This window comes from Platalea leucorodia (assembly GCF_965183815.1).
Source record: "Platalea leucorodia genome assembly, chromosome: 7".
NCBI lineage: Eukaryota > Metazoa > Chordata > Aves > Pelecaniformes > Threskiornithidae > Platalea > Platalea leucorodia.
The window spans coordinates 16,214,850-16,282,011 of record NC_138829.1 but is presented as its reverse complement, the minus strand read 5'-3'; the positions used below and the strand labels follow the sequence as shown (position 1 = coordinate 16,282,011).

General features: G+C 38.0%; 1 protein-coding gene across 1 annotated transcript; it reads left to right on the top strand.

Annotated features, from left to right (window-relative positions):
• The first annotated feature begins 18,876 nt into the window (after window positions 1–18,876).
• VRK1 (VRK serine/threonine kinase 1) lies at window positions 18,877–56,363 on the top strand. The gene is made up of 13 exons (XM_082318618.1): window positions 18,877–18,949; window positions 25,256–25,417; window positions 26,979–27,034; window positions 31,425–31,494; window positions 31,883–31,970; window positions 33,415–33,523; window positions 33,664–33,756; window positions 34,714–34,846; window positions 36,173–36,293; window positions 37,353–37,411; window positions 38,617–38,795; window positions 43,417–43,510; window positions 55,256–56,363. The coding sequence occupies exons 2-13, from the start codon at window positions 25,261–25,263 to the stop codon at window positions 55,336–55,338; spliced, it is 1,242 nt and encodes a 413-aa protein (XP_082174744.1). The 5' UTR covers window positions 18,877–18,949; window positions 25,256–25,260; the 3' UTR covers window positions 55,339–56,363.
• The last annotated feature ends 10,799 nt before the right edge of the window (window positions 56,364–67,162 follow it).

Sequence of the window (67,162 nt, the reverse complement as noted above, 5' to 3'; positions counted from 1 at the left end):
TGTGCACGCATCTACCTGTTCATCAGAAATATTACATTTGAATTTCATGCGATTTCTGTTGTCTTCTGAAATTTTTATATTTCTATGCTAGAAAAATACGAACAGAATGGCGTACTGCTCTCTCTTAAAAATATTTAAATATGCCAGTGGACCTCTCCTGGGTCTTTACTTTGCAGCTTCTCTAACTGTTAAATTAACAGGGATTTTTTCAGGATGCACTTGTAGGATTTTAACACATTTCTCCACTGGAAAAGTTATTTCATGGAAATAAAATCTGAAGATAGCTGCACCTTTTTATCCGGTGCTGTGTTTTAAAGAACTTAATAGCCTCTCAGTATTTTTAATGCCTGTGATATTACACAGCTAACAAACAATTTCAGAATTCAGTTACCACAATTAGGAATTTGAAGCAGGTGGCACAATAATGGGGCTTTTTCATTTCATTTATTAGAAGGGGGAGGAAAAAGCCCAGCAACGCGGAGCTTCATTTATTTTCATCAGCTCCACAGTAAGAGCATGGCAATTTGCAACACCAGAATCATTTCAAGTACAGCTTTGCATACATCATTCATTTCTTTAGTTTTAAAAGCTTCTTATCGTTCAACCAAAATTTGAAAAGATAATTTCCTGTCTAAAGTCCAATCTGGTCTGAGCATCCCGCGTGCTTTTTAACACTATGTTGGCTTTCTCGGTAAGCAGATGGAGTGTCGATGTTACTGCCGCGTGACCCCCAGGTGAGTGTGACTTTGCCTATGTGTGCCCGTGCGTAAAACATCCGCAAGCAAGGGCTTTGCCTGATAGCCAATTTCCAGTGTGAAGTTTGCCTCGCGTTCCCGTTCGCTAGGAAGAGAGCTTTAATTTAATTTCGCTTCAGTCCCAAGCCTCACAGCAGAAGCAGTACGCTCCTGGCAGGAGGATGAAGTGTTCGCAGCAACGCAGCCGCGGATTTCAGCCCTCCCGGCTCCCACAGGCCCCGCACGGGCAGTGTGCTGGCTCGGTGCCGGCTCTCCGGCTGCCCCCGCAGCCCTGCCGCACGGGGGACAGCGGCTCGGCAAGGCTGCAGCCAGAGCTGAGGTGTGCACCATCCCTCTTCCTACCACTTTTTAAGTGCATTTTCTGTTGTGCGTGTGGATGAGAGTGGTTCGCGCCTCGCGGTGAGCCACACTGCCTTCTCCGGGGACTGGGGCTCCTGCCGCCAGTGCCAGCAGCTCCGGATGCACTGTGGGCCCAGGAGTCACTTGGTTGGCATCTCTGCTAACATGGTGCTTTTGTGCTGCTTTGACAACAAAGCTTTGTTGTTCTTGTGCCAAAATAGAGGTGTTTTGTACTGTGTGAACTTGCCTCGACTTCTGCATATATAGTGAGGGGTCTGGGCAATGACGAAGGAAAACACCAAGGAAATGTAGTAAGTCTGGGGCCAGGAGACAAGTTTTACTGTGCGTTAGCAGGGTGCACAGGTTTAAGTAAACCAGAGGCCTTGAAACTGGTCCCTGGTACTGCTAGCAGTAGGTTTTGCACCCACGGGGTGCCTCACCATTCAGAAATCAGTTCAACACTTCAACAGCAATTGCTGTTACAGAGCATGAGCGCACTATCGCTGCCCACTATCCATTTGGAAATGTGCAGCCCCTTCTACCCACTGGAAACTCTTGTTAGAAACTTTCCTCTGGTTCACAATACAGCCGAAAACTTCATTTGGAAGCAACTTTCTTATCTCAGCCCTTAGATGCCCTCTCCTGCAGAAGCACAGGAGGACGCCTCCTCTGCAGTCATAGCCTTCAGGGTTATTTGCAGCAGCAGCCCCAACGCAGCTCCAGCAGCCCTTGCAGAATGAGGGTGCTTCAGCCCCGATCTCCGATGCTGCAGCCCCAGGGAGCAGTTGCCCACCCATGAACCTCCTCCACGCAGCCACCCCTCCCACTGCCGGCACTAGTAACTGCTCTTTGACATGAGCAAATACTCAATAACCTTTTGCAAAATTTTCCTTTCCTGTGCTGGAGGGGACATGAAACCCCACAATGTTTCACTTTAGATTGACACAGTCCACAGTTAACATCACCCCAGCATACTGCATGCTATTTCAGTGTAGTTCACTGCAATACTATGGGTAATGGTTGGATTACACTAAAATGTGAAGTGCAGTTATGAAACTCAGAGACTGGCTTGGTCCATTTACATTAAGGTATTTCTGAACACCTTATAGACTGAATAGCCTGAATAAACTGAATTACCATGAAGACAGCAAACCACCCCACTCTCTCTCTTTGTAAACCATCTCACTCTGTGTACACCCCACACAGAGGGGTAGGTAGGAAGCCTCAGGTAGGGAGAAATACTGCAGAGGATGAAGGTAAATTGTCCAGTGAGTGGGGCACTATCACAAAAGGAATGGACACTACAGACTTGAGCCCCAACCTGAAGGAGGACCCCAGGCCTCATTTCATTCCCCATGTATAAAATGGAGATGATTTTATCAGTCATCTAATGATATGATTTCTGAGTATTATTGAAATAGGGGGATATGTGTCTAAGACAGATGAATGACAGATGGTTTACAGTCTCATCCTGCCCACCTGCAGCAGAACACAGCTAAGCCTACTACAACTGTGTTGAATTATTTGCAAAGTATAGAAACTGCTGGTCCTATAAACCCCTGGTGAAAAATGCACTGATACCAGTAATGAAGGTAGCTCACACATTTGCACAACAGTTCATATTTCCATGTAGCTAACAATTACTTCAAAAAGCTGTAGCTATGTTTATTTTTTGGTAGATAAAAACTTGAACCCCTGACGTGCTCTATGCCACTGATCTCCTCCAAACCCTGGTTGCCTTAGTAAGAAAAAAACAGACATCAGGACTTTACATTGTGACACGGAGTACACCTGCTCCATCATCTGGTCGTTGAATTGACTTGCTGCAATTACTTTAGAAAGGGAAACATTGATTAGAGCTTAGTTTGTCTCCAGAACAGAACTATCAGCTTTTCTTATGCACTTTTCATTCTTTATGACACCCTAAATTCGCCATTTATACCCAGATTCTGCAATGATCTGTCTGACAACACTGCATCAGTAGGGCGTCTCATAAAGTCTACAATGGTTCTTACTGACTTATATGTTTGGGGTTTATAGTGTTGTATATAGTGCTTATAGTGGTTTCCTAGACAAGCTACAAAATTTGGTCAGATGAAGTTGACCCTAATGTTATGCAAAATTAGCTTTTTAAGGTAAAAGTTTTCCCTAAAATTACTGATCACTGTGTTTTACCAAAGAATGGCTCCTTTTCACTATTCTAAAATTAAGTTTATGTTTAAATTATTGAAAAAAAGAAGTCTTGGGAAGACATGGTTCTACCTCCTTTGAATAATATCTCTTCAGAACGAATAAGCCTACATGTGTTTTGGGTTAAGCCAAAGCTTTGATACTCCCTTATATGAATGGGTAGACAAGAAACACTTGCCGTTAAGGGCGGACAAGCTATTCTGTAACCACAGCTTTATCTTCTTTTAGAGAGATTTTACTAGAATGATAGAAGACTTTCATTGCTTTTGTGATCAATGAAGCATTTCCTTATTAACCAGGGATACCAGAGACTTTCAGCCCTGTCCTTTGCTAGGTTAGTGCAAAATATTATTACTTCATACATACTTTTTATAAAGCCTTGCTATTGCTTCCAGTGCACCAGTGATGAGTTAAATATTGGTATTAACATTGTTTACTTTTGTTAGATGGTTTGTTGGGTTGCTGGAACCAAGAATGTAATTTCTGGCTATTCTTCTGTTGTTATTCTTTCCCCTCAAAATTTAGGAAAAGGAATGTTGCTACAGTCTCAAATTTATCAGTGAAAGCTGATGCATGTTGATGCTATGCAAAAGGGCTGATTTTATTTAGGCATTCAGAAATCTGTATCTAACTAAATTTTGAAATTAAATGTTAAAACCAGTGGGTGATAGACTGTCTGTAGGCGTGTCCCCTGAGGTGCTCCCTATTTTATTTGTTAATGATCTTTCTTCTTTGCCCATGCTAAGTCAAACTTTACCCACTACTGCTATAGCACCATTATTCAGCATTTAATTTGCTCGCAATCTTTTAAAACAAAAAAACCCACTCACACTATACTTAAATATTGGCTCATTTAAGCCCTCAACAGTTGGATCTCTGCTTCTGTGTACAGATACTTATCTCTTCCTATTTCAAACCCTAAAGTATTGTTTTGCAGTCACAAGACTCTAGCATTGACAAAAGTGAGGTGATCTGGGATAAATTAAGTTAACTCAAACTATTATTACAAGAATTTGCAGGGGGTCAAAGACTGAGATCTGATGTTAATCACTGCCTGTAGAAAAGCATGTATGTGCAAAGAGGTGAGTTAAGGGCAGATGTGCAGCCTAAACACTGAATTTGAAACTCTGACTTTTTGGAGTTTTCCATTGTTTTGTTTCCTTTTTCCCCACCCCTCTTCTCTATAAAATCAATGTCAAGAGACCACTTCTGTCTGACCTTAAATGATTAGAAATGTTCATTACCTTCAGTTCTGTTTGCAATAATCACTAAACAGATGCTCTATCGCCTTTTTTTTTTTTTTAGTCACTAATATATATCTCATATAAGGAAAGGGACTGGAGAAATGCATTCACAAGTACGTGTAGTGGTTTGTTTCAGGCTGTGCCACTGGATGGCTCAATGTATCATAAATCTCTGCTAGCAGTATAAGTTAATTTCAGTTTGTGAGGAAACTGTTCCTTGAGGAGGATCTGAACATATTCTGTTATAGTTATGAAGATCAGAGTGGCCATGATGGTCATGCTACCGAGAACTGTGAAGTTTTCGCTGGCTACAATTCTCTAACACCACTTTCAAAGACTCCTGTAAAAGACAGAAATAAATTCTTCTCTGTGGAGAGCAGAAATGGCTTTGGGCAGCAGAGTTTGCTTCTTGATACTGGGAAATTAAGCCCAACAGGGAAACACTAACTTGGTCATTGCCAACTCAAAATTTGCCTGCTCATTGACTTGTTAAGAAAGAGTTACATGTTGTTGTGGCTACTCCTTACTATTAAACAGACCAGGACCGAGGTAGGTGTACGCTGGAGCATGTGTCTCTGTGTGAAATTAAACCTGAAAGTAGGTAGATGCTTCAGAATAGTTCCCTGCTTAGATAAGCTCTAACCCTTTGCTGCTATTCAGTCTGCAATGATGATGCGAAAACTGATAGGGCTGTCGTCTGTACTCTTTTTTCAGTAGGAATTGTATTGAGCCAACCAAACTATTTGCAGTCGCTTACGTAAGCTGGCAATCATTGGTTTCTTACCAGTATTGATATAGGTCAATAGCTCAAATTCAACCTATGATTAGAAAGGAAAGCTGTCCACGCTCCAGGTCCCCAAGCTGTCCAGTCCTATGTGTTCTGGATAGTAATGATGACAGTAAAAAGCAATCAAGCTTCACCCTCTCTTGTCCTCCCCGGTGGACCTTGAAAAACATGATGCAGCTTGTTAATAACGCAGCCCTTTATTTAAGATGTAGTTATGTATACCAGCCTGAAATTCCTACCTGCTCATTGAATGGTGATATATCAAATCATCTGCATTATAAATAGGCTTTTGAAGTTGCTCTGTTTTGTGTTGATTACCGTGTTGGATTCTGAGTCATAAAGGTTATAAAACACCCACAATAGACTGTATTCTGCCACAGAAGTGGCATAGTTCAGCATGACTGAGTCACTGCTCTGAAGAGAGGTGGCACTGAAATTTTACACAGGGTATTGCAAGTCAAGCCTGAAGTGCATTGGCAGAGCTGCACGGTAGCAGGCAAAAAGCTGCTCTCTAGTACATACCTAATTTTACTTGTACAATTCACTTCTTTCCAGATACACAACTTCATCATATAACCTTCTAAACTACATATTGAGTGCAAGTGTCCCAGGATCATTTCATGCAGTGAAAAGGGAACAATTAAAATTCTGAACCATTGCAAATGGTCAACTTGGCAGCTGCCAAGTGTAGCATGTGTGGCCATGCTAAACAAACTCGGCTGGGCACTTGAATTTGGCAAGTATCTTCTACCTGCTGCCTTGTCTGCTTCAGTTTCCCTCCTTACTCAGCTGGAAAATGCTTCCTTAGTAGAGCAGTGGAAGACCTTTGGGACAGATATGTCTTCCTTTTCCTCCTCCTACCCCTGCTTGTCCTTTTCTTTTCTAATCAGTGCTGATTTGAAAAGGCTTTCCAGTTGGCCAGGTCTTCTCTCCGGTAACTCTAGCTCGGTTCTCCTTGCCTTGTTCTGTCTGGACTCTCTGCCCTCTGTCTGCTTTACCTGCTTCCCAACAACTTTTGTGCCCAGAAACACCAGGTGCAATTCTTTTCTCCCTGCCACCAGACCAAACCCCTCAGCTGCCTACTCCTACCTGCTGTCATCTCTGTCACTCATCTGTTAAATCCCCAGGCTTCCTTTATTCCTAGGCAAATGTCCCTTCTGGTTCTTTCTTGGAACGTCTTCTATGGGTTTTGTGAGTGCTTCTGTCTGTACATTTTTCATGATGGTTTTGATTTTTTTTGTGTTATTTCCTCTGTTGGTATACAGTAGGAAGCAAGACTATTTTAATGTTCTGACTATTGTATTTATTAGTATAATGAAGGTTTTTGCAGCTTATTATTGATGTGAGATAGAAATTCACAACGAATCAAAGTTGAATAAAACGCTATTAGATCACACCTTTAATGATTTATATTCACTCCAGGCTCACATTGCCTTGGTAAAAATGACCACATTAGAGAAGACAGGTTACGCTATGTTAATTTGAAAAAAACTTCATCTGAAAATGGTGTTTTGCAAGGAACTTTTCAGATGCTTTATAATAACCTGCATCCCTTATCTTATGCTTGGCTTTCCACTGGGGAAAAATAAACCAACAACCTTGAGGCTATGAGTTAAATATGTCATTTTACTAAGAAAATTCTCCATACATCCTTGCTGTCTTTTATGCTTTCCATCTTTTGAGGTTTTGGTAACCAAAGATTATTATATCTAATAAATTAGGATCTCGATAACTAATAAAAATTCAAATATTTCTACCCAAGTATAGCCTACTTGTAGGGGAATTAATTGTTCACAACTTCTGGCTTGTTTGAAAGTCCAGGTACAAATGTTGTTCAGGACATTCCTGGGAAGGTACACACCTATACGTACATACTTCTTCCTTCCGTGCACTTTTATCATTCTAGGATGATATAATAGATTTAATATTTCCAACAGAAGCTCTCGCAATCTAGAGATGTGACAAACAACATTTGCAGGAAAAGGTTATGTATCTTATTTGACCAATTGCATACAGAAATGACAAACTTCCATGCATCTGAATTCCTCTTTCAATTCTTTTTATAAGAGACAATTTTCTTGCACCTTGTTCTGAGCATTCCCAAACATAGACTTTCCCTTTTTCACATGACACAAGTGATCACTAAACAACTGCATTTTGAGCTTAACCCACACTACGGCACAAAGATATCAGTACTGAAGTGAAGGAAAGTGCATCTTTAGCTGGTTGTATAGGATATATTTTCATATTAGGTTTTTTTTGTTGTTTTCTGGAACAGGTGTGTTTGGTTTTTGGGGCTTGGGGTGTATGTGCTGGTCCTCTCTGCTGAGTACCATGCCATGGTGCCTTGATTAAGCACTAGAAGCAATGTAGCATCTATGTTGAATAGGCACGGAGTGATCGCTGACTACAAGGAAGGAGTTTTTCATCCCTGCTTGAATAACACTCTACACAAGCAGGAGAGAGAGATGGCATGTGCACTTTGAGCTAGTTCAGCGCTCTCTGCATGCAGGGTCGAGCAAATGGGACCGATGATTTCATGTCTGAGCCAGGCAGACCCGTCCCTCTGCTCAGAAGACTGTCTCATGCACAAACAATGTAAATCCAAGTAAACAGCAAACACTTAGGAAACATTTTCTACTTTAAAGAAATAACTTAATAAAAAGTGTAAAACACCTGATCAGGCAATCTAATCCTTTTAAAAGTAGTTGTACCCTCCCGAGTTTTCTGAACTAGAAATGCAGGCAAAGCAGGCTCTATTTTGGGGCTCTGCAGATAAATTATGTATTAAAAATATGCTATTACTTTAATGATCATTCTCAAAAGACTCTTTGAAAATGAAGGAAAAGGAAAGTTTTCATTGGTCAAGGAGACAGGACACAATTCTAAGAAATATTCAAGAATGAGTTATACAAAATTCATGAAACTGGAAGATTTACTCTTTTGCCCATCAATTTTGGCCCAGCTCAGTTACTTTCATCAGGAGAGATGGAATGCTTTGTACTTATAGCCTTTCTAGCAGTCAATATAGTATTGACTGTATTGCAGCCAATGCAGCCAGTGTGGTGATGAGATACTGTAGTTTTCACAAGCTTTCATTAGGTTTGCTGTGAAATGCCATATTCTCATATTAGTCATCCTCCCTGCTTTATATCTTAGAAGATGCATTTCAAACTGTTTTTAAAGTACATTATTATTCAGCTGTTCACCAAAATAGACCAATATACATTATAATATGTTTACGAGGTGGCAGTCTTACAATTCAACAATTTAAAACTTACATTCCATCTGAGATAGCTACAAAATTGTTTCAAATGGCTGTGCTTACTTTTTGGAGCAAGTAGTTCTAAATGAAAAGGGTGATGGCTGCAATTTGATTATTAGCAAGTAAAAGAACACAGATGATAGAAATATTGCAGTCAGTATGTTGATATTCCATGGAGAATGAAAAATGTTTAGTGGACAGTTTAGAATATTGTCAGTATATGGTGTCATAAAAACTGCTGAACTCGCTTCTTTATTTATATCATTGAGGTAGTTTTAATACCATTTAAATATCTTCAAAGCCATGTCTTTACTGAAAAAATTAGCTGTTTCAACAATAGATGGTAAACACTTTCCTCCCAGCACGTTTCAATTGAATATGAGCTATAGGCAACTGGGGAGGGACAAAGCTTGGCATCTCCTGTCAAAAAGCAGCCAGTCTGCAGGGAATGCAGAACTCCTCGCCCCCACCATCAGACATGCAAGGTCGTCTTTCGTATGTGTGGATGGAGGCGGGTTCAAGTCTGTGAAGGGAAAGTAGGAGGTGGTGGCATGAAAGGAAAAGGAAGAAATTTAACCTATTCCCCAAGGACAAATCATAAAACAGAGAGCCCATCAGATTCTATACATCTTCTCTCAGTGCCCTGGTAAGTTCACTGTGGCAGAGGACAAAGCTGATTAATCTTGTTTTCTTAGTTGCTACTACTACATTAATTAATTCAACGCTTTCAACAGATGTCTGCATGAAAATACAGCAACTCAACGAGAAAAAACAGATCTTATAAACAGAGGTCTCAGGAGCTGAGATAATACTCAAGTAAAACAGTAGTTCTCTGAATAACAGGGCCAGTACCAGCGATATGGAAAATAAGCAAATGAGACCCTGAGGACAGAATGAAGATGGAGAGAAGGAGCACAGTTACAGTGCGTCTCCTCAGGTCGAGGGTGGAAAAGGCTGGGATTGTGTGTGAAGCTACATGTGTGTTTCTGTATCTTCTTAAAAGCCTTGCATGTCTCTCCAGTGAATAATGTGTTTGCAGTTTTCCTCACCCACCATTGAAAAGGAAGAAATTAATTATTAATTTGCTATCGGACAAGAGATTGTCTTAAGTTATCCAAACGCATTTAGATCAAGTTATTCTAGTGGAATACCTGTCTAGAAATATCCAAACAAGTGGCTTTTAAAACAAACAGCACTGGTCATATAAAAGATACCTGAACTAATGATATTGCACACTGAAAATGCAGCACCGTTGGTGGTATTGCAAACATCCCCCGTCTTCACCTGCCTCCTTGTAGTGAGGACACTCTCCTGCCTCCTGTCCATTCATCCCGAGCTTGTGCTGCTGCCAGCACGTGTGACAACTATTGCCAATTGTGACAGTTGTTTTCGTGAAGGGGGACATCTGTCTACATAAAATCAGGCTGGGGTCTGCAAACTCATTCACAGAGGCCATGAAATAGTCATCAGATGGTAAAAATTACCTTCTTGGTTAAAAGACAAACTAGGGTCTCAAAAATGAGAGAGACTGTATCTAACTGACACTCACCTGAGCAAGGCTGAAGTTTGTATTACATGCGTTCGGGGGAACCCCTGTAATTGAATCATTGAATCATAGAATCGTTAAGGTTGGAAAAGACCCTTAAGATCATCGAGTCCAACCATTAACCTATCACTGCCAAGTCCATCACTATACCATGTCCTCAAGCACCACGTCTATCTGTCCTTTAAATACCTCCAGGGATGGAGACTCAACCACTTCCCTGGGTGATCACCCTTTCGGTGAAGAAGTTTTTCCTAATATCCAACCTAAACCTCCCCTGGCGCAGCTTGAGGCCATTTCCTCTCGTCCTATCACTCGTTACTAGGCAGAAGAGACCGACCCCCACCTCGCTACAACCTCCTTTCAGGTAGTTGTGGAGAGGAATAAGGTCTCCCCTCAACCTCCTCTTCTCCAGACTAAACAACCCCAGCTCCCTCAGCTGCTCCTCATATGGCCTGTGCTCTAGACCCTTCACCAGCTTCGTTGCCCTTCTTTGGACACGCTCCAGCACCTCGATGTCCTTGTAGTGAGGGGCCTGAATTGCTGACAGATGGGTCTCCATCTAGAGAGCCTTCCACCTCTACATGCAACTCAAATGTTTTGAAGTGTTAACATAAAAAAACGCTCTCCACCATACACCAAAAAGCAGGAACATGAAGTTTTTGAAAAAGATACCAATAGGTACTATGCATGTCTCATCACGAGCTGTTTGCAAACGCTAATCAAACGGCCCACTAGTTTTGTGGGTTTCCATAGATGGGGTTATCTCAGAGCAGTTTCAACATGAGCCCAACTATCTCCTTGGCATTCCTTTTGTCTGCTGATTGTTTCTCTAAATCTTTTGCTGTAAGTCTAGAAGCGAAAAAGTCCTCCATACAGTTGGTTCCAATTAAGCAAATTAAAGCTATATATTTTTAAAGAAAAATACAAATGATATGGACAACATTTAAGCATTTAAAGCACAAGAAGAATGAGTACATTATTCAGTGAATGGGCAGGCAGTTATATTAACTCTTGACATGCTACCTGATGCAATATATTTGCAGGGTAAATGCATTAGCAGTTCAGTGTTTCTTTAATTTTTGCACAGAAGCATCAATTTTTTTTGTCAGATCACATTTTGTAACACAATATCAAGCTTGCCATATCCATGTTCTAGACGGGCTGTAGGGATTCTGCTGTAATTATGTCAAAAAATGAAATATTTCAAAATCTGATTGACAGCTTGATTACAATAATGCATGTGATTAAATTCAGGGTGTGCTGGTGTAACGAAGGAGAGAACGTCAGTGGTAATTAACTGTATTTTTGTTAAATTTTGTTGAGCATTTCTTGCTCTTAGGTTGGAGTATATTGAAACTAATGAGACACCTAGTGGTAGCACTTTTTTTAGAGTTTCTTAGTGCCATTTGGGACTTGAAGAAAACCAGTTCTTATGCAAGTCATATATTTTGTTACTTGTCATGTCAATTTTATGTAGATTAGCATGGTCATGAACACCAAAACTATGCAGTAGAGCAGCATGACGGGAAGGATTCCATGCTATGCTCAAGTACAGAAGAGCAGCAGTATGTATTTTTTCTTCTCCAGACAGCTAGTTCTGGATAATAAAGCTTGCCAGAAGACAGAAAAGTGTGGATTATAATGAAATGCAATGGTTTATTTTTAATTTTCATTGTATGATATCTTCTCCCGAGGAAACAGTCAATGACTTCTGCCCCTTCTACTTCCTCAAAGAAGGCTTGTATGAGACAATTAATCCACCAAATACCTATTTATATGAACAGGGATTAACTTTTGATATGAAAAACGATGCGATGTGTGCTGCTTTTCATTAAGTTTTTGTTTTGTTTTTTTTTTGAACAATAAGCTCCTTGAATAAAAACTGCTGTGTCCAGTCTCATAAAAGATCTTAGATATTTTAGGGTATTGCTTGGAAAGAAAAGAAAAATGTTGTTACCTATATGATAAATTTTTAGTGCCCTCTCTCTGTAGTTCTGCTCTTCCTCCAAGCGTTCGTCAAACTGCTGGATAAAAGCAGAGATGGGAATCTGTTATTTCCTAGATTCAAATCATTCAAGGTGCTTTGCCACACAAGAGACTCAAAACTGTGTTCCTTCACTGGTCTGCCGATGTCTGCTCACCTTGATATTCTGCCTGCCCATCTCTTCTACAAGTTTTACGGTCCTCTCAAATGTCTCCCTTACAACTGGAACATCCATTCCAGGCCAATACTCTTCCCCTGACCCAGATTTTATTCCCTTTTAAAAGCCTGTAACCGCTGACTTGTCAGAAACCAGCTACCTATATTCGTTCTATTTTTGGGAGTGAGGGGACAGGGTAAAACAACTAACAGAAAGCTTTGGAATTTATTTGGTATTTACTGACTGTAATCCCTTTCAACAAATGTTTTCCCCTGTATCTGGGTAACACTCAGTAAACTTTGCTTGCTAGCAAGATACAGAGGGTAAAAATACATAAATAAATGCAATGTAATACAATAAAGTGAAATATAAATATATAAAGCTGACATCCTCATTTGTTTTCTGCAAAGGGAAACCTCAAAGAGATTGCTAGAGAAAGCAATAAATACACGGTGATTCTTTATTTTTTCCCACCACTTAAATACAGTTTCAAAAAGTGGGAGGAAAGTTGCTTTTTTTGCTATTTACAAGCAACAGAGTTAATGCTGCATTGTTTAAAAATCCACTGTGGAAAACCTACAACAGCCTGATGACCTTGGAAGCGATGGTGATGTGCTTTAGCAGTGGGAAATATGGAATTGTAGATAGGGAGTAACTATACAAGGTCTTGCAAAGCACGGAGCTCTGCCTGTTTGTATCAAAAGGGGATTTAAAAATATATAACCTCATTCTTCCTTCCATTTTGATAGAGCCTAATCACCTTAAGAAATCACTGTTTGATCAGTAAGTCTCTTAGTAAGGGTAAGGTCACCTCATTCAAGAGATCTGTATCCTCTGAGCTACAAAGGATAGTAAATAAGTTTATAGATTCCTGGTTTCTTATTTAAATAGCGTGTAGTGAGAACATCACTACTATTTAGCAGAGAAGTGTTTGGAGGTATGCTAATGACCACAAGAAAATTTCAAACCTCCATAATGCGCTTTAATCACCAGCTGGAGATCAAAAGCCACCATGTGATTTTATACAGCATGGGCAGCTTCCAGAACTGCCTTACATGGAAAGAGATCAATGGTAAAATTGGTAGATACAGCAAAGCTTTTGCAATAAAAGCATTTTATGTATCTTGTTCAAAGCATTTAAGTGCCTTTTAGATCACTGATTGAACCATAGACATTATAAAGTGGAACCTTTTAATACCAAAATAAATTTGCAGAGAAAAATTCCATTATAGGGAAAAGCATTGCACTGCAACAGGACAGATAATAATTCTTTCACATGTAATGGGATATATGAAATGTTTGATGATAAACAGAAGTTCTTTGTATCGTTATAGCTAGACTCCATGTACTGGTGTTTTTGTGCATGTGAACGTATCTACAGCTTACGATATACAGTGCTCCCCAGATAAAATGTATGCATACCTATAAATATAGCTTCTAAGTAAGATGGGTGAAGACATCCAAGGCAGTCCAGTCATTTATTTTTAAGTAGAAAAAACTGCCCATGCATATGAGTTTGGACCTTGACCAAAGAAAACATACAAACCCTTTAGAAACTCATGAAAGTCCTTTAATTTGGATTAATGTAATGCACTTCAAACAAACTCTAGTCTTAGAAGCTTCAAGTTATTTAAAACGATTCCCTTTAACAGCTTCAAATCATGTCTGTTAGCATCACAAAACTTCCAGAAAAAGTGAAACTTCCCATGGATCTGACTCGGCAGCTTTTCTTCCACAGCATTTTCATTAATTCTTCTAATACTCCATCCCCTTTCCATGAAATTATTCGCTACTCTGTAGAGTTTGGACCTCTTCTTCCCCATATTCTGTTCCTTCATCTAACTATTTAACTGCTTAACTTGGGGAATGACACAGGATATTTTCAAAGAGCTGCAAGATTTACAAAGACCTTTCCTGCCTCAGCATCTTAGTTTTGAATTTAATGTTTTGAACAGTACAATTAATAATGGTTTTGTAATTCATAGTATAGAAAAAGGAGTCAAGAAATCCAGGTCTTACTTTGACATTTATTACAAATTTCCTTCATCACATCAAGCTAAACATTCACTCAGCATCTCTCTGTCTGATTCTTCATTTGTAAAAAGGGGTAAATATTTATTTGCTGAAGCAATTTTTTATTAAGTTCTTTAAGAACTTGACCATATTATGAAACAATACTGCACCTTCCTTTGGTTAGGAGAACTTAAGTGACAGCCTTATCTCGTGTTATTTTCTAGACAGACGCATAATAACTTTATTGAGCAAAAAAGTTGTCTCATCAAATGGATTGAATATTCAAAATAATAGTTCATTCTCTCTGGTTTCTTTTTCATTGCATTCTGAAGGAATTAATAAACAAAAATTCAAATTCCTATCTCATCAAATGCAAAAATTAGTCTAACTTGTAAAGACACCTGGAAAGATCTTAAACACGTGGCAAAACCGATTTTGTTCCTAGCTACCTTTTAATAGCACTCAGACACAATAGGATGTTGTACTGATCTCCTAAAATACACACAAGCTCTGAGGTTACCAGGCAGATCATCTTAAATACTCTTAGAATGTATATTAATGGATGAACAAAGACAACTCCAGAGCGCCATACTGCTATTCTTAGAGAATAGTGATTGCCCTTTTAAAGTTTAATAGAAGTAGATAAGAGGAAAAAACCCACACCCTTCATTTAATTTATACACATCTCTTCACTGAAGAAAATAGTGTGAAATGTGAATGAGAGGAAAAAAAGAAAGAACGTTTGCAGTAACCACATTTTTCCCCAGTGTCAGTATACTCACACTGCAGGATAACATATAGATGTGATGGGAAGCATAATTCTTTGTACACCACAGTAGGTACACTGTGGGCGGATGGTAACACAAGGCTACTGAGTCAAGAACTGCTTCTTGGAAAGTGATCACACCACTGTTCCTTCTCAAACTGTTTATGGCCTCTGACCACCAGGTTTTCAAGCAAAACTTTTTGGTCTAGCACTTCAAGACGACTGTAATTTGAAGGAAATACTGTGGTGATTTTTAGGAACAGTAATCTCTAATTTCTACTCCCGTCTGTGCTCCTCAAACCCCAGTTAGGACAGCTGAGTGCAGTGCATACACACTCTTTTATCAAGCATCTGTGGTGGCACAGTCTCCCCATTCATCTTGGAATTGGCTGTTGATTTTTTTTTTTTTAACTTTTTTTTAAATTTTTGCTTTTTTAAAGCATTGTGTCTAGTATGGTAAGCTGTTTGTGAAAAGTATAAGGACTTCTCTCATTTTGCAAAGTAGAAAAATAAAAGGGCTGCAGAAAGGGAATACATGCTGGAGTTCTGAGCCATTTAATTCTATAATTTCTGGAAGAGTGGAAATGTGAAGAACATAATGTAAAAATACCACTGCGGCCTTTAATAACTTTTTAAATCCAAAGGTCATTTAATCTTTCTGTAAAGAAACAAACAACAATCTTGTGAGGTTTTACGGCAATAATTTTCAAGAACAAACCTTAAGGGAAATGTATTACTTTTACATTTCTACATTGTTGCTTTCTTATTTGCATCTGTATGTGGAAATGCATGTGCTCATGTTTTGCTCCAATATTCCTTTCTGATATCCTGGAGAACTTTGGTCCATGAATCACAGCCTGAAAAACTCTATGCTAAAGCAGAAATGAGCCTAACTGAAGTATAACACACTATCTCACTACTTGCAGACATTTGGCATTCTCTTATTTGGTATTTTTACTGGAACCCTCACATTCATGCATTCCTGTGTTGCATTCTACCTGGCCTTGTGAGAAAGCACTGAACCACTTCAGATTTGGGCTACATTTCTGACCTTGCCTAATAATCTCTGAAGACCTTAAGCAAATATTTTCATCAACCTATGCCTCAGTTTTCTTACTCTAGAATGAAATTGTGAGGCTAAATCATTTGGAACATTTCACTTTTTTTTTTTCTTTCTTTTTTTTTTTTTTTTTTTTTTTTTTTTGTGAGGTAGGAGGATTCAAATGTTCTTTGTGCTATTTTCAGTCTTTTGAGGAACATTCTTAATATTCTCCTAGTAATGAGGACGTAACTTGCATGTCTTCTGGAATTGATGAGTACATGTAGCTCTCCTGAAAGAACAGCCATTTGTGAAATGGCTATTTTCCATTTAGTCTGGAGATTCACAAGTCTTCTGAAAACTTTCAAGGTTAATCAGTCTAGGTTATTTTAAGAGATACTGGATTAGAAGAATTTATACTGCAGTTTGATCACTCTCACTTCAAGAGAGTTCTTGTCAAGCCATATTCAAAATATGATACTTTTTATCCCACTGCTAAATTAAATGTATCTAACTGCTTATATACTACACTACAGTATAAAATGCATATTTACTACTATTTAAAAGTAGCATTTGAACTCTTCTTAACAACTGTATCTGTAGTGCACACATAGATTGGATTGCCCATTTCATTTAAGATTAGAGATCTTTTAAGGAAAAGATATGAAGTCTTCTCTCTGGAGAAGAATCAAACACAATTATCAAATCTAAAATCATTCTTAAAGCATATTTGAAAGTTGTAGTCAGCACATTCAAGGAATGCTCTTACTACACACTACGATGAAGGACGATAATGAGAAACCCATCCTATGCTTTTCATTGTTTGGTCAATACCTGCTTTTCTGAGATCTAGTCAAACAAATGACAGCATATAGGGAGCACCTGAGAAAAGTTGTGGCTGCTTCGGATTTGGTTAATACTTGAAGAATCTCCAGCTGTAGCAGTATTAAAGGAAATGCATCCAGATTGGCTAAACAAAAATCCAGCCCTTTAGTGTATGGCAACATAATATATAAAAGTCTCTGCCCTGATAGTTTATTGGCAGAATCTTATGTTTTTGTTTATAAGAAGTAGGATTGGTATATTGAAACTGTGCCTTTTCCTTAAAACTGAACTGATTATTCTGGCTCAATGGAGAAAAATCAGAGGCAAAATGAGGTCCGGGTTTCTCTTTTCATGCAAGAAAGAGAATAGTTTTTGGCCAAACTTTTAGATGGGATAGCAGAATTTACTTTAGATCTCTATGGCCTCATTGTTCAGACTGTTTTCAGACTGACAATCTAAAGATTAGCTTTTCACTAAAGGAATGAATGGAATATCTATTAAATTTTTCATTTTATTTTCTGTATCAGCATCTTAAAATGTTTTCATGATCTCAGTAATCCAATATTAAAGAGAATAGTATATTGAAGAGAATAATATTAAAGACAAAGTGAAATGCTACCATGTGAGGTAGTGTCCTCCACTTTTTTCAAGCAATCTTTTGGTCTTTCCTATGAGTAGTAATACCTTATAACATTCAGAACAGCTCAGATTCTTGAACATCTGCAGGATTCCTAGTACACATTTCTATTATTCCTAATGCAGCCCAGGTTTCCAAAGAAATATTCTATGTAATTACTATCATGATGAACATACTATGGAATGATAGTTCTTAGTTTGTTTTAAGCTATTTAGTACTTCTAAAATTGCAGCATGTGAAGATGGTGGCCATGAAATCATAATGCTTTTTTTTTAAAGGTTTAAAGCCCCCAGAAAATTAACAACACAAAAACATTGTCCTTTTATTTTCCTGCTTCATCCCTTAAATCCTCTGTTTTGACATGTCTTTAATCTTCCATGCCTGTCTCCCACTTCACAGCTCGGCAGAAGCAAGTGTGGGTGTGCATGCATTTGTACCTGACAACAAAAGAAGGAGATGTAGTGATCGTGGATGACAAATGGATCAGACCTGCTAGGTGAACTAACGCTGTATGATTTGACTTGGACCTGAAGAAAAGGAGATTGGGATGGGGAGGAAAGAGAATCAGAAGAGGAAAGAGTCAGAACCCATGCTAACCCTTCAAAGGCATGGGTTCTTTTTCATAAAACTTTGCCATTATTATTAATTTTGCAAAAAGTTCTTGTGCACTCAAAACAATTTGAGTATCACAGAACCAGTTAAAAAAAAATCAGTCAGGACTAAATAAATGCAGGCTTTGTCAAAGAGTAGATAAAAAGCTTCTTCAGAGTACGGAGAAGATACATAGCACAACCATGCGAGACCATAGTAGGTAAAATCAGAAAGGGTCTGACAGGTAAGTAGGAAAGTAGGTAAAATCATGAAGTATGTAATGGTGTGTAATGAGGTAATGTGCAAATGCAGGCTCTGGTGCTGGGGTGGCTGGAGGCGTCGGTTTTGGCCTGGGCATCAGTCACACAAGATGGAGAACTGCTGCACTACCTTGACCCCCAGACACCCGTCGGCCTGTGTCTTGCCCTGTTTCCCAGGCAGGGGTTATCGCCACACGGCATCAGCCTGACAAAGCTCTTTACAAACTTATTTTGGCTTAAAACACCGAGATTTCGTGCAGCTACCCTGTAAATCACGCCAGCTCTTGGCCCATCGCGGGCGCGGTGCCTGCTGGGAAGTGTAGTCCCTGACCGCCGCGGGCGGTCGCCCGCGGCGGTCAGGGACTACACTTCCCAGCAGGCACCGCGCTCGAGGAGGGGCGCGGGCGGGCGGCCGTGGCGCGGCGGCCCAATGAGCGCGGGCGATGGTGGGAGGTGAGCGCCGGGGCGGGCGGGCCGCCTCAGGGCCCCTCGCAGTGCGGGAATTTCGGACGGGGCGGAAGGAGCGGCGGCCGGGCCTGGGCGCGCAGGAGGTATTTGAAGCCAGCGTCTGCTTTTGGGGTGTAGGGTTTTTTTTTAGGAGGCGAGTTTTGGGGAGCTTGTTCCTCTCCGCTTCGACCTGCAGTACATCCCCGGCCCTTTTGGCAGGTTGCGGCCGGGTTTTCCCGCTTCCCTCCTAAGGAGGCTGGTGGTACCGCCGGCGCCCGCTCGGCCCCTGTTCCTCCCTCTCGTCTGCCACCGGGGATAGGGAAGGCACCGAGAGAATGGGGGCAGGTGGGTAAGAGGTCCCTCAGTTTCACCCCTGGGAGTCTGCTGCACCCCTCTTCCCCCGCCTTCATGGGCTGTTGGCTCTAAAGCTGCCTTTGGTGGCAGCAGCCTAAGTTGCTTTCCTTCGAGGTTTTTTTTTTTTTTTTTTTTTTTAGCACTGAGGCGAGGTGGGGGAGGCGGAGTAAAAGCTATACTCAGTGCCACTATAGAGGTTTGTCACCGTCAGGAGTATCATGGTGTGGCTAACAAGCAAAGTATCACCTTGGTTGGGAGGCATTCCTGAGTTTTGCTTTTAAGTAAACATATTTTTCTTTTTTTTTTTTTTTTTTTTTTCTTACAAACCTATGAATCACAAATAAAAATCTGCAATTTTAGGATCAGGAGAGGCCTGTTTCGTAAGAACTGGGCTAAGCTTGTTTCTGTCAGTGGTTGTGTTTTTTTTTTCGCTTCCTATTTCTTGCCATTTGCTTTCTGTTTAACACATGCAATTGGAGGCAGGGTGAACCCTGTTGTTTTCTTTGGTTTTCAATTTGTGCTTAAGGCTTTTATTAATTTTATTAATTTATAGGGGATCCATGAGCCCTTTTTATCATTAGCAAAAATATAAAAGCTGTTGTGAAGCCTCCTGTAACTATTAGTGTGTCAAAAGACTTGTGCCTTCCTCTGTAGGAAAAAGCTGTCCATTTAATTCTTGGGGATAATCCCTGAATGAGGTAGGATTCCTAATGAATTTCAGAGCTGTTGGTTTCTATACAGTATGCTGAACTATCAAGAAGCCTTTAAGTCCAATGTCTCGCTCACATGGATAGGTACTTGCTGTTGGTTTGGTGGTGAGGTGACTTGGAGTAACAGATGATTTGGCACCTTATAAAGCTTACTGTGTTCTTTATTGCAATAGCTATATTAGTGATTCTCAGGATTTTCAGGAAAACCTTAAATACTGTTCAAAAGAAGAAAATGTATTCTTGAAGAGGCAATTTAAAATTAGTTAGCAACACAGTAATTCCTCTTGTAAATGACTGTTTCCTATCTCTGAACAAGCTGCATTCTGAAATTTTAAAAAGTCATCTCAGTGTGTTTTTTAAAAAAAAAAAAAAAAAAAGGACAAAAAAGTATTCAGTTTGCCCAGTATGGTGCTATTGTGATGAAATGCTTCTCATTAATTGTGGTCCACCGATGGACACTTATTCATTTTGTCTAAAAAGACATTTTGTTATTTCTTGGGAAAAGGGCCCTAGCGCCTCTTCCTCCGTAAGTACCGTTATTTGTCAGATGTCTAAATCGCCAGGAAATGGGATTATAGCAGTACTCAAAAATGTAGCACAATGATAGGTCAGTCACAGAATGTCCAACTTATGCAAGAAAGTCTTTGTTCACGATCTACCTCACTTGGTATTACAAGTCACTGATACTTCAGGTGCTTTTTTTTTTTGGTGGTCCCTCCTACAAAACGGTTCTACAGTATTCAGAAGTCTTAAAGTGTCGTGTTCTTTCCCTCCTACTCTTTGAGCAAAAACTTTTTTTTTTTTTTTTTTGCTTGTCTTTATTTCCATTTTTGCAGGCAGACTTAGATGTCTTGCTGTGACTGATGAACAGTATTAATGACGCATAGATTTCAGGTCTTGCTGGGACTACCTATTCATGAAGAGGAGCACAGGTCGCCAGCGTGCCTTTTCTGCGTTGAGAATGAAAATAGGTCTTACTGAGATAAACAACCATAAAAATGACAATTTTCAGAGAATAAAAGGAGAGGATCAGGAAGAAACCAGTCTGACTTGCCACACGGCAGAAATACTTCCTTCAAAATAAATTTGATTTATATTAATTTCGGAGTTTTATTGAGAATGGATGCTGACAAAAATTGAGAAGAGGCTATTTGTATTTATTCTAAGAGTTCAAGTATCCCTAGAGTAGCAACCATTGCAGACAACATTTGTAAACATAACAGCACTAATAGCACTATTGATGCAAAATTGTCTGCATATCTCAAGTACAGTGTATTCAGTTTCTTCCAAGATGTTTTATTATGGAGAAGCAGGAGAAATAGCCTTTGTAGTACTAAGAGGCTTTTGGAGAGAGTTTAGACAAATAGACTTCTGTTATTCATACTTGTTAATAGCAAAATCTTTGTTTTGAGCGTATTGTAGCCACATAAAATGCTGCTGTTCACAGTCATGCACCTTGAAAATTGTTCTTGTCAGATACCTTAGCTAAGTAGGGTCAGGTCTGTTGGAAACTTGAATGATAGCATAGTACTTTACATCTATGGCACTCTCTTTCCAAGGACTTCAGCATAGGTGCAGGCACTAATGAATTAAGCTTCACAGTACCTGTGGGATAGAAACTATTTCCGTTTACTGATAGGAAGAGGTAATTGAGATGCAGGAAAGTTAAAGGTGTGGGGTTTTTTTTGTGTGTGCATGTGGATTTTTAAAGGTGATTTTAGGGAGAAGTAGATGACACTATTCCAGTTGTGCAGCGTATAGCAGGCAGCTCTACATCATGTTTGCTTGTTCATAAGTTTCCTGACAAACCTCTCGTGTTTGCTGTATTGTGAGTTGAAAAGCACATAGAATGATAAAATTTTCACTAAAATGTCATTATCTTTTTTCATTATTTTTGTCTTTTTTTTTTCTCAGTTCTGTATTTTCATGTAGAAAATTTTTGCAGTCTCCAGGTGTTTTTAGTTTCAGTCAACAGAAGATCCTTGAATGGATTTATCCAAATAAATGTGAAAGCATGTGCAGCCATTGCTTAAATATTTCCATGGATAACAGCTTTTTTGCAAAAGAGTAAGTGCTTAGTATTGTGCATGCTGCCCATTGAAAGCGATCAGTGTTTGGCACCTATGGCCTACTGATAGTTTGACCAACTTGTAAGTAGGCACAGTGCCATCTTAACAGATGGATATGAATATAGACAGCCAAGAAACCATGTATGTGTATCTAGTGTATTTGTTAAGGGCAGGGTTCCCAGCTGGGGATGTTCAAACTTATGTCCATTTTGAATTTTTGCTTTTATGGATAAAGGGAAATTGTCACGATTTATTTTTTTTTACCTAAATACCTTCAGGGATACAATTATTGACCACGTTACAGAAAAAAGGGAAGGAAAAAAAAAAACAGAGAAACACCAGCTCCTTCTTTAATACTCTTGAGAAGCTATTTTAGGTAAATTTAATTCCCTTTTAAGTGAGGCTGCTATCAAGAGAGTCACTGTGAATGTCAAAGATGTGAAGTGTTATCAATAGTTTTATTTTACTGGCTTGCTAGCTTTCTTGAAAAAGAAGCGGCAATTTTTTCTTCTACTGGGCAGCAGTCTGTCCAGCATTCAGGCATCTAAGTGCATCTGTCCAGGCATCACTGGAATTATTTGTAGTAACTCAGAAGTCAAGGGATGCAATCCTTCAAGCCTTCTTCATGTCTCTTATATTGTTCTTAGCTTGAGGACAGTATGCTCATTTTGTAGATGTTTTTGTACCCTTTAGATGACAGTGGGTGTGATCTTAGAATCATAGAATCATCAAGGTTGGAAAAGACCCTTAAGATCATCGAGTCCAACCGTTAGCCTATCACTGCCAAGTCCATCTATACCATGTCCTTGAGCACCACATCTGTCCGTTCTTTAAATACCTCCAGGGATGGAGACTCAACCACTTCCCTGGGCAGCCTGTTCCAATGCTTGACCACCCTCTCGGTGAAGAAGTTTTTCCTAATGTCTAACCTAAACCTCCCCTGTCGCAGCTTGAGGCCGTTTCCTCTCGTCCTATCGCTTGTTACTTGGGAGAGGAGACCGACCCCCACCTCGCTACAGCCTCCTTTCAGGCAGTTGTGGAGAGCAATAAGGTCTCCCCTGAGCCTCCTCTTCTCCAGGCTAGACAACCCCAGCTCCCTCAGCCGCTCCTCATATGGCCTGTGCTCTAGACCCTTCACCAGCTTTGTTGCCCTTCTCTGGACACGCTCCAGCACCTCAATGTCCTTCTTGTAGTGAGGGGCCCAAAACTGAACACAGTATTCGAGGTGCGGCCTCACCAGTGCCAAGTACAGGGGGACGATCACCTCCCTGGTCCTGCTGGCCACACTATTCCTGATACAGGCCAGGATGCCATTGGCCCTCTTGGCCACCTGAGCACACTGCTGGCTGATGTTCAGGTGGCTGTCAACCAACACCCCCAGGTCCTTTCCCTCCGGCCAGCTCTTCAGCCACTCCTCCCCCAGCCTGTAGCGTTGCATGGCGTTGTTGTGACCCAAGTGCAGGACTCGGCACTGAGCCTTGTTGAACCTCATGCAGTTGGCCCCAGCCCAATGATCCAGCCTGTCCAGGTCCCTCTGCAGGGCATTCCTACCCTCCAGCAGATCGACACTTCCACCCAGCTTGGTGTCATCTGCAAACTTACAAACATCTGCAAAATCTTGTCCGACATCTGAGTCATTAGGCAACGCTGCTGATTTTTGTGCTTGCTTTTTCTCCTTATATGAGTCAGTCCTGGGGCTCCAGGCTTCTGGTTTATTTTCCCATTACCATTTCTAATGGTTTCAGTCTGTCCTTTGTTTTAATCCTTTTCCTGATCTGGGTGTCCTGAGAAGCTGCTTAAAGGTCTGCTGTGATCTCAACACGTAGCCATTCCTACCACTACCTGTTCCTTCTGGCGCTTTGACAGCGTTATGTTCTCATTGGTATGGTCTCAGCTGAGCTAATTTTTTTCCTGTAGAAAATCTGGAGGAAAAACCTTCCTCTAAGATAGTACAGTATGTATCACCTTGAAGATTTAAAAAAAAAAAGTCAAGAAGTGTAAAGAGAGGAGGTTCTTGAAGACAGGGTATGGGTAAAGCTGTGGGTAAAGTTAGTCTTAAAATTTGAGTGTAAAATGTCAAAACTGTATCTTGATTATAGGGAAGAATTTTTCTGTATAGAAGTAAGTGGAAATAAGGGAAAGTAATGCAGAATTAAAACATCCTGTTTTGTGATAATGAGGAACCTTGCACAATGTAGGTATTGATAAATACCAGGGTCTTCCTGTGATGTGGGTGTTTCATAATAGTTTTGTTGACGTTATTCGTTTAATCACAGTAGGTGTTCAGATGTGGTTCTATGACACAAAGATACTTCTCAGATTAATAAGGACCCTGAAAAAGAAGAACTTTTCTTTGGCATGGAATCATACACCTTCTCTTCTGCATTTATTCCTGTGTTGAATGACTGTGGTGTCTGCAGACTACTTGGTGCCTGAGTCCAATACTCTCTGACCAGGTTCTTTTAGATCTTCCACATATGGAAGGCATAATATTTAATATAAAATTTACTTATTTGAAGATAGTTGATGCTATACGGGATATCCGATTTAGGAGAGTGATACAAAATATACTGAAAACAATACAAATGTAAGTTACACTTGGCAAAATACAGCAATTGCAATACACAGTTCAGTCACAATACTATCACAATATTAAGGTATCTTAATACACAATTCAGGAAGTTTCTGGATAGCAAAATATCCTTTTCCCATTAGTCTAGCTACTAAATACAATAACCCAAAACCAAATGCAGTTACTTAATACCAGTTTTCCTCTTTTAGTTCTAATGTTCCTCTAGGACTTTTTTTAATTTCCCAAATATTATTACTGAAATAATTTCCTCATATTATTACTGAGGACTTGGACTATATGACACTTCTTCAATAAGCAGATTTCACTCCAGGAAAACTGATGAGCTTCATTTCATTAGTTTACTTTTTTCTAAGTTTAGACCTATGGTTGGTTGTGATTGATTGAGTATGATAGATTCTGAGATTTTTCTAGCATGTATTATACAAGGTCTTCTAATAGGTTTCCTTTATGAAGATTTTTGCTGTCAAATTTTTTTGTGATGCCTGGAAAAATTAGTTGTTTTTCACTTTAGAATTCATGCCAATGAAACTACTTACTGTATTTCTTTTAAAGTATCTTTGTAGTAACAAATTAAAACTTAAACAATCCATACTTTTTCATGCTTCTAACAGATTTCTACATAAAATAAGTCTGGTCAGAATATAACCTATGCTTCCTCCCCTCCCCCGCTTCCTCTTCCTTCAGGGAAAATGCCATATAATAAGAAGACTGCTGGAAAAAGAGTCCCTGCAAAAAGGAAACTTGCTGAAGTGTTTGCTCTGGGGGAGGTTTTGGCAGATACATCAAGAAAAGAATGGAAATTAGGTGTTCCTATAGGGCAAGGAGGCTTTGGACGCCTATACCTTGGTAAGTGTACTTACCTTTGACAGTGCTTTAAAGTGGAGAGTGAGATGTTTATCCTTATTTAAAGCAATCAAAAATTGACCTTAAGTTAGAAATGCAGTGTCTTCAAGGGGTTTTTTTACTAGAACCTTAGCTTGCTTCATGGTGTTGGAAAAAAATAACAAGAGTGGACAAATGGTCATTGTAAGCACTGTAGTTGTATGAGATTCTGGTGGTAATTCATTCATTTTTTTAAACCAAAATCTTTATTACTTTTTAGCAGTGAAAGGATAGTTTAGTATTTATTTAAATTTGATTTTTGGTCTGGCTGAAAGAAGGGATTTTTGCATAAATGTGCTAATATCACAAATTCCGAACTGAAACTGTCTAAGCATATTCTACAGAGGCTACTGATGAGCCAGTATTTTGGCTGGTTTTGACTTTGGTGCTGCTTTTGACTTTTTCATTGCCTTGTGAACTTCTGACATAAGTCTCATACTTTTTTATGTAACCAATGCTCAAAACAAATTGAAATCTTGGACTTTACAGTTTAAAGCATCAGTGCAGATCTTGTTTTGCAATGCTGTTTATTGAGTTGAAGGAAAACTTCTTTTAGTAGGTAGTATTCCATACTTAGTATCTCTGTTATTTGAACAGATGAACAGATAAGAGAGGTCTTGAGGATACTTCAGGAAATTAAAAATACTTGATTGCCCCTAGTAATTTTCCAAACAGTTTTGAAGGAATGAAAGTTAATGTGATCATGATAATAACGTTTTCTTTTACTATGCATTTATGGTCGTCTTCGTCTTGGTGAAAAAGTTGCACTGAATTCATCCTGAGTTGAAAAAAAAATTAATAATCCATCCTTCTTTCAAAATGAACAGACTGCAGCATAAGTGGACTAAGAAGAAAAACAGGACCAGTGGGTGGCTTCTTGCCAGAGAAGCTTTCTACTACTTACTCAGCCTTGCTTAATGAGCTACTAAATTTACTGAGACTGGGGTTCCAGCTCACTCAAATTGTGTAGTTCTTTGTGTTAAGAATTCCTGCTTTGTTCAAGCCCTCTGTTTGCTTCCCCATCATTTGCACAAAGCTGTGCCCCTGACTGTTCCTGTACATCATTCTTGCCTAACTTGACGACCTTCATACCTTTATCTCCTTCTGTCACAAATATCAACAGCTTAGTAGCAACAGAAAGTCACTTTTGGATATGTGACGTGGCAAAATAGTAGGGAGAATGTGTCTTTCATATTTATGTCCACAACTGTGTATGTTCATCATAGTCCTAGAAAAGGGAAGAAATGCTATTGACTAGGAAAAAGTTACTGAATAATAAGAAAGAACTCCTTTATTTAGTAAACTGCCTGTTCTCCTCAAACAGAAGGGAGAAAGCAAGACCATATCCATATAAAGTAGTCTTGCCATATAGAGTAGTTCCCTTACCAAAGTCTAAGGTACTGATACATATTCACATTAGTACTTAATTGCTTTGTCATTTGTTTGTCTATACTGCATAGCAAATAAGCGTATGTTTTGTGACAGTTTCCTCTCCTACTACTAATAAATGCTTCCTTTTTAACAGCTGATGTTAATTCTTCAAAGTCAGTTGGCAGTGATGCACCTTATGTTGCAAAAGTGGTAAGAGAACATTTGAATCTTTACTTCAAGACTTGAAAATGTTTGTTCTAGAATAGCATGTGTAATTTAAAACACCTTCTGACTGAAAATAATACAATTGCATAGTGCTGTTTAAAATAAAAGTAAGTGTGGTGATCTAGAGGAACGCTGCTGAGAATTGGGACTCCTATGTATGAGGGTGGATAATGGAACATAGTGGAGTTGAAAAAGGTTCATGAAATGGATCAGATTCTGTTTCACTTGCTGCTTCCTGTAAACAGCCCAAATATCACAACATGAATGAAATCGGGCTAGCTTTTGGAGAATTTCTGTGATTCAACAGTGGGTCTCTGAACTGTTGCTCACCACTGGATGTTGGTAAGCTGACAGATGGCTTGGGAGTAGAAACAGCAAAACTTTGATTCCTGAGGTCCCCACAGATGTAAAGTCCTTTAAATGTTTTATCATAAAACACATATGTATTCTAATTTCTATTGAATTAAAATGACATTGACACATAATTTTTTTAACCTAATGATTAGAGAGAAGAAAAAGTATTGTTGATAGTTCATTTTTAGCTCGTTGTAGCAAATGAGCAAATTCTTTTTATTAGTTGAAATTTTCTTATGTTTTTAATCTTAAAATAAATAAGGCTTATTTAACTTGATTTGACTATAATATTCTCTTCCTAAGGTATAGAGTCCTTTTTTCTTGAATTTGCTAGATTATTTTTTTATAGATCCTACTACTATATATGATTCCCTGGTAAAGTCTTAGTAAAAAAACTGGGAATATGGGAATAGGCATAGTAGATCCAGATTGTTCATTGTCTTGGTTGTACTTCTGGTCCTGTGACAAAAGCAAATACCAGAAAACTGCACAAGAACTTCACAATGTAAAAAATTAGTTCTTCAGCACAGTTCAGAACTGCAATGTTTTAATCTTTTATTTATTAAAGTATATGGCGATACTTAAATGCTGTACTGCAATAGCTGGCCACTTATGTAAATATGTTAATACTTTTAACATTTGTTACTGAAACTAAAAGATCAGGTTAATTTAGAATAAAATACATTTCAGTTAGTATGTGCCTTTAATCTTGGTATTTATATCTGCTGACTACAGGGAAATTCTGGAGTAGTGGTTTTGATGCAGTTCAGACACCCCAAGATACTGTTGGTGATGACCCTTTTTCTAAAACATTGTCACTTGCTGAAAAAAGCACTGCTTACAACGCAAATGTCAAACTACCACACTTCTCACATCAGTGTACTGCCGCCACCGCCGCCTTAGGTGTTTGTGGGCAGGAATTCCACGTAGACCAGGAGCCCCAGCCTGCAGCTGTTGCACGGTGGTAGCCTGCTTTTGCATGCTCAACCTGTGCCACCGAGGGCAGGGGCTGTCCATTATTCAGGAGCTGTGGCCTGTTGTAGAGGCAGGCAACAGGCATTCAAGTTATCAGCAGTGGCTTGCCTACGAGAGGCATTGGCTCCTAATTACTGGCTCCTGCTGAGTTTGGACTGATCAGGAAGCAGAGCTCCGTTTAACTTTCATGGGAGAATCCAGTTTGACTTGCTTGGAAAATAGTCATATATGCATTATTTTATGCTCTGCGTAATTACTATGCTCCTCTTTCCCTGAGGTTGAAACCTGTCCATCTGCTTCTCTTCTCCACTTTGGGCTCTGAATATAAGAAGAGTTGTCGTAACTTTTGGGTTGCTTTTAATGCTAGATTCACTTTGTTGCAGCAATTTGTAAATACCCCCATTGCTAATCTCACAGATGACTACTCACTTTTAATTTGTCTTTTATAATTTTGTCTTTATGGCAATAAAGAGTAGCCCCAGTCTTTGTGCTGCCCTCACAAATGACCCATAACACATTCTGCCTCTACAGTCTAGTATAACACAACTACAGATAAGGGCCTATTTTCTGATGCCTGGGTGATTCCTAGTTGATCCATCAGCTGAAGCAAAGTGGTTAACAGCTTTGAACAATTATTAGTGTTCAACAAAATATGTGCTTCTGTAGTAATGTTCTTCAAATTAAGCTATTAAAGCAGGATGGAAATTGGCTCTAGTCTTTGACATCGCCTCATAGCATTGATGTCTGAGCAATATGAAATGGATCATAGTTTTTATTAAAAAAATAAATGCTTTTTAACATGTGGACCTTTCAGATGACATTGTTCAGGAGCGGATGCAGAGTTTAATAACACTTTGTTAAACTGCTGACTGAAAAAAGATCAGAATTCTTAAAACACTACTTGAAGAAATTTGTTGGGTTTCGATGTGTACTCCATAATCTCTTTCATTATGATATCTTTTCTAATTAGACTTCAATTTCAGTTTTGCAAATTGTGTTTAGAATGACCCTGGGCATAAAGTTGTAGAAATTTGTGTTTGAAGTCTTTCTGGTTTTAGCGTATTGTAAGATGATGCGTATGGCAAATATTGGACATCATTACATGAGCCTTTTTAACATAGCGTATGCATTTATTTATCTGTATGTACAATTAATGGTATTATGGGGAAACAGCTTCGTAGTCAACATGAAGATCTGTTTCATGGTTAAATCATTTATCCATCCCCTCAAGTATGAAAAGATACCAGATTTTCAGCATTTGCTCTGACTAGAGAAAGAGACACCTTTTTCTTCAGCATTGAGACATAATTTTTTGTCGAATAATTTATTTAAAGATAAATATTTTAAGAAGGTTTAACACCTACAGTTTTTCGCCATATTTTAGTAAGAAAATAACATTCTTCAAACCTATGTAAATTGAATCAAAAGAATATGTATAATGTATATTCTAATTAAGTTAGAGTATTAATGGATTATGCTACACAGAAACAAGTGAATAGGTCAAGTAACGTTTGTTTGAGATATGTGCAGTATAAGAATTCAGCTGTTTAAGCCTTCTCCTCTGTATATATAATCTCTGTATCACTAATTTGTTGTCCATAGTGGATAAATAAACTAATTGAAAGTAAATATGCATGTACCAAAGTTTATGTGCATTGATCAGTTGGTCTAGCTGTTTTTTTGGTTTTTTTTTCCTGGTTCATGGCTTAAGTGCAAACGTTGGTCCCACAAGGAGGGGCCAGAAAACTGTTGTCTTGGCTCCATTGTTTATCAGGGCAATGCTGCTGGAGAAAGTGGGGTGGAGATAGGCGGTAGCTTTGTAATCGAGTGTCCGGGACGAGGAGTGGTGCCTAAGCTGGTGTCTGCCCTCAGTCTGACTGGTCTTGCTACTCTGAGCCAATACATCAGGTGCCCACTAAAGCCCGTGTTCATTAGTGTGTTTGATCTGTTTACATCGCTTCGTTAATGTTGGACAGCAGTAAACCTCTATTAGCTGAGTGGTACAGTCTGGCCTTTAGCAATTTTCTGGATTTAGAAGTTACAATTAAAACCATTTAAGATTGATGTTATATACCCTGGAACTTTTGCTAATATTGTGTGATTGTATTCTTTCTGGGTTTCTTTGCCAGTAATCACATACTTCTTTTTGGTTAGATTTTTAAGTGTAGGATATTCCAAAACAGGTATTTTCACTGAAATAGAATGAGTTTGGATGTATATGAGTAACTAGACTAAAATAAATTGCTTAAGCTTATCTCAAAATCAATTACTTAAAAATTGCAAGAGTTGAAATCACTTTTTTCTTTTCTGCACTAAGTTCTGGAAATGTAGAGTCAAGGTACTTGCCCATTTGCAATTCTTGCAGTATTTCAAAGCTTTGGTGTTTTCAAACCAATTTCTGTCTTGCACTTTACTTGTAATGCGTGGTTACCAGAGATTTGTCCCTAGAAAATGGAACTGAAACACCTTACGTTAGCTTAAATACAAGGTAGACTCTGAAGTCAAAATAGATGTAGTTCTTATAATGTAATAAAATTGTGAAGTCCTCTGTAATTTTTATCTTGATCAGCTAATGTATGAAAGGAACAAAATACCGTATGTTCAGCAAGAACTTAACTTTTGTTAAGATTTTTCCATCAAATCATTTCAGGTGTTATTTTAGGCTCACTAATGGCTATTGCAACTGATGCAATCCATCTTTAATCTGGAAAATCTGAGATTATGCTGTTTAATGTTCTGTGCTAAAATTTTGCTGCCAATTATTGGTGGTAATTGTGTATATTTAAGTTAATTTGTTATTCTTTAATCTTTTGTTATGGGCAATGATTCTTTGATATCCTTAATGTTAAGCAATCTATAATTAAAATAACTTTTTAGAGCCAACCTTCTTTTATTAAAAGAACATATTCTATTGAATTTATCAGCACTGGGTAGAGCATTTGAGGGAGAATATGCTGTTATAGGGTGAATGTTACATTTTATGAGCTTTTAATAATTATTAGGCACTAACACAACAGTTTTTAACTAATTTTAAATTGTCTTAAAGGAACCCAGCCAGAATGGACCTCTTTTTACTGAGTTAAAGTTCTACATGCGAGCTGCTAAGCCAGATGAAAGTAAGCAGTCTATTAAAATGTTTTTAATCAATTACAAGCATTTAGGAAAATAGAGCCTACAGGAGTAAGGTCGAACTTTAAAAGAATCTTTTCAGGTCATTTTAAAAATTATTTTTAAATGATTGAAATCTAATTCAGACATATAGTAAAATTAGGGGTTTTTGGTAAGATGTTCTTTATAGTTGTGTTGATGGTATTGTCTAAATAGAAACTTTAGTTGCATCTCTGTCCTTCTGCATCATTAACTTTCCAGTATACTTTGCATACGAGTTTCCATGAAATAAGCAGCTCACATGTATGCAGAAACTGTAAGTGATGTGAGTAGTCCCCTTTTGTGAAAATCTCTCCTGATGCGAATTCATGAACTTACCTTTATTTGTATTTTCAGTTCAGAAGTGGACTAAGTCCCATAAACTGAAATATTTAGGTGTACCAAGATATTGGGGTTCTGGCTTGCATGAAAAAAATGGAAACAGGTGAATATATCTTTTGTTGGCATATACTGGGATTTATTTCATCTACAACCACTATCCCTTTTAACCTAGTTTACTTTGTAAGATGTATTTTCCACCTATCTTCATGTTGTTAATTTCTGCTACAAAGTTTCATGTTCATAACAGGGTGTGTTTAGGGAATAGATGAATAGATACATTGTATCTGTACTCTGTTACTGGTATTGGTGTTTATTACATTCTTAGTGATTTAGTTTTCAGTTGTCTCAAACATTGCTGCAATACAGTGATGCTATATATATGTGGTTTAGAAGCTTTTCATATTTGAATTAAAATAAAGTCGACTTCTAATGTATAAGTCCTTGAATAATACGACTTCAAAGTTTTTCTTCTGGTGTGGTGTGCACTTAGAGTATTTTCATGCACACATATAAAGGACTCAGTGCTCTCTCTAAATCTATTTTATTTTCCCTAGGGATAGGGTTTTTTTTACTTGATTTGTGAGCTAGGGTAATTGCTAGTCTCATGTTAAATTTGTCTTAAGTCTAGGGATAGTTTTTAGTGTTGTTCCATGTCATGGAGGGTTTTTGTTACTTGGTCTTGAATGGTATGCCTGTTGATGTAACAGTCCTTGTTTCCTAGTGGGCTTTCTCTATACAGCTGTGCTGCAAGAAGTTTTAGTAGTTCTCTGGCAGCTTATAGTAGGTCAGGCTTCTTTGTGGGGACCACTACATAGGGGAGTTGGTATGTATGCCCTAGTATGTCAGAAATAGCGTTATTTCAGTAGGTCCTCAACTTTAAAACTAATCTAATGTAAAATCAACATTAATTTTGAGACGCAAAAGTAAATATAACACAATTTTTAATTTTTTTCCCAAATAAACTTTTCTATGCCTTTAGTGTTTAATGCGTGGGATTCTTTAATACAGCTATGCTTTAATACAGCTGCAGCTATGAGCTCTTGCAGTAACAGAAACAGTTTGGCTATAGGAATGAATATCAGAACACCTTGGCAAGTGAGATTTTTGGTTTTAATAAGAGGTTAAAAAAAAGGTTGTAATAGATTTCAAGAAACTAACTTTAAGTAACCATATTAAGTCACTTAGAGAAATACATTTTTTACTTTATAAATGACTAAGTAATTGATGCTTGGTTTTACCTATAGAGAATTACAATAGAGATATTTTCCTCTGTGGGTACTTGTTATTGTATTGCATAACTAGCCAGGAATAAAGAACAGTTCTTTTGATGGATGAACTTTTGACTAGCTGATGTAAAAAAGTTTAGAATTGATATACAACATTAAAAAAAGTCAAGTAATTCCCATATATTTGTTTTCTGTGTACCTGCGGTTTATCTTTTGAGAGAGATGTTTTCAATCAGTAATTTGTACACTTAACATATAGATAAAATACTTTGCTAAGTACAATTCAGTAACTTCACTGTTGGTTTTTTTCCTTGAATTTAGTTATCGATTTATGATAATGGACCGATTTGGCAGAGATCTTCAGAAGATGTATGAAGAGAACGCAAAGCGATTTTCCCATAAAACTGTACTACAATTAGGCCTGAGAATAGTAAGTTTAAAAAACACATTTTTACATTCTGGCTTCCCTGTGTAAGGCTTTCAGTTAAATCACACTTTTGTGCTGAGTACAGGTCCTCTGCTGGGTGGAGCTGGGTACTGCATTTATATGACTGTATTTTGTTTTGTTAGCTTGATATTCTGGAATACGTCCATGAGCATGAATATGTGCATGGAGACATCAAGGCCGCAAACCTTCTTGTGAGTTACAAGAACCCTCATCAGGTATTTCTAATGCATTTTATTCCTCATGTTTTAAACCTTCTATTTGACAACACATGGAAGTGCTTTGAACCTGTGAAATCTAGCAGAAGCTCATTTTTAAGAATGTATATTTCTGCTTGACATTTATATCTAGTTAATATTCTACGATTTTTTTATGCGTTTTGCTGGACAGTTATCAAATTGACTATTTGCCCTAAATAATATTCTAGAGAAATTCTCGAGATTAAAAAAAAATTGACTCGCAAATAAGTATTTGCAGGTGGAAGCTTAAAATTATATAGCACACTGGTAAATTATGTTTGCCTGTCTGCATTGTTACCTCATTCCTTTGTTCAAGAAATCCATCAGATAAGTGTTCTGTTACTTGGAAAAATTGGTCTTTAAAGTGTTGATTGTTCCACTTGATTTACGGAAGTCTTTCATTTTTCTGCGTTTTTAACTCTCTTTACTATTCAAGCAATGCATATTAGAGTTTCAGAATTATGTATGTCATCTTGCCCAAATGTTTTAGCTCATGAAATAAGTAAAATAATCTCAGTTCTCTTAAAGTAACTGTGGTGGTAGTGAGAATTAATAGTATGCAGTAGTGCTCAAATGGGACAGCTGACTTTAAAGAGGATAGGACACTAAGTGTATTTATAACTATGAACATTGTCTTTTTTCTTACTGGTAATAACAGATTATTTTACTCTACTGATGCTCTGCATCAGCAAGAGATGACTTCCAGAGCAGACTTCTATATGGGAAACAACACCACCTGTCTGACACATTGTTTTCAAATCATATGTAGTAATCTCAATAAAGCACTGAGGAAAGGATCATTTAAAGTCAAAAAACTCACCATTTTTAATACTTTTTAAGAAGTTCTGAGAATGGTTGGGAGTTACCTTTATTTTTTTGTTTATTTTTTGTATTTATAGTTTTTTTAATCTTAGAATTCTTTGCGGAAATTACTAGGTGTACTTGGTGGATTATGGACTTGCCTACCGGTACTGTCCTGAAGGAGTTCACAAAGTATATAAAGAAGATCCTAAAAGGTGTCATGATGGAACTATTGAGTATACCAGTATTGATGCACACAAGGGTGTGGGTAAGGATGTAAAACTTTGTTCTTGGCAATAGGCATTTTGTGCATCCTTTTTATAAACACAAAAGACTTTATTTGCTGCATTGAGTTTTGTAAACAACCAGGTTTCTGAGTCTATAAAAATATTTTCTTCTTCTCTGTGGACTATGCTGGTATTTTTCTTTTTTTCCATGTACTAACTTTTCATATTAATTTACTGTATTTTTTTAATGTAACTTTCTTAAATAGGTTTCCTTAAATTATAAAGACGGTTAAGATGTTTATTGTATGGCTTTTTATTAACTAAGTAGGAATGGAATAGTGCTTATGAGATCTTGATAGAAAAACAGGCTGTGTTTTCAGGAGATAAATAGTTTCTGTTATCAATGTCAACATTGTTCCTTCATATTTGGTAAAGATGTACTATATTCTTTTATCTTGTTTATGGCTTAATATTTAGAATATTTTTTAACGAAAATTCATTTAATTATGAAATATTATTTCATAATTATGCCTATGGTCACTGAATATCAAAAGGCACGAAGTGAGAAAAGGTTGAATGTGAAAAGGACAGGTCTATGTCTGATTAAACACTGAGGATTTATAGTGAATACCAGTTTTATTTTCTTCATTCTTAGATTTTGTTTTATTAGCATATGAGTCCTGCAAAAATATCAGTTATTGAAAATTATTATTTACTTCAGGATGAACTGTTGCACCTATGCTTAAAACCGAACATGAACAAAGATGACTTTGCCCATTTATACTTCTAGTGTAGTCTATGGTCAATGTACATGTGGGTGGCTTTTTTTTTTTTTTTTTTTTTTTTTTTTTTTTTTTTTTTTTTAATTTTCTTTGGCAGGGCTTAGGGATCTGATCTATTATTGTCCTCTGTTCAGTTTTCAGGCCACATAAAATACTTCAGCATTGTGGAATATTTTTTTCAGGAGCTGGGGTTTTAGCATTATTACCTTTTTATAGAAGAAGGGAAGAAAAAACTGTTTTGAACAGAAAGTCAATCACTTCACTAACTTGCTCTGTTTTTTTTTCCACAATGGGAGTACTTAAAAAGCTTCCCAAATTGGGATAACTGCAGCATGTCATATCCTTGAGTAGAAGAGAGAGATTGATGAAGGACTTGAAAATGAAGTTATTCTTCCAGATATAGGAACAATATTTTTTCCTTCCTGCTTTCATGCTAAAATAAAGAAATAAGTAACAGATACAGTAGTGTTACATTGTTAGCATTGGCTTTCTATCATCTTAACATATTTATAAGTTCTATCATCTTAACATATTTACAAGTTTTAACTGTTAAACTATGTTTATTATGTGTGTGTATATATTTAGCGCCATCGAGACGTGGCGATCTGGAGATCTTGGGTTACTGTATGATTCATTGGCTTAGTGGCCATCTACCATGGGAGGATAATTTGAAAGATCCAAATTTTGTCAGAGATTCAAAAATCAGGTGAGAAACTACTTGTTTTCTTTCTCTATTGAAATAGAAAATAGGAATGAAAATGTCTTAAAGTAGAAATACTTCGTACTTTAGGTATGTTCCCTTTTGGTGAGTAGACTATTGTTTTGTATGCCCCCCAGTTTCCCTTCATTGTGTCTCCTGTATCCTTGGCTTGTAATTAAACTTTACTTGTACTGTTCTACTCTGTTTTCTTTTCCATATGTGAGATGCTTATTTATCCACCACAGTACTGTCACTTTAGAATACTGCCATGGTTAAGGCAGAAAGCACTCTTATCAGTATGCAGGTAACCATTAGTCCTGCTTTACAGAAAGATAACTGAAGTATGGAGTATGAGTAGCCTTTATAACGCCATGCTCTGAAGTCAGTGGCAGAGATGAGAGCTAAAGGTGGATCTTAAATGTCTTTGATCATCATTCCAGCTAGAGGGCTACTAATGTGGGATTTTTTTTAAATTGTTTTTTTGGTTCCCCTCCCTCACTGTTACATTCCTTTGTCTTCCCCGCCCCGCTCAACCCTCTCTCATCAGATATTTAATATGAAGAAAGCTGTCCCAGCATAGCAGTTTATCTCATTAACAAGTATTTGTTATCTGGCTTCCTGATCTCTACTTTTAACACTTTGGCCTCCATCAATGTTAGCAAAACTCCCCCTACTTCTCCTGAGTTATTATTTTGACAGGGGATCTGCTCTGAATATCAGCTAGAGAAAGAGTCCTCTAGCTGGAAGAGGTGAGAGCATTGGTATGTGAGGTTTTAAAATGGACCAGTTCTTTTTCTTCAGTCTTCTACTTGCTTGCTTTTATAGGAATCATAAACAGTTGAACAAAAATTTATCATATTTCAGATAGCCTGTCTGGCATTCATCAGGTTCTCAAATGTACTGCACTCCTAAAAATGGCTGTACTAAGCCATGCCAAACGTTTATCTAATAGTGTTTCCTGTCTCTGACAGCGGCCCAAGCTAGGTATTTTGGAAGTCTATCAGAACAGGGCAAGATTCAAACTTCGAAAGAAAAACAATAGTTTTGAATAATTCTGTTTTTCAGATGTAGAGATAATATTTCAGTTTTGATGGACAAATGCTTTCCTGGGAAAAATAAACCAGGTAAGAGGAGCTATTTTAAATTAAAATACTGTGGTTTGTACCATGTGGTAAGCATTCTCTAAAACTTTGTTTTAATGCTCTTTTTCTTAAAAAAAAAAAAAAAAAAAAAAAAAAAATCTCCTCAATCTGTTTGGGTGTCATCACCAAATTGCTGACAACTTTAGACAATGGGTAGAAGCTCTGAAATTCGTATTTACGTGGGGTACCTTGAATGTGTACAAGGGAAGGCTGTGCTACTCTGTGTTCAAATAAAAACAGAGCAATTCAGTTGCTGCAAAAGGTGAGGAGTTGTCAGACTGTCAGCAGCTTTCTGCCTGACAGGTGTGTCTCCGGCATTGTACTCTAATCTCCTGCTTGTTTAAGTCCTCCTTGTTGACTTAAGTTTGTGCCTATTTTTCTTCTTAATTTTATTGGCAACAACAAAGTGGCATGAATTACATTGTTGATTAGGAGAAGTTTAGACACTTCGTTTTGGCTACAGTTATATGAACTGCAGCCACTCTGTTGCTTCTGACTAAAGACAGTATTAAGTATTTGCAAACATGAAATGTGTAAGTTGATTTTTCACAACTGAATTTTAGAGATTCAAAATATAAAGCAATGCGAACTTGAAGTCTAGATTGTGTCTATTTGGCACTGGTGATTTGCGGAGTAGATTTTCTTTTTTTTTTTAAACCTGACTCTATTAGAAATACAGTTTATTGGGATCCTAAACTTAAATATTTAGTTATTTCCAGCTACTCCCAGTGATCAGAAGAGTTTTCTCTGTCAAGTGTGACTTTTCTGTTTTTTCAGTGGTCAAATCTTTCACGTATTTTTTTAATGTATGTTTCAGTCTTGAATGATGAATTTTTTGAGATAACATTGAGTTTCCTTTTCAACTTTTTTAAATATAGACATAAGAAATACCATGTAAACAAGCATTCATTGGTGAAGATTGGCCTATTACATTTTTTTACGACTGACTGTTTTCTTCATTGCAATGAACGTGTAAAAAAACAGTGATGCTGTCATCACTGGTTAATGAACCTCGGTATAATTTTTTTATAAAATGTGTTGTAGTAAAGTCATAATTATGAGTTTATAAATAATGATTTCAAAAAATAGCATAAGTAGTGCATGTATAATTTCTGAGTCTTTTGTGGTAAAAGTGAATGATTAAAACGTTTTTAAATAGTAGTTAATTGGAGGTACCATTTCTTTAGATGAAATAGCCAAATACATGGAAAAGGTGAAGCTACTGAGCTATGAAGAGAAACCTGTTTATCAGCATTTCCGAGAAATACTTCTGCAAGGTCTTAAGGCCATTGGGCAAAAAGATGATGGAGTACTTGACTTTGGCTTGTCAGAGAATGGAGACTTGCAAACAAATCCCGTGCAAAAGGTTTTTACTCTAAAAAATTATGTCCTCTTTTAATGCATTTTTTTTTGAGCTAAATAAGTGTTAAAGTGGTATTGGAAGTAGGTGTCATAACTGCAAATAAGCAAATAGTGAAATGTTTATTTGATTAAGTCCTACTCTTACACATTATTTCGCTAATTTAACTTCACTAGTTGTTATTAAAACTTAATACAGAATGATGTTTATAGGTGTACTTTCATAATAGATAATATCCTGGATAACAGAATGTGTATATATAATTGTAGTGACATTTGAACAGATGAACATTCAGTTAATTTACTTATTTTCCTTAAATTGGTAAAACTCCAGATGGGTCAAAACACATGTAAGGTAAAATAAGTCTAGTTTTTGTTTCATATTAGTTTCCCTTCTGTGATTAGTTCAAAGCTTTAGTTTCAAGTATACATCTTTATGCCAAGTATGTGATTCTGGAATTCACATATTGAATTCCCTGTGATCTAATATGTTATTTATGAGTCTTAACTATAGTGGTAGGCTAAGGTTATTTTATTCCTTGTATTTAAGAAGCCTTAAACTCTAGATTTGGACTCCCATTTGAATATAGCGTAAGAATTTTTTAAGCCTTAAGGAAATTGTATGTTAAAACAGTTTATAACAACAATAAAAAATGGTCAAATAAGGAAACAATAAATATAGAATCGCAGAATGGTTTGGGTTGGAAGGGACCTTTAAAGGTCATCTAGTCCATCCCCCCCGCAATTGGCAGGGACATCTACAACTAGATCAGGTTGCTCAGAGCCCCATCCAACCTGACCTTGAATGTTTCTAGGGATGGGGCATCTACCACCTCGCTGGGCAACCTGTGCCAGTGTTTCACCACCTTCATCATCATAAAAAATTTCTTCCTAAAATTTCATAAAAATTTTTTCATCGTAAAAAATTTGTTCTTTCTAGTCTAAATCTACCCTCTTTTAGTTTAAAGCCGTTACCCCTTGTCCTATCACAACAGGCCCATTGTTATTATTATGCCGTACTTCAAACTGCATTTATTACTTGTTTATTTGCATTTGTTAATAACAAGTAGGCGGTTTATTGGTTCCTTTAGCATGAACCACGGACCTGAGAATTATAATACAGGATAATAGTGCAAGAATTCTGCCTGCTTGCTGACATGATGAGCAGTGTGTTAAAGATGGGCAAAAAGCACAAAAGAAAAAAAAAGCTGTAGGATTTTAAAGTCCTCTGAGGATATATGTCCAGCTTTTCTTACTTCTTTTTGTCCAGTAAATAGTACTTTGGCTAAAATCGTACAGCTGTGGTCTTCATACTTCATATTTTCTGCTGAACTGTGTGTAAAGATCTGTCCAAAAGGAGAGTTCATGAGCATAATTTCTTCTGTTCCCCCTGTAGATCGACATGGCTTGAGACCTGTGTTTTGGGGAGGGGGGGAATCATTTTTAATGGTTGGCTGGTTTCTTTGCCGAATAAGTTGGCCTGCTGCAGAGCCAACATCTGTGACCTTTAATGTCCTTGTCCAGCAGAGATGGCTGGTGCACATTTCCAATGGAAAAAAAACCTCAAAAATCTTACTTCTCTATCCAATATCAGTCAAGACCACTCCCAAAGGGTGGGGTAATACTTTTCCATAATTCTTTACCTTTTTGGTGTGGGTCTTTTTCTTTTTTTTTACTTTGAGGAACCATATGCATAGTTGGCTTGCTCAGTTATCACCAATATGTTCAAGTGCTTACATAAAAGTGAGTGTCACTGGCCTGTGAATAAGCGTTTTCAGCTGTCTGCTTCATTGCAGTGGGCTTCATGCTAGCTACTTCCTGCCAGCTACTGCTAGAGTGCCCAGACAGAATAAGATTTTTTGCTTGAAAGCAGTCAGGTTGACATAGCCTGCTTGCTTTTGACCAAATACCAGGACAGATGACTCTTCCTTCTATGTTGAATTTTCTAGGCCCTGTAACAGCTGTGGTGTAGGCTAGGGTAGAAGAATAGATTGTGTCAGTCCTCCTTCCAAAGGTGTATTTTGCATTTCAAGAATGAAGGGAAAGAGGATCTTCAGCAGGATGTCTTCCTTCCCAGAATATATGTTTGGGAACTCAGGCTACTAGGTTTTACTTCCAGGGGGTATCAGACATTAATGAGAGTCTAGCAGAACAGAAAGATGATTTGTGTTAGTTGAGAATAGCTGGACGCTTAGATACACAGAGGAAGAAAGGAAGAACACAGAATGCTAATTAAAATTATATGTATTTTCACCTGTGACAGGAAGCCCAACTTGATGACTGAGTGTTTTAAAGATAAGCTCCAAATTCCAAACTCTTAGAAATTACTTTCCATAAAGACAACCTACCATTGATCAGTAGCATCTTGCCTCTGAAAGCCAGTATCTTCTAGCACATGCTGAATTTCATTTGGCATGCTTAATGTCTAATTTGGAAAAGAAAAATGCAGTCTGGCATCCACCCTTAAGAAGATGGTGACCTCTAATGCAGAGTGTTTATGACATTTTGGCTCTACTGATAGTTTAATCACACCAGGTATTAAGACACCTACTCTTCAATTCCTTTGGGGTAATCTACCGTAATACTTCCATAAAACAGTGTTATTTGGTGTTCTGAAGTTATGCTATTTCATAGCTAGGAGACAATATTTCTAGCTTCTGTGTAAATAAATTCTTAGAATCTAGGATTCTCCCGTGCTTTCAGCTCGTATAGCTAATTGAGCCATGATGTGCATTATATGCTGCATATAAGTATGGTTGTTCGGAATCTCAGTCATTCTCCAGTATTGGTATCTGGCTAAAACTCACAGATGTCTGCTATATTAAAAGTTAACATTTTATTTTTTCTATATCCTGGCTCAAGTTTCCTCAGATGTATAAGTAAATGAAACACAGTCCACAGTTCTGCTGGAGGCTGTTTTTTTGTTTTGTTTTGTTTTTTTCTGTATAGTAAATGCATGTTGGTTTATGTGTGTGATACTTTATAACAGTTCTAGCAAAACAAGAAGCTAACAGTACCAGGTGTTGAAGGAAGTATCTGGAGCTCTTGACTAAATTATTTAGGGCAAGGACCACATCTTACTTTTGTTTAGTGCTGAAGAGTTGCTGGGAAATATTGGGAGTAAACTAAACTGGAAAAATATGGATCCTAGTGATTTGTGGTTCCTTCTAATGTTCAGCATCTGATGCGCAGGTGTTGCTTTTGTCAGATGAATGCTGCCTGATTCCTACTGCTATGTAATTCACCTGCATCAAGATTAAGAAACCACTTTTTATTAAATAAGCTTGGAAACAAGACAAATGTATTTTGCTTTTGTGTAGCATGTATTGGATATCTGTTTTTCTGATGAGCGTTTAAAACGTTTTCTAGTACAATTGGGAGGAATGCATTATCTCTCATATAAAAGCAGTACAGCGCTGAAATAGTCCTCCTTAATTTTGGTCAGAATGAACAAAAGTGTCTGTGTTTATTCCTGCCTAATGCATCACAAATCTGCTGACATGCTAACCTTGGAGTCTTGGCTGGCGGTAATCAGGCCTGTGCACCGGCAGGAAAGATGTACCTAATGCACTCCATCAGTGCAGTTTGCATATGGAAGTTCTCACAGGGGAGCTGCCCTGTGCCAGCTGAGGGTTACCTGCCCACTGCAGTTATTGTATGTAATTATCGAACCAATCTGTTCAGCCCAGCAGGGTTTAGATGATAATCATGAAGCAACACTTTGGAAAGGAAAGATGTAATGCACTCTCCCCTTCTCTCATGAGCTATGTGAAGTTGTAGCCACTTTTAAAGCTGTATTAGTAAAGCTCTAGTCTCACACAATTAAAAAAAAAAAAAAAAAAGGAAAAGATAAACTCTTCCAGTGTTCATCAAAGTTATCATCTATGTCTGATACAGATACAGGTCAACTCATCCTTTGCAAAAGTCACGTGGCTTTAAAAAAATAATTTTCCATAACCACCTTAAGAATACTTTGCAATATTAAGATTAATTGTAATACACAGATAATAACAGTTCTATCCATTTAGAGGTTTTAAGATAATGTACCTTGAATAGAGTTCAGATTTCCCAAGTACCTCTCTTTGGAATAGAACCTGTAGTTGCTATTAGAAAAAAATAATCATGTACTGTCAGTGGGTGTTAGCTACTTTTAAGCTGTGCAAAGAAAGCCTTAAGAAGCAAGGATCCAGATAAACTTGAATTTAATGAGGTGTAATTGCTTTTAAAAAAGCAATTAACATCAACTTTGGATAAAATGTTTTTCTGCGTTCTTTAAGATTTTTCAGATTGCTCCTTTTGTAACAGTTATTCAATGTAAATAAAAAAAACCAGGTTTTGATCATAAAAACTTATGTTTTCATACATTAAAATTTCAACTCCTAATGTGATCTCCAGATAGGGGAACTGAACTTTTAAATTGTCTATTGCCTAGTACTAGTATTCTTGTATTAATATATGAATAAATTTTTTCTACAACTGGAGACGTTTTATAATATATGAAGAAATAATGCTTAAAATTGGGGAATACCTTGTGAGGATAAGATATTTTCTACTTTGTGTGGTCTTTTCTGCTCTTGAGTTCATTTGTTGTCGTCCCCCTCCACCCCCCCGCCTTTTTTTTTCCCCAGAAAAAAAGAAAAGCAGCAGCTGCAACCAATGAGAACACTGAAGCAGAAGTGGAAGATACAGGAAGTCCAGAAAAAAAGAAACCTACTTCTTCTAGTAAGTCAAAAGATCGTTCTCACAGTCACATGTACTGGTGTGGTAGGTTAACCCTGGCTAAGGGCCAAACTCCCACCCAGCCACTCACTCCCCTCCTCAGTGGGACTGAAGGAGAAAATAGGATGAGAAAACTCATGGGTCGATGCAAAGATGGGGAGATTGCTTACCACTTACTGTTGCGGGCAAAACAGACTCAATTTGGGGAAAATTAATTTAATTTATTGCCAATAAAATAAATTTGGGTAGTGACAAAGGCAAACATTAAAACAACATCTTTCCTTCCCCTTCTCCCAAGCTCAACTTAACTTCCTCACTCTAGACTCCTCTACCCCACTCCCTGAGTGGTGCAGGGGGCATGGAGTGGAAGTGTGTTGTGGTTAGTACATGGCATTTTCTCTCTGCTGCTCCTCCCTCCTCACATATTTCCCCTGCTTCAGTGTGGTCTCTCTCTCTTGGGCTACAGTCCCTCAGGGGAAAACAATGTGCTCCAGTTCCTTCAGGAAATATCCATCTGGTCCCGTGTGGGCACTCCCATGAGTTGCAGGGGATATCTGCTCCATCCTGGGTCCTCCATGAGCTACAGGGAATATCTGCTCCAGTGCTGTGGAGCACCACCTCCACTTCTGACCTTGGCATTCCCTCTGCTGTTTTTCACTCTCCTCCCTGCACCACCACCCCTGGCCTTTCCAGTTTTTTTCACCCTCTCTTAAATGTTTTCACAGAGGTTCCACAAACAAGATGGGCTCAACTTTGGCCTACGGTGGGTTTGTTTTGGAGCCAGCTGGAATGGGCTGTGTTAGGCACAGGACAGTACCTGGCTTTTTCCCCACAGAGGCCACCCTGTAGCCGACCCCGGCTTACCAAAACTCTGCCACATGGCCACATATACCCAATACAACCGTTTACCTTTAGCAGTTCAAGTGCTTTTTATCTTTCATAATTTCTTTTTAGATTAACTGTAATAAAATTGAAATATTTAAACTTTCTGTGTAAGAAAGCTGTACTCTCCAATTATATGCTGCCTAAAGCTGGTAGAAATGCTAGGTGATAAAAATTGGTGGTTGCACCCTGTTCTTTTGCCATCATTCTTTCTGTCCTCCATTCTCATTTTTGTCCTTCTGTCTTGTCCAATTCACTGTCAGAATATGCTGACTCCTCAGGACTTCTTCATCACAGTGTGTTAAAGCCAGGGGCTAGCAGCAGCAGCTTCCAAAAGCGAGTGTATTTAAAGTCGAGGAAAGGATCAGCTATAAGGATAGAAAATGCTGAGGCTACATTTCAGATAATTTGGCATAGTTTCAGTATTGTCTGGAAAAAGTCATGGACAGATAAAGTAAGATTATTGTAAGTCCAAGATCAGGAATCTTCTTCAGTAAATCTGTATAGGGTAAGCTTATGGTGAGCGTCCAGTCAAACTGTTTTCTGGATCTAACCTTCTGACTCCTTCATGTAGATGTGAATTGAATTCAAGTAATTACAAAGATATTTTTCCTTAAAGAATTTTTGATTCAGACTTTTAAGTAAAAGACCAGATGTTGTCTGTGGTCAAGTAGTCTAAAAAATAATAAAGGAGTAGCACTGGAGTCTACCCCAAAACAAAGCTGCTTGTTTAAAAAAGGTTTGATGAAGGAGTATGGCAGGATGGGAAAATGTAACGTTTCAAACACAGTAATATGATTGGTAAGTTATGGATTTACCCTAGTATATTTACTCAAACATTATGGTACAAAGTACAAGTAATTAAGCTAATGTTATTCCAGCAAGTGACACTCCTTTGTTCATTTTCAGCTGTTCAAATTATAGAATTCCGATCATTAAAATTGGTGATTATGTCTCTTACTTGAATGCCTTTTGAATTGTTGACTTCAATTTATTATGAATTTTCTAGTCTGTCAGTGGCTAAAAAAAGTGTTAATTTTATTATACTTTCTTTCAAGGAAGTACAATTATTTTATATGATGCTGACGTTTATTCATACTTTTAGCATTTTAGATTAAGACTAAGTAAAGGTATTTGGGAGGCTATATATATTTTCACCATCCAGTGGTTAAAATGAGTAATGGACATCAGCTTAAATTTAAACCTCCTCCTGCCAATTCAATAGTTACAGGTGAAATGGTTCTAATTTCACCTTTTTATACTACCCAATTTAATGAATACCAAGAGGGGGGAGTATATCAAATGATTTCAGGTGAAAAGTGATACATGTACTTACTCATTTTATTCTCTCCAAATTTGGAATTAAAAACTTCACCGCTTATTACATGATTCATAAATCTGTGTTGAAGGAAAGGGCAGCTGTTTCATAATCTTATAATTTTGATGCTTTTGATAAATTGAAAATAGCTGATTATTATAGGAATACTTAAAACCGTGTTTCCAAATCTGACTAGTTTTATGTTACCACAGACTTGTTTCTCCATTAGTGATTAGTCCTGTGACTAAAAAAATATCCTAAAGTTTACTGTCCAGTAAAATGGATCAGTTCTTGATACCTCTTCATTGTATACATTGAAGTTTAGTCATACAGGAACATTTAAAAAGTTCTTGAAATGCTATTTTATTGGTTTCTAAAAGGGGATAAATATGGCTGGACAGGGGTTATTCTTCAGGTGTTCAGACAACATCTCATGAGTATTTGGACTTAAAACAGTGGCAAGAAGAGCCATGCAGCCTCTTGCTGTTCAGCTAATCAGCATTAACCACATCTGACTATGCAGTTTGTCTAATCCAGTCCAAAAGATTAGTCGGCCCAAAAAGATCCTGATCAGCTGTGCAGCAGTTGGAGTACACCAGGGTGCTCAGTGGCTACAGGGACTCTGCCAGTAATGAAATCTGCTACTGCTGAGGCTGGGGAGCCCCCAGGCTTGGCGGAGGAGGGAGAAAGAATGGCACAGAGAAAGGAAGGGCATCTTGAAATTCTTGCTTCTTCTGGTTGCTCTCAGTGTAAGAGTGGCCACTTCAGATGAGTTCAGTAAAGGCCATCTCTTTCAATCATGTCAGCCATCAGTGTTTCTGGAGCTGTCAAGCAAGAGTGTTAGACTCTTCTTTTTAGAAACAGAATTTGAGAAAGCCCTGAAGAAACAAGCTGTGTTGTACTTCCAAAATAAGATGCATAAAATTTTGTGGAATTCTTAAACTGTTTTTTATTTACATTAGCATGTTATCAGTTTCCTCTTTTTTTTCCTGTGATAACTGGAACCCATATGCTTTCCTGAAGGCTGGAATTTTAAGAGGTATCCTTTTTAAGCTAATATGGATGATGTTGAACTATTATATTCATAGAATCATAGAATGCTTTGGGATGGAAGGGACCTTTCAAGGTCATCTAGTCCATCTGCCCTGCAATTGGCAGGGACATCTACAACTAGATCAGGTTGCTCAGAGCCCCATCCAGCCTGGCCTTGAATGTTTCCAAGAATGCAACATCTACCACCTCTCTGGGCAACCCGTTCCAGTGTTTCGCCACCTTCCTCGCAAAAAATTTCTTCCTTATATCTAGTCTGAATCTACCCTCTTCTAGTTTAAAACCATTACCCCTTGTCCTATCGCTATTGGCCCTGCTAAAAAGTCTGTCCCCATCTTTCTTATAAGCCCCCTCTAAGTATTGAAAGGCCGCAATAAGGTCTCCCTGCAGCCTTCTCTTCTCCAGGCTGAACAACCCCAGCTCATTCAGCCTTTCCTCATAGCAGAGGTGTTCCATTATTAGTCAATGCCTCTCCACCAGGAAAAATGCTATCAGAAGAGATCATGTCTATTTAAATGAAAAGGTTTTTTTCACACTCTGTTATATCTCCATTTTCATTATTAGCTGCCTACATGTATGATAGTAAAATATATAGGCTTAAAAGTTATGATACTGTTAAAGCAGAATACCAAATTTTGGCATATACTGTACATATCCACCAACGCTTCTGCAGGGGTGTACTGCATAATGTTAATAGGACTAATATTCTTATTTTTAATCAGTTTGTATGGAATAGGCAGCTAATTTAGGGAGCCTCGTTGAAAATGGCATAAATGCCAGAAAAATAAGAGTTTCATGAGAATTTGTAAATAATCATAGGTTCAGAGCTACCAATAGAGATAAAAACCTCTGCCACTGGTGGGTTTCTTTAATCTTGGGGTTGATGAAGATTGGGTTATACAAATACAGAAATTTTTTTAGAATAGAAATTTTTTACACCAGCCTTTTTTTCTGTTGTGAATTTTTTTAAACAATTTTGGGGTTTATTAATTGGGACAGTATAGAGAGAAATACTGAAGTAGACATGACAATGACAATACTGTATTTTTAATGTACTTTTTTAATAGCCAATACTGCTAGGGGTAGGAATTGTGCATGTCTGTATTGCTGGATAGCATCTAGCATGGTAAGGCCTTAACTGGGGTCTTTGCTTTCTCTTAAATAGCAAACTGTGAACAGCTCTGATATGAAAACAGTCGTACTGATGGATTGGTTAGAAGGTGTTCCAAAATGGAGGTTTAATAGTATTTCTCAATTAATTGGTACTTAGCTTTATGTTTATTTACATTGCATGGTTTTGCATAAATCAGTATCTGGGTTATTGTCTTAGAAATATTTTTTTTCTTTATTCAAGCAAGACTTATTAGTTAATGTTGGATTAAATCTACACTTGGGCTCATTTTTATATTTAGAGAATTATTGGCCTTGTCATCAAGCTTTAGTAGAAAGCAAATCATATGGTTTTTTTGAGCTTGTTTATGGCATCACTTGTTACTTGTCTTTCTACTCCACACCAATGCCCACATTATAGGCAGATTTTTACCTCTTAATTTTATACCCTAATACAAACATTTTCAGCAAAACTTGTACTGTACAATAGTTCTAATTGCCTGTTATCTGTTCCTTCTTGTGATGGATTTGGTATTGACTAGTATCTGTAACATTCCAGGAGTAAGTGGGTATTAGTCTTAAAACAGTGGATCCATCTCTGTGACTAGTCACCAAAAGATCTGTCCTTTCCTGCGCCGTTCTTAGCCTTCCCTTACCTGTGTCAGGAATGTTGCAAGTTAAATGCTCTAGTATGAGAGTTATGCGATCTGGTTTTAGAAGTTAAAAGCATGTGCTGCTATGTTGCATCTAGAAATTAAGAGGAAGATTCAGGTTTTAGAGCAGAGAAAATACTGCTCTCAGTTGTCAGAATTATTGACGAACTTGCCTCTATATTTTGGATTAAGTATATTCAAACATGACATGAAGCGATCTATCTTCCTATGGCCTGTGCCAAAATGGTTTGAGGATCTTCAAAAGCTATTTAAATTAGGAAAGGTGTGGTAGGAGGTGAGTTTTTAAGTATAAAGATCCTTAAATATTATGAGTAGGAAGGCTAAAATAAATTAGATAGAAAACAAATATATCTTTGTGGTTCTTCCTGAATAATGGTTTTCTTTGACAATTTGCAAGTGACAGATTCGCTGAGAAGCACCTTGAATACATGCCACTTATAATAATAAAGAGGCAAAATTAATGTCCAAGATGTAAAGTATGGGAGTGTTCCTGTTTTCTCCTGTGTCTGTGTGGAACACAGTTTTCTATTTAGTCTTCCTTTATATTTTAAGCTTATTTCCATACAATCTCTTCAGACCACTTTTAGCACTTAAACACATTTAAAATGTAAATACATTTAAGTTCCTTGTTACACTTCACGGAACTTTCTTGTGTTTGCTGCTAATAAAAAGTATTAAATTAAAACAAAAAAACCTTCTGAGGAAAATTTTCCATGGGGTAATGTTTTGTATAATGACTTTACATGTAGAACTAAATCATTTAAGAATAAAAGTGATGTCTGCTGTTTTGTTGTTTTTCTGTGACCTAAAGATGTATTGCCGTCTACTGAACAAGAGTTGCAATTCAAACTCAGTTATAAAATTTGTAAGTGAAATTTTTCTACAAGAAAGAAAAAAAACCCTGTACTGCAATGACTCAGATTTTTACAGGGAACTAACATTTTTCATGATTGCAAGTAATATATTTGAATTAAACTTTGTTCCTCCTGCGAATTGCTCTGTGGTGGAAAGGAGTGCTATTTTTAAACACATACTGCATGTGACTACTGATTTATATGTGTATATACAATTATGTTTTGGAATGTCTTCAGAAAAGCAATTTTTACAAAAGGAAGTAAATTGGTTTGTTTTATCTGGAACAATTTTTTGTTAAAATTTTTAAAAGAACACTCAGATTTGATGTTATCTTTAGGAAAAACAGAGGCATAAGGTCATCAAATAATACGTTCTTGTGTCCTGATGTCTTTCCATATTATCATATGGAAATGTATTGGCTTCATTTGTTGCAGGAAGCAGAAGACTTGGAAGAACAGAGTACCTGAAGCCAAACCCCATCCCATAACTCTACAAACTTTCTTTCTTCTTTCTCATCCCCACCCTGCAATCATATATTTCCTGGAATTCAAGTACATATTTCCATTCTTCCGGTCTCTCTGTTCTTTTTTCTGAATCGTATTTTTGAATTTTTGTAGAGAAAAGAACTGTGGAGAAAAGAGAACAAGCCAACTAACCAAAACTATTTGTCACCCTTGCAGTTGCTTCAACAGCCTTCAAAGTACTGAAAAATTCTTGTTTGAGAAGTGTTACACTACAGGTTTTTGTCAGCTATGCAGGGTTCCTTGGCAGAGTTTGGAAGAGGCTTGTCAGAGGACTACATACTCTTCCTTATTTCATCTTCTCAAAAGAAAAATAGCTCTTCCTTGGCACTGTATTCAAACTGCCCAGACTGATTTGAGAACAGTAGACTAGTGTGATGCTTAACTCTCATTAAATGCTGGACACCCTGGCTTCAGTTCCCATTTGATGTTTGCAGCTGGATGTTGAGTGAAGTGTTCCAGCTTCCAATGCTATTTTTTTTTTTCTTATTCCTTCCATATGTAAATAGCAATTGTGTGGGTTCCATTCTCTTGTTTCCCCTTTTCAATTTTATGATTTTAGAACCCTTTTAAGGGGCAGTTGAAGGAAAAAGGTCTCCTAGGGAGCCATCTAGCAAAATGTCTTGGTTATTTGATATGATTGAAGACAGCTGAAATATGACTGAAGCACATTTTGCAAGACAAAAGTGACACTGTGGCCAGTGGAAGAATTTTGAAGAACTGTCAGTCCTAAATTTGTCTCCTTTGGAAATTACAGGTCCACAATTAATTACTTAACAACAAAACAAACAAAACATTCTTGGATTAATTTACTGCACTGAGATCTGATATAGTGGCATACGTCAGATCATATCTAGTTGACTAGGGAGTCAACTTCATCACTTCTCGGCTTAACTGTGATATGAAGTTGCCAGCACTAAAGAAATGTCAGTTCTGTCATAAGACTGTCCTGCTGCGGCACACTGGGTGTCTATACAGAAATGATGATTAAGCGCCATCTATGTGGAGACTAGTCTGAGAACATCTCTTCCAGAAACCACTTGAGAACTCTCCATCACATGGTCCAAGTCTCCAGATTTATTGACCTTTGTTTGTTAAACAGATAAATATACAGCAAAGTGTGTGTGTGTGTGATTATGCACACATGCGCACACACACATTAGTTGTTTTTTGGTTTTGTTTTTGTTTTTTTTTAAGAAAGGAAACCTTGCTGTGTCTGGTCAACATACTCCACTGCATGTGCTTCTTTTGAGGGCGAAAGATGGTAGCTGTGTTTTTTAATGATGATTACTACAAGTCTCGTTTAAGAGCCTGCATAGACTAGAATCGCTGGAACTCTTAAGCCATTATACTGAGACTGGCATGTACTCAGTCATTGTCAGGTGTAAATTCAGCACATGCAAATGATGCAGTTGCTGACCTTCAGTGTGCCTCCTGCTAGATGTTTTTTCTATGGACCTGATGTTTGCCTAGAGTCTAAAATCTGTATGTGGTTCTGTTTTCAAATATTCTAGCCTATGATGTAACCTAGAAGTCCTTATTAGCACCTACATCATACCTGATTTCATCTGCTCTGTAGCTGTGCTTTCATGCTCAGAATCTCTCTGTCCTCATTTCCATCAGAGCAGGCAATTAAGCGGGAAACTTGTGACTCTGGTGTCTGCTTATTTTTACCAAAGGAACCTTTGTCATTTTATAGAAACTTTCATTTTTTGACTCAAGTACAGTTTTATTTCTCTTACTCGTAAGACTTATGTATGTTTCTAGAACGGTGTATGTAGAATTGGAAAACAAGATGAGAAGGGACATCAAGAGGTGATCTACTCTATACACGAGCCTAAGGACAGGCTTATCTATCTACATCTGTTTTAATCCTGATACATACCAATATTTTCTCTTAAAACCTCTATAATTGAGATTCTAAAACATCCCTGGTCAACACCACTTGTAATACTTAACTATCCTTACTACTAGAAAGGGTTTGATAAGGTGGAGTATTTTATTTTGATATTTTTAGTACCTAATATAAATTTCCCTTAAGCTTATTAGTTGTCCTATCCACTATGGACATAAAAATTGCTCTCATTTTATGCATATTTGATGAGTAGAAAGGCTGCACCATCACATCTCTCTTCCATTTTTTTCCTTTCATCAGTTAAACTAGTTAAATTAAATTATTCTCTTTTTTTTATTTGTTAGAGAGCTGGAATCCATGATCACCACTCCTGATTTTTTTTCTGTTTTTCTCAGAACTTTCTGGAAGGATAGAGCCCAAAACTATACATGGCACTGCTGGGTTTCTTTTGTAAAGTTGCCTTATAATACTGTTTACATTGAGAGGATCAGATATCACAGTCAACTTGTCTAATAATTCCTCTAGAGCCTGTGGGACTCTTTATGCCTCTGCTGAACTTTGTTCCAGTCTCAAAACAAGCTGTGCAGTGACACCATCTGGTTTATTTTTGCCTATATAATTCTTCCTCATTTAAATTGCTGTTTCAACCTAATTCAGTTTAATCTGCTTTATAAAAACCCTCTCCTTTGCTTGTAATAGCTTTGTTTGTGTCCTCATTTGGTGCTGCCCACACGGGACTTCTCCTGTTTTCAGAAACAGAATTGACATTTCTCCCGCAAGAAAAGTTTGTGGGGAGGGGGCAATATAAGTTATCGGGCTAACTAATTTTGAAAATGCAGACAAGCTTTTCAGTACAGAAGTCCTTCAGTTCTAAAATAGCTGCAAACTTTGAAGCTAAACATGGGTTGAGAGCAGTCATTCTGAGTTTAACATAATTAACTTAATCAGATATTTTAAGAGAACATTTCTGCTGCTTAAGTTTGAAATTATGAGTAAAAGAACCATGACAAGGATTTTTTTTCCTTTTTGTCGTGATTCACTTAGAGATTCTCCATGATCATGGTCTGTTTAGAAAAGCCTTGAAAAGAACTCATTAATGCAATAAAGATAAAGGAAAAATCAGAGGCAGGGTAGCTCTCTTCTCCCTTTTGGTGTTCCAGCATGGGCAATTAGAAATGGATAAGCTCTTACTGAATTAGGAATTAGTAAGCTTCAATTGATTGGGTTGTCTGTGACTACCATGAAATACTACATTCCTGAAGTACAAACATGAAAATCTGATAACTTATTTCTTTTTTTTCTCTATAAACAAACCCCTGTAGTGTTTTCCTACCCAAGGTCATCATTTTCATACTGACAGTCTTGCTGATAATAGAACATGAATTTGACCCGTCTTTGCAGCATTTGATTATACAGTCTATGATCGGATGAGAAGAAAAGTCACAGTTACCTCAGTCAAAACCAGTGAAGATTAATGAAAGGGAAAAAGATCAGGTTATTGTTTTCTCTTGAAAAGAAAACTTTAGTCATTCTCTGCTTTCTGTTGCAACACAAAGATTCCAGCGAAAAATCTCAGGAGGGATGGAACTGGTACAGTTCATGCAGTTGATAGGATAACTTGGCCTACACACCACTAAGACTACTCAGTTTGAAAAGTCAGAAGACATGTCTGTTGCTAGAAATCACAGTTATAGTAGCTGAAATATTTTGTGACTTTGAAAAGTATAAACTAATTTTTGAACATAAACCAGAATTTAGGTGGGAGAGGGAATGATTTACATAGTTAAGTAAGTACTGCAGTTTATGATACGTGCTCGTATTGCTTTTAGCTACCGGTACTTGTAAGGGTACCAGAATAGATTTGATTTTTACATAGTGGTTGGGGGGGTGGTGTTTTGCCAGAGCAGATCTCTCATTGATAAAGCTGCTCTGCTCAATAACAGACTATCACCAGAGCTGTCCGTTGTTGGTTGGTTGGGGTTTTTTTAAAGTGATTTATTAATCAAAGATGTATTGTCTGACAAAATCTGTTTGTGGTTTTATGTTGAATGCAGCAAATGCTTTTGGACAAAAAAGGAACAAGAATATTTTTTCACTCTTCATTTCATTTTCAAGAATGGAACAATTCTTCAAAGTTAATTTTGGTATTTTTAATTTTAAATCAACATTTTGAGAGCAAATTAAGTTATGTAAAGTTAAACAAACATTAAAGCAAAACTGTTTGCAATAATTCATTGCTTTTCTTGGTGTGGTTTTGGTTTTGGGTAGACTCAAGACTATTTTGGTTTGTTTTGCATTGTTCTCTGCCTCCTTGCTTTCCCCCAGATTTACTCATTGAGCTTGAATGATCAGTGACTCATACTGCTCAAAGGCTGTTGTCTTATGCAAGCAGCTGCTTTCTTAAGGACTTCCACAAAACTCAATTTTACCTTTTTTTCTTTGTCAGTAATGCAGATTTAGAAGTTGACAGGAACTGTAGAGTTATATATAGTTTTACAAGCAAGAACTTACATAGTTAGGCATACTGACTTCAAGGAGGAAGTCAGGATTAAAAAAAAAGTTGAAAAAATAATACTGTATCTAGGAGATGAAAAACATTTGTGAATATGGTAGCAATTTTTATTGTATGTAATATTTTTTTCTCAAAGTGACTACAGTTGAATGTGATTCACAGAAATGAGCTGTGGGTTTTTTTGTTTGGTTGGTTTTTTTCCTTTTCGCTGCTAGTGGGCAGGAAGGAATCAAAGTGCAGGGAGTTTTTTATTATTGCATTTAAGTATGGTCTCTCTGAACAACCTGCCTGCCAGGTTTGTTAGGAATCTTATTTAGATGGCACTGTTTGTTACCTTTGTTAATAAAATATTGTCAAATAATAGCTTGAAATCCGTAGGTAGAGTTGCACTGATGCTGAGCTTATTTAACAGCTTGACACTGCCAAACAAAAATCTTCCTCTTTTTCTACCTGTGTGCCTTCCAGCTCCACTTGTATAAGCTCCATTCAGAACGGTCTAAGATGCCGCAACTCACTAAACTACGAGAATACTAGACCAAAAAAAAGTTCTTTGCCAGGTTGCGGAGCTGGATCGGCCTAGCGCGAGGTCCAAAGAGCACCAAAAATGACTTAATACTGGGAGGGATCATAGAACTGAAAGTTGGTGCATCGGAGGGAAGGAGGGGTTTAGGATTTGAAGAGGATCTCATTCTTCATGCTTTGGTGGATGTGAGCTGTTAAATTGGCTCAACTCTATGTAGTGCTACTGTTTGAGAAGTTGAATTGTACAGTGTGTATTTCAGGAGAAAATCGGTGCCCGGAAATTGTGGTAAATTCTTCTGAGTCGATGTCGCATGTCCCCCAACCCCCCATCAAAACTACATGAGTGATTTGAATTGATCTGTCCCCTTAAAGACTACAAATATTTTCCTGTGATCCATTTCTGTTATTTTATTTTAGAGAGTCTTGTCTCTTTTTTGTTTGAATTGCAGATGCGGTAGCTACCAGAACCCGGAAGGTGACCTCACCAAAACCCAAGAAAGGCACAGCAACCAGAAGGAGAGTCCAGAAGTAAATAATAGGTGAAGCAAAAAAATAAGTTGCTCTTTGGCTCATCTCTGGGTTTTTTTCAGTTATTGTAGCACTGGAATCTTTTTCTTTCCTTTTTAAATGATGAATCCTGTAAAAACATGGACAGTTGTTTGTACCTGTTTTTGAAGAATAAATGTTTTATTAAAATATTTGCATAATTTATGTATACTTAAATACTAATGCAAAATTTTGCCAACTTTGAAGTGAGGATGCATTTTTATTCTTTATATACACAAATTCATATCTTAAAGGCAAACTAAAAGAAAGTGCTTTTTTCTGCTTTATAAGGTAGAAATGAAGCCTTATTTAGTTTTGCTATGGGTACTTTATAAGGAACGGCGGTGTTGCATCTGATTTCTTCTAATTTTGAGTAAAGTCTTGTTGGAGGTCACTTGGATATACACTGAGATGAAGTCTGAAATGGCAGAGACATCTTTTAAATATTTCTCAAGTGTTTGAATTTAAAAAAGAGAACGTAAGACAAAAATCGCATCCTTCCATTCTAGTTTGTTATAAAATGTGTTTAAACAATTCTTTGGAGGACAGGTAGTGAATTTTAGTTATTTTTTTTGCATAGTATTTGTGTTTGTATCATTTTTCCAATTATTCAGAGTTTCTCTGGAAAGGAGGAGACCAGAATTTCAGGTATAGGGCCCAGGGCAAAGAAAAGAACCAACCAAAACCCAGTGCCCAATCTCAACCCCCTGCTCAGGTTGTCTTTATATTAGTGAAAAGGCTAGAAAAGTTATAATTATGAATAACTTTGTACAGTATCTAGTTCCAGTGAAAGCTTGACTCACATGTGCTTCTCATAACTAAATAATGGTTTACCTTTTTTAATAGTTGAGAGGCATGTAACCTTTCTTAAAAGTACTGCCTTGCTTGGCTTTTAGTCTTCTCTTCAGAGTTCTAAGTCAGAAAAATGCAGTGTTTAATTTCGGTGTGAAATACCACTACTTTTCATTTAGATACTGAAAAAATGCATAGAATTAGGGCATGAACATCACTCTTATCAGGGAGACTGCGTTATGAAGTTTGGCAAACCAAAAGGAATCCATACGAGCCAAGGGGTAGTGTATTTGTGTGGATGTTCAGTCCTCTGCTTGCTTGATTGTGTAATGTCCAAGTAGCTACTCACTGAAATAAATATGTTGTAGCAGAAAATGTTGAGTGAATGATGAGGTTATGTTTTGAAAACAAGGCAATCCGTTGTTTTGAAATAAAACTGGAATAACGTATTTAAAAGATCTAGTGCTTTCTCATTTCTGTTCTGAGTGCTATACAGACTCATTTTCCTGGGTATTAGCAAAGTGTGTCTGAAGACTTTAAGCATAGCATTCTCTTTGTTTCAGGTGTAAAAATAGGACTGCTCAAGCCTCTCTCATATTTAAAACTTCTCAAATCAAACTATCATTTTAATGACTTCATTTAATCATTTTGTTCAAAAAGTATGTTACACTGTTCTGAAGAACTATTGTCAGGAAAGCACATTGTGTTCTCTTGCTGGTCTTGCATACTCACTGTCATTCTTTTGTACTTTAGTTTTTTGATATTTTAATTTTTTTAGTAACTTATTTACTGGTAAACTTCCTTTCTTTACTTTCCAATATTTCAAGGAGTGTGTTTTCTTTTGACAGTATGTTGTGGTTTAACGCGGCAGGCAGCTAAACACCACGCAGCCGTTGGCTCACTCCCTGTTCCCAGTGGGATGTGGGAGAGAATCAGAAAAAAAAAAAAAAAGGCGGGGGGGGGAAATAAAATTCATGGGTTGAGATAAAGACAGTTTCATAGGACAGAAAAGGAAGGGAAAATAATAATAATGATAAAAGAAGATACAAAATAAGTGATGCACAATGCAATTGCTCACCACCTGCCAACCAATGCCCAGCCAGTCCCCAAGCAGCGGTTGCTGCCCCCCGGCCAACTCCCCCCAGTTCACATACTGGGCATGACGCCATACGGTATGGAACAGCCCTTTGGCCAGTCTGGGTCAGTGTCCTGGCTGTGCCCCCTCCCAGCTTCTCGCTGGCAGAGCATGGGGAGCTGAAAGGTCCTTGACTGGCGTAAGCACTACTTAGCAACAACTAAAACATCAGTGTGTTATCAACATTGTTCTCATCCTAAATCCAAAACGCAGCACTATAGCAGCTACTAGGAAAAAACAAATTAACGCTATCCCAGCTGAAACCAGGACACACTACCAAAGCCAAATGCAACGAACGTAGATATTTCCATATATTTGAAAAGAATGTTTTGAGGTGCAGATTTCATAAACCACCCTTACCTCTTCCCACCCCAAAAATGTCCTGGGAAAGGTTTGTACTGGCAAGCGTTCCGTGAAGGAAAAGGGTGCTTTCCATTCTAGGTGAATGTTGGTACAGGGTTGGTCTCTGCTCACAACAGACTGTGCAAAAGTACAGTCTTCGCAGGCAAGAATGTCTCTGGCTCCCTGTAAACTGCAATGGTGTTTAAAGTGTGGGACGGTGAGGATGAGCCAAGTGGAAGGCTGTGATAATACCTGCAGTACTACCGTATGTATTGCATGCAGTATGTGCTTGCACACATGTGTTTTTGGTGTTTTGCAAAACAGTGATGGGGAAATGCACCACTTTATAAGAGGCGGAGGTGTGTAGCAGGTTTTTGTTGACATCCCCATTTGAAAGTAAAGCCCCTAACACAAAAGAAGCAAGCTGCCTTTAGACTGCATTTACTGCTCTTGATGACTCCAGTTGTGTGTAAATATTAGAAAACAGCAGGGTCCTGCATTCCAAGAATCACTTGAGCAGTGCCATGAAGACAAGTGTCCTTACTGGTATTGTAGTCATACTCCCAAGCTCTCCTGCTGTTTCTAATCTGTGCGCACAGCCGTGAAAAAACTGGACTGACATTTACAGGCACAGCAGGGAGACACTTGAGTAGGGAATGTTAAAGACTCCGCTACCTATGTTTCAAAGTGGCCACCATACATGATAAATCTTCACAGGAGAACTAGTCGGCACTTCGGCTGATGGTGTAATGAGGATATTGATAATGAAGCAGAGAATGCTTCTTTTAGTGCTTGAACATTTTGCAGACAGATTGTTTATATTTTTTCCCCTAATCTAAAATATCTGGAGAGAGACTCAAATTCAGGATGGGTATAAGATATTTTTTAGCTGATACTGATTTGATAATTTTTACGGGAATATTTCCCAGTAAGTTCATATAAAATAATAATGTAATTCCCAATATCTGTTGCAGCTAGCATTAAGAAGGGGGTCAGTTGCTTTCCTGGGTAGTTTGACAGACTTTACTCACTGTTTTGTCCCAGTGAGCTGCCAGATTTGGGATGCCATAATACCAGTAATGCAATTAGGTTTTCTGCACGTTGTCTGGTTGACTTCTCAGTTAAGAGTTTCTTTCCCTTTGGGAATAAGACTAGACAGACTGTCATTTGCTATTACTAATTCTGCTTAGCATTATCACTGGAGCTTTTTTGTAATTAGCTATCTTAGTTGGCTCTTAAATTTTAATAGCCAATTGAAGCTACATTTTAGCCAAGTTCCATATCTAAATTGCATTCAGTCCATTAACAAAGTTGGTTAAAAGGCTATTAAAACAAAAGCCAATATATGGTGGTTAGCACTTACGTGTTTGCAGCAGAAGCAGTACCAGCCTCCAATGAATATTCTCAAGAAATGGCACTTCCTTCTAGCAAAGGAAGTGCACAAAGAATGACCAAAGTTTGTTTTGGGAACAAAGGCTGATTATGCAGAATGCTTTCAGGGGAAAAAAAAATATCGAAGTGTGTCTTTTCTGGAAGAAGGTGGGAGAGATGGGAGGGAGATGCAGAAGGGGGCAATTAATGGTTCTGCTCAGATTTGACAGGTTCTGGAAAAGCCAAATAAACGAAGTGATGTTTTTCTCCATTTCAGCTGATCAAAATTATTAGCAAAACCATCTGAAGCACCTTCTGGTGGAATTGTCATCTTGCTGAGTTTAGTTTGTAAAACATCCTGCCAGACATTAAAAAAACTGTAAGCATGCCAGCACATAGGCTCAGAGCACCGCTTCTCTAATTGATAGACCCTATAATTTTCTTTTTTACTGAAGACCATGGCTGGATACCTCAGCCTCCTGAGTAATTTAACGTAGCATCAGTCTGAATTTTTTATCCCTAGTAGCACTTGTTTAAATTAGATTTTTCTCCTCTTTTCTTTCTTAAGGTGTAGACAGGAGATTAACAGCCTTTGGATTATCCTGTGACAAATAATGGCTTTCTCAGACTTTTCTGCTTTTAAAAAAAAAATCTTTACTGTTGTGAAGACATCAGATATTAATACTGCTACAGTTTTAATAGAGAGTCTACCAGTTGCTGATGAGTTGTTTCAGGGATGGTTTGCAGTGCCCTGTATGGGTGATGATAGATAAGTATCGGTAGCTTCATTGTAGGAGGTGTCAGGCAAACCCCAGATTATGTCTGAATAACCAGTATGTATATGCTTTTACCAGCATATATAGTGGGACATCTAGATTACAGTTTCCATAGTGCACCAGTTCCATTGTTAAATGAGACGTGGAGCTGGTGCTCCTTGAACATGAGCTGGATGCCGTTGTTTGTAGCTGCGCTGCAACATCAAACTGGTGGGAAAAGCTCTGTGGCAATAAGTGCCAAGTCCTCCACCTCCCACGCTGTTTTGGGGGTGGTGGGCTGTTTGCAATGATGCAGTACTCAAAGGGAGAAGGAATCTGTTTTATCCGTCTGAGGACTGATTTTCATTACATCCTTTCTCACAGGCAGGGAGAAATCAGGTGTGGTGGGATCAACTTCTTTGGAAATTCCTAGAGTCCTAGTTGGGGTCTCATGCAACTACATGCTAACTCACATGCATTTCAGTTTTCTTCCCATATATTTTCAAGATTGAGCAGCTGAAGATTTAGAAAGGTGATTCCATGAAGTCTTTGCTTCATTTTAGGCGTTCTTTATCTCTATGGGTGATATCTCTATAGCAAGTTTTGGGTTTTCTTTTTCCTTTTCTCCTGAAGGGATATATAGAAAAGGGAATATACTGTTCCTGTGAACTGAGTTTTGCCTGGATGCAGAGTAACCCAGACAGCTCAGAAAAATGCAACAGCTCTAACTGGATGCTACAGACTAGTTTTCTCTGCACTGACACGCCATGTTTTTAAACATGAAGTCACCAGCAGCATTGCACTTGCACTTCTTTCTAGTAGTCTGTGTTTCATCTTATCCCAACCAAAACCTATCTTCTTTCAGACTGGAGCATATCCTGCCCATGTGGGCTTCTGTGCCAGACTTTAAATATGGTTTTTAATTCCCTTGCATTTAGGTCTACTGCATATAAATAGGCGAAGTATTTGCAAGTGGAGATCAAGTTCCACAACTGCCTAAGCTGCTGACAAGTGAATCCTGACAGCGTTTTTTTCACTACTGTGAATACTGCAACAAGCCAAAATTGAGGTTTTGCATTTTCTCAGGGAATCTGCAAAGGGTACAAGAGTTGTGGAGGAACTGTCATTTGACGGGAGAAAAATTGCCTCCCGTATTTCTACCCCTTGTCTTGGAAGGTCAGCTTTCCAGCCCTGCAGACCTTAGCTGCTGTGATGGGTTTTTTGTAAGTATACTCGAAAGAAAAGTGATGAGAACACAATGAGACAGCTGTGAAGTACAATAGAAGTGAAAAGAAAATATACATTTTTATGAAGTTTCCTGAACTAATTCCTTTTGCCAGACCACTCCAGACAGGAAGAAGCTGGCACAGTGGTAATCTGCATCTGCAGCTTCTGAGAGAAGAAAAATGCTTCCTTGGCAAATGGAGCAAGAAACCAAGAAAATTAAGGATTAATATGTTCATTTATACAGAAGCAGTGAGAACACAATAACATGAAATACAACCAAGGAGGATGCATTTAGAAGACAAAGGAGCCCTGGAAGGGAAGGTACTTAGCTTTGTTCAGAATGCAAACTATAACATGCAGTTCTGGGAATTGGTGAATTGCACAGCTGAATGTTAAAAGAAATTACTTCATACCACAAGAAATACATGATCTGTACCTTGAAAACCTGAAGGTACTTTCCTTTTCCTTTCTGCCAGGAGAGGAGTGGAACGCTGGATCTACTTGAAAGTAAGTAACCCTCCAGCTAATTTGGTTTATCCGCTGCTAAACCTGAACAAAAATAGTTGTACTAATAAACTGAATTCCTTTCTGAAAACAGATATATCTATAAAAAATAAAAATGCCTTTATTCTTACATTCTCACTAATCTCTCATTATGGAGCTGTTTCCTTTGGAATGGTGAGGGTGGATCTGTGCTAGCTAATGTGCAATCCCTGACTCACTTCTAATAATGCTTGGCGATAGCCATAGCTGAAGGTATATAGTAAACAGCACCATATTTAGAAGACAATACAGTGCTGAAAATATCTGGACATGGTCTAACAACTAGTTCCTTCTGTCATTGACAGAGCTGATCATCAGTAATTTATAGGCTTTGGGGTTTTTTTAATCAGTGTTGTTAAACCTGGAAGGAGGTGAAATTTAAAACTCACCTCTTATCCAGACCAGGTGTCACTTGATATACCACCTTAGAAAATGGCAATATTTTTTGCCTCTGTTATCTTCATCCATTAGCTGGTTCCACATGTGGCAGTGAGTTATCTCACCGATTGCTTGTTTCTCTTCCTCAAGCCAAAGCCCTCCTAAAACCAATTTTGAAACTCATCATCCATTTCTGGTATAAACGCAGCACAAGGTTTTTTCTAAATCTGACCAGAATACTTTTTTCTGTGTGTGGAAACCATTCTGTTTTGGGGGTGAACTCCAGTTGTTTATATGGAAAGCCTGACTTTTCTGAGGTGGTAGTGCCCAAAATATAATTTGAAGCCAGTAAGAGCTGCAGGTATCCAGTATCTCTGAAAATCAAGTTTATGTTCCTCTAAAAATGTACCCCTTGCCTGCAAGAAAGATAATATTTTTGGCTACTTAGCACACTGCTGAATTGTCCTTTAAGAGCAGCAATACAAGCAAAATCGCAAGAGAGGCCCTAACAGGGAATTAGTAATTCAGAAATGAAATTGCACGCTGCAACACAGTAACTGTTAAGCTAACCCACAGAACTTATGCTTGAACTTGACATTCCTTGATTAACTAAGGCTACTGTGGCCGAGGTAATGAGGAACCACAGGAGTGAAAAACAAATGTATTGAAATGTGTTTGTGTTTTTGCTATGATGTTCTTCACAGTTTTTGCATGTTGGCTTTGTTTTAAGCTCTTTCAAGAGGTCGTTGTCTCCTTACCCATCTGCATAGCACCTGGTGTACTAGAATGTGAGATGCTGAGTGCCTGTGGTAAAATGACTTTTATTAGTTACTTTGCTTACTTCATGTCAATATGCTTCTTCCTTCTGCCTTCCAATGGAATTTTTGGGTTATTCCAACAAGTAGTTTAGCTTTATTTAGCTTTATTATTTAGCCTCATTAGGCTAATTATTAGCCTTATTGAAATTCACGTTGCCCTGAAGAGCATTGAAAATGAGGAGAGCTGGAGCAGACCTGAGGCACAGACAGGCATTGGAGCAGGCCAGGGCATAACTGACCGTTGTGCTTATAGCTAAGGAAACGGGATTGCTGTTCTGGACAGGCCCTCTGCTTCTTGCCTAGGGTTGAAGATTCAAGGTGTGGGCCTTTCCTACAACAGTGGTTGCCTTGATGCTTCCCCTTCATCATATCTGCCTGGAAAAAGCAAAATAGAGCCATCCACCTTGGATCTTTTCTTCGTCTACCTCTTTCAGTCCTATTCAATCTGATTTCTTCCCCCTTTAAGTGCAGACAACTTTAATTGCTATTTGATGCACTGTTCTAATCAGAGCCATGCATGCAATGTTCAAAGCCCTGGGACCAGAAGTGTGAGTCCTGCATGGGTACTGGGGGACCCACTAGATCACTGTGGGTCAGCTGGGTTTCACAGCTTGGCAGGGGCTGTGATATTACAGGGAGCCTTCAAGGAGACACAAATAGTGGAGAAGGGTTTGCTCTCCACTCTCCCCTAATTTCTCTCTTTTTATTCCTCTCTTCCACCATAGCATCTGCTCAGATCTTTACAGGATCTACACACATTGTTTTTCCCCTTCCATCCTTTTTCCCTCTACTTCTCCCCCACAGACAGATATGAAGACTCATCAGAGAAGCCTTCAGTTCCCTGTGTTTCCATATCATGGTGTTGCCTTCCACAATCCTATTATTTTTCTGAAAGACCATCAAACTGGGAATGAAAAAACTGTACTGAAGAAGTGATTTCTTCTGGAAAACAATTTTAGCCAGATATATGATGTTCAACCGCCAGAGTATTACTTTACTTTGTAGGCATGATGATAGTTTTCTGCATATATGTATTGTCCTGGTATGGTTTCTTGGGAGTGTTTGAGTTTCTTAATGTATTAATGGTCCCCCAGGGAGAGACAACATAGATTATAAGCCCCTAATTATCTCATGAGTTCTCAAGCATCTAGATTGGAAGACGGACAAAGATTTTTGTATATCATGTCACATTCCACTGGGAGCTTGTTTACTGTGGAAATCTGCTTGAATGCATGGATAAGCCATGTAGGTCAGCAGCAAGCAACGAAGATTGTCCAACTTCTTAAAACTGCAAGTTTTATTTCGAACTTCAAGGTTTCTTTAGAGAAGTGCCAGGGGTTATTATGTGCCCAACACCTGATCAGTCTACTAGAACACCAGCCAAACAGGGATCTGAATCTCTGGTGACAAAGGGACTTGCATCATTTTCTGTCTTAAGAATGACTGCCTGTTCATAAAGTGGAGCTTTAACTAAGTAGCAACATTCATTAAATAGATGGTTCATAAAGAAAAAAATGAATATCTGCTAAGATATTTCCCTTCTTTTGCTGTCTTTGTCACAATCTGAAGAAGACATCTTTGTCTGCACTGGTAAATGTCAAACTCTGCCCTAATAGGTGCATTTCAGCTATGGGCAAGAAGACACCTGCCGTTGTATCACAAGCAGTGACATGTTTCTAGTATATGATCTGCTGGCAAGTTATTTAAGCCATCAGCCCACAAAAGACTATAAGGTTTGCATACCTACAGAACCTTATAGGAGATTTTATGGCCATTGCCAGTTACTTATGTTTGTACCAGCCATGGTGCAGATGTGATCCGTTCTTCCTCAGTTCCTGGTCACATCTCAATGTCTGAAGAAGGCATTCATCAATGGAAAATCTGGTGGGTGGATGGGAAGGAGGGATTTCAGGATATCTGCTCCACAGACACCTGTCTCCAGGAAGCCACAACTCCCAAGAATTCAGTGTGGGCTTGCTAATCATCACCTCTGCCTGTGATACTAGTCCACTACCCAATTTACTAATCACCAGCACTGTCATAGGATGCACTAATAAGTTTTTCAATCCTGTCATAAGTTCTTCCAGGTCTTATTACAGGATCTGGATTTCTTGCTTTGTGTTTCTCTGGAGGAATCAATGAAACATACATGTTCACTGCTGAGTTTTCTGCATTAGATTTTAGTGATAGATTAATCCCAATAATTAACGATGTACTATCAAATGTAGTAAGGTAGACTTTTCTAACGTTTCCAACAGGAAGGTTGGAAAGAACTAATGAATTTCTGAATGAAGCACTTCCTTCCTCTACAGAAGCCTGGGTTTTTTTTTGGTCTTTGTGGAGTATCAGCCCAGTCTGAGCACTGAAACAAGGTGGGGGAATAAAACTTTGATATATCTTTGATCATTCAGACTCTGCGGAAACTCAGGGCAGATCATTGCTGCTTCTTTCTGTTTTCAGAACAAGGTTTTTGAAAGCAGTCAAGTTCAGCAATTACTATTTTGGAAATTTAAACAGATCACTAAAGTACATTCATCTTTTTGCTTCCTCCTCATCAAAGTATTTGATTACCATTTGATGGTTGGAGGACATCATAGTCAGAAACCCTTTGCCTCTCACTGTTGTATCCTTTGCAAAGAAGAAGCTGAGTTCAAGACCTGCCCCAGAATTCATGCCTACTTTCTACCTCCTTTTGAGAGGTTGAGGGGTGTTGAGTTGTACATAGCTTACAGAGAGCATACACATAAGTGATACCAAATGGAACTGAACTATTTTTGAAATGTCTAAGAGTACCTCTGATGCAGAGCACAGCTCTTTTAAGAATTAGGGCATGCTATTCCTCTACAGTTCTTTGCTGTGGCAAAAATGGACAAGTCAGTGGATTAATTAAGTAAAACTTGTATTTAGTTTTGCTTCACATTAACGATGAGGATAGCATGCGTAGAAATTTATTTTTATGTTCAGGATTTCTTACAGTTGGCCTATTTTACCAAAGTTAAGATTCAGTCCATTCTCTGTCTAACTTTTGTGTCCTTATCAACAATCCTGACATTTTATCGATGAGATATAAATATGAAAGGGAAGACTCTACAAGCTGAAGCTCAGAAAAAGAGCTTTTTATTAAGGCTTCCCCCCACACACCCCCCAAGCTGTTCTGTTCTCCCTGCCCTAAAAAACATAAGCAAGCACTAGAAGAGAAGACTTAATCAACAGCAAACCAAATGATATAAAGAGAGACATTATTTTTCACCTGTCCTTTTTAGAAGGGTAATTGAAAGAGACAGAAGTCAACTAAATTTAGTACACTAAAACAATGTACAGTACTGTGAGTTCCTCAACCTAATGGATCAAATATAGTTCTTTAAATCCTTCCCATTGCAAATCCAAGGAGGGAGAATAAAAAGAGGCTTTATTTTCAGAGTTGTTATTCAGTTACCTGTAAAATAATTTCCAAAGATAAAAAGACGTCCTTAATGCTTTACACAGTGTGGATTCAGGTTGGAAATTTTGTTCTGCAAAAAGTTTTCATCACCAGAATCTCTTTCCTTCATTGTTCAGGCATTTAAAACCCACATTCAGACCTGTCAAGTCTTATACTTGGAGAATGAGGCTCATTCAGTTGATTCCTGTCTCACACATTTCTCTAGATAGGCTGGATATCAGTCAAAGAGTAGATTCGCATTACAACTAAGCCAATCTAATGGGTACAGGGGGTCAGTAGCACAGTCCCATTTCCGTCTGCTGCTCCCTAGTTATGTGTTCCTGCCCCCTTTGCTGTGCCAGTAATGTTCCTCCTTCGAGCCTGTGTGTGAGCTAAACCTGCCGAGTGTACAACCTTTTTGTTAAAACAGGGGTTGGGGTTTTTTGTTTGTTTGTTTTCAGGAGGAAATTTTAAAGCCCCTTTTTATCTAAGAAATAATTCTTTTTCCCTGGCCCTTAATACTTTAATGTCATCTGTTACTGGGCTGGATGTAAATCATTCAGTCACTGGCCAAAAGTAGCTACTGGGCAGCTCTGAATACCTGTCCTGTCCTAACGGTCCTACACTCCTTTCTCAGAAATTCCCTTCTGCCTTCAAACACTGGAGAATTAGCCAAGTATCTGATCAAGCTGCATCATTATGCCTCATCACTGATATCTGCCCATTGAGAAATACACATAGTAAAGTAGCATGTGAAAGTCAATTATGGAAAGCAAACTTTTGCAGGCCAAAAGGAGAAATGAAAAACCTACAATTACCTCCATTTTCCAGCATTGCTTCTAGTAGTGAAGCCGCAAGCATCACTTGGCGTTGTCACTCTCAACCTGGTGCTTGCACCTCACTTTGCCTCTCTTCTTGTCACCAATTAAGCAGGTCACAGGGTTAATTCTAGAATGTCCATTTCAAGCTATTAACTTTGTAATCAGAAGAAGTGTTGGGTTGGAATATGATGAAATGATTTAGAGTAA

Excerpts from the sequence above, each read along its gene's own strand:
- VRK1 (XM_082318618.1), top strand. The coding sequence starts at position 25,261 with ATGCCATATAATAAGAAGACTGCTGGAAAAAGAGTCCCTGCAAAAAGG. Across the intron at positions 27,035-31,424 it reads CACCTTATGTTGCAAAAGTG|GAACCCAGCCAGAATGGACC; the intron begins GTAAGAGAACAT and ends ATTGTCTTAAAG. Across the intron at positions 33,524-33,663 it reads TACAATTAGGCCTGAGAATA|CTTGATATTCTGGAATACGT; the intron begins GTAAGTTTAAAA and ends TTGTTTTGTTAG.